At 38.0% G+C, this 72089-nt stretch overlaps 2 pseudogenes across 1 annotated transcript; one reads left to right on the top strand and one right to left on the bottom strand.

The window, feature by feature from the left end:
• Positions 1–14745: 14745 nt before the first annotated feature.
• On the bottom strand, positions 14746–15276 carry LOC143631237 (uncharacterized protein At5g39865 pseudogene; annotated as a pseudogene).
• Positions 15277–38368: 23092 nt separating this feature from the next.
• Positions 38369–48321, top strand: LOC143631245 (ABC transporter B family member 13-like; annotated as a pseudogene). Its single transcript, XR_013153314.1, has 9 exons — positions 38369–38717; positions 39067–39121; positions 39198–39373; positions 42251–42451; positions 42637–42896; positions 43240–43553; positions 44232–45331; positions 45917–46016; positions 46649–48321. The product of XR_013153314.1 is annotated as an ABC transporter B family member 13-like (transcript).
• The last annotated feature ends 23768 nt before the right edge of the window (positions 48322–72089 follow it).

Genomic DNA, 72089 nt, shown 5'->3' with positions numbered 1-72089 from the left:
CTCTTGGATTAAATAGGTCGCATTTAGATCACAAAACTAGTGTATGGGTTGAACATTTCAACTCACCAACCGAACATATGTCAACCCGACATGATTAACATCATAATAAACATAGGTGAAATCACTTAAACAACATGAGCATTTAATAGTAGTCAAAATTTACAATTGTGATATTGCACCAACAAAATAGTGGTGACCTGTGGGTTGTGGCTGCAAGTAGTTAGAATTGATTTATTCAAATTGCAATCTTTTTTTGTCAAAAAAGGAGTTTGGCGGAAAACTTTTAGTAGTTAAATTAGAAGTAATCTCTAGCTAGAGGGTAAATAATACAATCTCTTAGAATATCTAAAATATAGAAATCTCGAGTAAGCACTTTAAGCTTCACTAATTAATGAAGCACTACTAACCAGAGGGGACGGACTAGTTAAACCGCAACTTACACCGAAGGCGCAGAAAAACAACGGAAGCTAGATTCAAACCTAAGACATATATTAGAGGAAATAAGATAATCAGCATTCCCCATGTTGAACAAAAGGAGCACGGAATTTTAATTCATCAAGAAAAGTATATTTGAGACATCTTCCAGAAGTTTGGGTTCAAAGACTCCTCTCTTTTTCTCGTTTCGATTGCTACCAGACCTGTGCTTGCTCCAGATCCATCAAGAACTCCAGTTGATCAACATCTTTACATATCCATGTTCGGCTCCCTAATGTATCTCACTGCCAGCAGGCAGGACATCATGTTCCATGTTTGTCAGTGTGTCAGATATCAATGTGATCCAAAAGAATCCCACCTAACTGTTTGCAAAGCGTATTTTCGGTAACTTAAGGGAAAGTATTGCTTAGGTCTTTGATATCCCAAAGACTCCGCTATTGTGTTGCATGCTTACACTGACAGTGATTATTGGGGTTGCAATCTTGATCGAAAGTCAACATCGGGAGGATGTCAGTTCCTACACGATAGGTTGATCTCCTGGCAATGCAAGAAACAATCACCGTGTACACCTCCACTGCTGAAGCAGAATACATTGCCGCCTCAGCTTGCTGTTCTCAAGTGATATGGATCCAGCATCAGCTGCTGGATTACGGTTTGAATTTCTTTAACACACCCATTAAGTGTGATAATAAGGCAGCAGTTTGTATTGTCAAACACCTGGTCCAACACTCAAAGACAAAACACATTGACATCTGAATGCATATCATTCATCATTGTTATGACCGGAAACTTGTCACTATTGAACGGGTCGACACGAATTACAACTTTGCAGACATGTTTACAAAAGCCTTTTATCGTGCCCGATTTTTGTATCTTGTTGAGTCATTGGGCATGATCTCGTTCGTTCAAAATTAAGCATTTTTATTTTTATTTTTTAAATTTTTTTTATCGTATTTAATTTTACTTAATTTTTGTTCTATTTAAATTTTTAATTTTTTATTTTTATTCTATTTTTAACTTATTTTACTTTACTTTTACCTTTATCTTATTGTATAGAAAATTGTAAATATTTTTCAAAATGTCACAATTTTATAGGGAGAAAATGAGTTAAGTTTAACTCACCAAAAATATTTTCAGTTTCTTTAAGAAAAACAAAAATGAGTCACTTGACTTACCAAAAATATTCTATATTTTATTATATCTTATTAAGAAAACACCAGAAAAAGATTCAAAAGGATATTCTCTCGTTTAGAGGGAGCTCCTGCTTAGAGGGAGTCGGATAATATAAAAATTCTAAAATTTTGAGAAATTGATCCTAACTTTGGAAAATGATAAGAAATTGTTTTTAATGATCCTAGCACATGAAAAGAGTATATCAAAAGCTAACAAGATCATTGCTTGATGTGTATATAAGCTTGACAAATGAGCAAGCATCATAGTGATATAAACTTAAATACTCGCCTATGATAGTGCTTACTCTCTAATGAAGTGGTTGCAGACTCCAAAATAAGTCATTTCGATTAAGGCAAAAATGTTATTAGTCAATCATACACGAGCCAGTTAGTAATTGGTCACCATAAAATTATTCTTGCTTTAGATTCAAATAATGAAAATAAAAAATTATTAAAGCAGAATAACTTCAAAATGCTCAAAAAGTATTTAAAATGAACAACAAAAATTGTTGATAAAATATCAAACAAAAAGGGGTATATTAGAACCACATAACGTGGGGCAACCAAGTAAGTCCTAAACACATTATATGAAGGCTAGTAAGTCCGTATGGCAAGTAAGTCCATGGTTCAAGTTCAACCTTTAGAAATTGTTTGAAAGAAAGTTTGCAACAAAAAATATTAAATATGCTCAAAAACGTTTTGATCACTCATTAGGGGGTCGGAGTCAATTCGGGGTGATACTGATGAACACAAACTATGCCCGAGGTATGATGGAGTTTGTAACATCTCGGATTAAATGGGGACCACACAAGTGTGCCTAATTCATACGTTAACATATTATAGTAAAATTAAAATACTTGTTAAGTCTAAAGTGGACAAATACATCTACAATCAACTTTGGGTTCTTGGCAAAATAATATCCAAATAGAAATGCTATCTAGGAGGTTATAGACAATGTGATTCCATGTCGCGATTGTTTTCACCAAAAACATGTTCTACTCAATTTATGTAAATTAATTAACTCTAATATTAATGTATTTAATATAATATTAATTTCATCTTTACTTAAAATATTTATTATTAGTTTTAATTTTAAAGTTTTTCTTTTGTTTTGTTTACATCTTAAAAGTTTGTCTTAGTATGTATTAACTATTAACTTTTAATTTTATTTTTATCTTTACTTTTATTTTTATTTGTATTATTTTATTTTTATTTGTTATTTTATTCTTAATTTTATTTTTAATCTTGTCTTTAAATCTTACTTTTTGTGTCTCGTTAAAAGGGTTAATGTTTCACAACAAGGTCCTCTATGCAATGTTTGTTAAATGTTGACCTAACAAAAATATACCTTGTGTATATTTAATATTGTTTGAATTCGGTGGGTAAATATTTTGTGGGTTTAAATTAGTAGATATTTTCAAAGTTCGGGGGTTGAGAGTGTAAAATCGTTTATAACTCGATATGTTTTGACCATATCGCGAGATAGGCTGACCCTATAAATAGGGCAACCCAAAATATCTTTCTTTTCATTCACTCAAAACCTTATCCAAAACTCTCTCTCTCTCTTACTTTTTCTCCCAAACATCCACCGCCTCCACCGCCATAGATCTAACCCAGATCTTCATACAAACTTTAAATCTTCTTGGTAATCACGCTTAAATCTTCATCAAACATGGATATGTTTCTAGTGGTATAATATTTTCGTGTTTTGATTCTTGCTCTTGTTTTTTAGCTCAAGAATAGTTCTTGACGGAACTGTTCATGGCGATTGTGTCTTTTTATGTTGTTTTCTCTCATTTCTAGTGTTATAATCTTATTTCGATATCTTTAGAAGTGTGTGTTGATTTAATTGAGTTTTTATCATATTTTGTATAGTTTTTTTGTATTTTTAGGGTTATTGGCGTAATAAACCCAGAAAAGGTGTTTGAAAGTGGGTTGTGATTGCCCAGATCTTCATACTTGATGGGCATGAACCCAGAAATATGTTTAAGGATTGTTATATAGATATTTTGGATATTTGAGTAATTTATTCGAATGGAGAGGTTATTCGATTAGATGTGACTGGTGAAAATTGTTATAAAGGACTAAGTAATCGAATGGTGATTCGATTAGGAAGAAGTTGTTAAAGAGTTGTTCAAGGGAAAAGTAATCGAATAATCATTCGATTAGTTATGTTAAGTTAAGAATATACTAAGGACTTAATAATCGAATTGAGATTCGATTAGATAATCAGGACTGAGTAATCGAATGTCCATTCGATTAGAGAAGTTACGTTGAGAAAATATCCAAGGACCATGTATTCAAATGCCCATTCGATTAGACAATCTTTCTGTTAAAAACTACCCAGTATCAAGTAATCGAATGCTCATTCGATTAGAAAAGAAAACCTTAGAAAAATGCTAAGTCATGAGTAATCGAATCACCATTCGATTAAAGAATCAGAAATCTAAATGACAAAGGACATTCTAATCGAATAAGAGTTATATTTGAATCGAATGAAATATCTAATCTAATCGAATGACCATTCGATTCGATTAAATCATTCGATTAGATTATAAATTGCATTTGATTAGATCATTCAGGACTTGTAAAATTAAAACAGATTTAAACTTATTTAATCGAATATAATCCATAAATCAACCTAATCGTATGCTCATTCGAATAGATTAATTTATGACTAGATTAGATCAGATTCAACATTCGATTAGTTTATACTTGTTAAATTTCTTAAAGGTTAAATTTCTTTATTAACAACCTTATTCGATTCGATTACTTGACACTTGAAACTATTATGTTAATCACTTTGTCATTTGATTCGAATACTCCACACTTGGACAGTTTCTATGTTTGAAGTCCAAATCTGTTTTTAATTTTCTTTTTAAAGTTTTATTGTTTTATTTTTTATTTATATTTATTGTATCTTTTGTATATAGTTTGTACTCTAACACTCAATTATCAACACTAATGTTCCTTTTGTGTCTTATAGGGTCATAACAGCTCTTGTCCTTTGGAAATCATGAAGAAGAGAAAGTAAAGTCTTTATATCCGTGTTCAAGGGATTACGGGATTGTCCTCTATCTAACGCCATGTAACATTTCGGTATTTTCTGTTATATTCATTTAATCGTTACCTGACCCGTTTAAGAGTTCGGGTCACTCGTTCAATAAAGTCATCACTTTTATTTGACTATTTTATTGTTATGACACTTTTATTTAATAATTCAATTATTTAAAACTTACGAAACTTGGCATTTTTCTCCCAAACCAAAGCTTTAACCCAAATATGTTTCCAAACCTAAACTACAGGGACCTGCTGTGTAAATCTAGAATTATATAATTATTATTTAATATATTTTAATCAAATTAAACCTAATTCTTCTAACCTGGTCCGACCGGTCTGCCCATGGATCCTACCCAACCCAGTTCGCGACCCAGTTTGCAAATCACCATCAATTCCCGCCCAATCGATCGAACTAATTTAGAGAAATGGCATATTCGACCGTATATTACTCTAATCGGCTATAAATTTTAGTAAACATCGCGTTGTTAGCCGTAATTGAATCGTATTTACCAAAACCAAACCGTAGGAACCATAAATTTTGGATCCTATATAAATCGTTCGAAATAACTCGATTAAACACACCCAAACCTTCTACTCTCTAGCACCTACCATTCCCCTATCCTTAATTCGATTATCATCATCACCCCGTAACCAAATTAAGGCCAGGTTTGGCCAAACACCTCTTGAACTCAATATCATACGATTCGGCCGAGTTACATGGAGTGTTATATATGGATAGATTCGCGTTTGGAAGGAGAATCAAAGCCCCATACTCAATTGAGCAAACATGGTACAGTTTTATCGATCCAGTATCTAGGGTTCTTGGGTTCGTGTATTTATTATCTCGAATCCAACTTTTAACAACTACTGATGTTGGCTCAGTTGGTTGATCACTAGTATAATAATGGTTGGGTCGCGAGTTAGAACCCGGCCCAGCCGGTTTTGGGTTTTATTTTTTGTTAATATTACTTAGTTATCTTATTTCTTTTAACCATAATTATCCTCTACACAAATAATCATTTAAATATTATAACCGACTTAAATAGTCGTTTTTCCCCGTCATCCTAAACCCGATTTTACTAAACTTATATTAACATTCTTATCATTATTATTATTAATGTTGATTAATTTCTATTATTGTTATTAGTATTATTATCATTATTATTACTAATTATTATCAATATTATTAATATTATTCATTACTAACAATATTATTATTAAGATTACTATTACTATTAGTACTAACATCTATCAACAATCTTAAATGTTATAACTAAACCACAGTTTCATCAATAAACTAAAAAAATCTAACTTATTTATTTCAATACGAATCTCTCAATTTTTTTTATTATTGCTTATAAGTTAAAAGCAAGTATAAATCAAATAAACGCAAGAGAATTATATTAAAATAGTAATTCTCTAAATCTCAAGTTCACAACATTCCCTAAACTTCTCAAGTTCGTTACGTTTTATTAGTGTTCCGTTTATAATACATTTATTGTATCTAGGAACTCTCGTTGACGTATCATGGGAAGTTTAAATGTCTTTTGTATTGTTCTTCATCCTCATCAACACAATTGCAATGTAAGTAAATCCACATTCTCCTTTTTACTATTTTACATTTTTGGGGGCGTTATGCGTTCACAATCAAATTATTGTTTTCACTACGATTCCATTATATGCGTAATTGAAATTGCTCGATTAGTTGATATGTGCAAATGTGACTATGTGTTTATTGTTTTATGTTGGTTGGTATCGTCATCCTCATTAGTATGATCATACGCCGTCGGAATAAACCGTTATCTATGTGATTCGGTTGAAAAGACAACTTTTATTTATTGTTATACTGGATGTAGTGATTTACAATTATCGCATGGAATTATCATTTTATTACTATACATACTCAAAAAATCATGGTTTACTTGCTCAACATTATGTTGACAAATATATGTATTTTCACGCATGGCGCAGGTAGCTTTACTGGATGACTTCAAGATTGTTGAAGTAGTGATACCTTAGGTTGCCCGATGATGTGAAGAATGCTATTTAATTTAAGTTTATAATTGATATATGTGTCTGTTTTGAGAACTATGTGTTATTGTGCTTTAATGTCTGGTTTATGTGAAATAATAATTTAGATATTGACAAGTGTAATTGCATAGTGTCTTCTGAGCTATGATACAATTAATGTCGCGCCCCGGCATGTTTTGCCGTAGGTTGGGGTGTGACACGCCATCACTGCTGATCCGGAGATTCAGAGTTCATGGGTTGAACAGTTTTGGAAAATGGCAAAAACCAAGAAGCATGGCTCTAAGATCACTTCAAAGATAGACGGACTAGATGTGGTGGTAAATGAGGAAGTGATACGACAAGGCTTGCAGATTAAAGATAATGCTACTGATCCATTTACCACATTCTCCAAAGAAGACATCGCTAAGTACTTGGAGGAAATCGGGTATGATGTGAAGTGGAGCATGTGTGAAAAGAAGCATCTTCCCATCTATTGGAAGCTTCTTCTTCGTATAGTTGCTAACTGCTTGTCGTCTCAAAAGGGTGGCTTTGACAAACAAAATGCAGATTGGGTCGGGGCAATGTTATGCTTAACACGTAAAAGGAAGTACAACTACTCGAGGTCGTTTTTCAAGTATATGCAACCAAATGTGCTTGCCAATAATAGACGCATGATGTATCCAAGATTCGTTTGATTGATCTTGGATTACTTGCTTCCTGACACACCCAAGCCTATTCACATGGATGAAGTTGATGACCAGGGAAATACTATTGAAGCAGATGAACCATTTCATGTGAAAGTAGTTTTACAGTCTGCTTTGAAGGCTATTCTTGAGCCTACTAGGAGAAGTTCACACAAGTATAAGGGTGTTGAACCTGGAGTAAAGTTTGGTCAGTTTCCCAAGACGGAGACTGATAGTGATGAGACAGAGGTTGAATAGGAAGGTGATGACAGTGGTGATGAGCATGATGATGATGATGATGGTCATGATGAAGGTGATGATGAAGAGGAGGAACAGGATGAGACTGTTGATGAACTGGCTGCTGAGACTGAGACTGAGCCGAAAGCAGATGTTGTGTTAGAACACAGATTCAAGCAAAAGCATGACAAGGGAAAGAAGAAAGCTAGAGAAACCTCAAAAGGATATGTTGTTGCTGCTGAGGAGGAAGAACCGGAGCATCCGTTAAAACGCTTAAAGAAGGCCAAAGACTCCAAGAAGTCTTCTTCTTCTAAGGTTCCCTCCATTAAGGTACATTTTCCTTCGACTGCAGCTATGATAAGTGAATCCTTAGCTACACAAACCACCACACCACAAACCACCACCTTACATGACCCACACATATGGTCACCCACAACCCTAGCCAAGACCATATAAGCCCTTAAAGCCAAACAGATAAAATTTACCAAAGCCCAAACCTCAACCTCACCGAAAACCAAATCCAAAACCAAACTAAAATCTCCACCCAAATCCCAAACAAAACCCAAACCTAGGATTATCCTGAAAACCAAACCCAAACCCAAACCCAAAACAAGGACACCATCACTTAGAGACGAACCCATCACATCTCCCGAAACTTCACCAACCCGACTAGATGGGCCCATACTATCAATGTTTGAAAATATTCCTTTAACCACCCAAGCCCAAGCCCAAACCTTAACCTCACCTAGGACCACCGCACATGTTACCTCACCAACATACCAATTCACTTCACCGATTAGAGGCACAACATTTTGGTCCTCTACATTCACAACATCCATACAATCCCAAACCACCACATCCACCATAGAAACCACAACTGAGCCTACTCTGCAAAGAAGAATTGACAATCAGCAAGTCTTAACCAATAAAAACTTCTTGAGAATTGAGCTTCATGATGAGACTGAACGGCTTCAGTCGCGTGTCTCTGGTTTGGAGTCTGGTCTCCTTTCTGCTTCAAACTTTTCTAACAACTTCAGAGGGGAATTGAACTCTACTCTTGATAGAGTTTGGATTGATTTTGAACGACTAACTTCGCATTTTAGTCTGTTGGAAAGTGGATCTAGTTCCTCACGGGACGTGTGAAGTTGTGTAACTTGGTAGAGCAGCTTGAAGGAGAGTTAGAGTAACAATGCGAGAGTCAAGGTTGCGTGAATGAATCTTTGGTTAACTTATACCTTGCAGTGATGTAGGTGATGTGGTTAACTGATGAGGACGTGGAGAACTTGAGAATGCATCTCATGGAGACTTTTCGTCGGTTTCTCCATGTAAATGAGCCAAGGACCGAGCAGAGAAACAGACAACAAACCACTCTTGCTAATCTGGTCACTGATGCCGAAAGGGTCAGAGCTCAAGGAAACTTATACGGTTTCCAATACACGTGTGAACCAAGAAAGGATGCTGGTGAAGGTGGTTCGGGTGTGAAGGCTAGTGTTTATGAGCCTGCTGCTGTTGTTGGAACAGCTGTGAACACTGAACTTGTGGTTACTACTGCCGTTAAATCTGGGTAGGTCAGTTCCACAAGTTCACCACTTGTTGCACCCACTACTGGTGAACAAGTCAGTGTTGTCTTTACAACTGCTTTGATTCAGTATGTGCCACAACCACACGTTGCTCAAGGTGGTGGTGGTGGAGGTAATGGAAACGGTTGTGATGATAATGAGTCTGATGGTGAAGACGATGATAATGAGGAAGATGATGATGATAAGAAAGATGATGATGATGACCACGAGTATACCAGTTTTGATGAAGCTCGTGGTGGAAATGGTGGTAATGGTGATGATAGTGGTACTGATGATGCCGCTGGAAATAAGGAGGGATATGAAGATTCGTCACGCGAGGCTGAAAAGACTCGTGAGACCGATGCTGCAATCGAGGCTAAAATCGCCTCTATATTTAATGTTTATTCTGTTGCAGGTAACGACTCACAAGTTCAACAAGCCGTGGAATAAAATAAAGCTGATAGTGATGATGGAATAAGCTATCACCCAATCCAGATACTCCGAAAAGGGTGACTGTGGAAAATGTTGATGAAGAACCCATAGCTGCTCTCTCCACCAAGCCTGCTCAAAGGAAGTCTCGTAAATGGATCAAATACTATAGTGTAAGTAGGATGGCAAGCGTGAGGTGGAGATCAAAACCGTACCATGACTCAGATGCAATTCTCTATGCAAAGTGGCACAAGGATAGCAAAATCTGGGCTATTCGGTGAGCGAATGGCGATCTGACGTATGTCACTTATGGAGATACGCACACTTTGTCAGTCCTCGACATGAATTACTTCATAAAAACCGTAGGTCGAGAAGATAATAAAGACACACTGGAGTCATGGTTCAAGCGTTTCCTGAAGCACGAGTGGAAGACCAACAACCCGAAGTTCTCTGTCAATCCGGATAGGTCTTACAAGTCAAAGGAGATAAACTCTTTCACCAACAAGCTGTCCAAGAGTCGAAGATACAAGATGCCAGATGATCATGGATAACCAATTTTTCACGGCATGCCCTTCGATGATGACTTCCATTTTGACTTCGTTGCTTGGGAGTTTGACAACATTCATGGTGAAGTCATAATTCACTATGAGCGCACACACGAACTACGGTTATTTGATGAACATGAACTAGCAGGTTTTGGACTGACCGAATTGAAGAAGCTTGTCAAGTCGCCTTTGTATACTGTTGAAGATGTCCGTCGTGACAACACGGACGCCATCGTCGGAAAATTCAATAAGTTCATCCAACTACTTGTTGAAAAACAACCTTTTTCAAAACAAAGACGATATCTTCGAGTACGAGCCCGAGTGCGAATGATGATATAACCCGTTTAAAAGCTACCTGAGTTTGGTGAGACACATGACCCGCTTATTTTTTTACTACTCCCTCCGTCCCATTATAAGTGTCCAGGTTTGAAAAACATAAAGTTTAAGATGGATTGAATGATTATTTTTTCTTCTTACCAAATGACAATAATCCCCTTGAAAAGTGGGTCCATCAATACTGTTTATTAATGTTAGTTGCGTATGTTTAAGGGTAAACTTGGAAATTGACTAATAAATTTTTAAAGTGGACACTTGTAATGGGACAAATAAAATGGAAATGCGGACACTTATAATGGGACGGAGGGAGTATAAAATTGTTTCTAAATAATAAATAGTATCGTTTTCTTAAAAAAATTTGGATATTAATTTTTTGTATATCCCTGTTTTATAAGATTTACATATCAAATATTTGGTGAAATTAATTTCAATTAATGAGATGTTATAACTCGTGTAAGAGCTAATGGGGTTTGGTGAGATCCATACCCGTGAATTCGGGTCAAATGCATTAGAAACCTCTATTTACAAATAAAGAAATGATGAATTGAGAGAATGTAGAGAGTAACCAGAGAGCTTTTAAATGTTTCATTTATATACATACTAACTTTTATCCCCCGTATTACGGGGTTGTTTTACATAATTAGTTTCTTATATTTATATATATATTAGTATTTTAATTTTTTTTATTGTTAGTTAGTTGATTATATACTTAGGATTTGATGATGAAAGGTTTCACAAATAAATAAATGAGATGCGCTATAACCTAGTTTAAAAACTAGACAGAATTACAGAAATTGTCCTTTATGTTAACACTCAATTTCAGTGGTTGTCATTTATCTTTAAAAGTAACATATTTTGTACTTTACATTTCCAAATGTTACACCGTTTGTCCTTTAACCCTAACTCAGTTAGTTTTTATCGTTAAGTCTGGTCATGTGCCTTGTACATGAGGGTAAATTGGTCATTTTACCCACTTATTAAAAAACATTTTAAAAATAAAAGAATACATAATATAATATAAATGAACAAATTTATATCTCTCTGTATCTCAAACTTCTCTCTCATCCTGTTCATATAACATCACCACCACCACCACCACCCCAACACCACCACCGTCGAACCTCTAACTGCCATCTCTGCAAGCACCATCTTTGCATTCCCTCCACTTCTCTGTAAGGTCTTCATCATCCTTAATGATATAAAGATGAAGCTGCCCCGCCACCATTGTTGAAGATCTAAAAATACTTAGGGTTGAAGACGAGGCCCTAATCGGTCAATGAAAGACAGTGAGCGGTCTTTGATTACGGTATCTATTTAGCCGGAAATGGTTGAATGGACTTCTATTAGGCTTCCAATTTGGCCGGGATATGATGAACGAGATCCGATTCAGCCGTAATACGATAAACGGACTTCAATTAGGGTTTCAATTTGGCTGGAAGACGATGAATGGGCTTCGATTTAAGGTGGCTCCTTCTGTTTAAATTAATTTGACAGTGAAGAGGGTTGCGAAGGTGGTGGCTTGGAGAGAGAGAAAACGGTGGATGGGCTAGGCTTAGCCCTGGTGGTGGGTTTCAGTGGCTGTGGTGGTTCGCCGGAGAACGGTGGTGGTGCTTCTGTTTAAATTAATTTGACAGTGAAGATGGTTGCAGAGGTGGTGGCTCGGAGAGAGATACAACGGTGGATGGGCTAGCCTGGTGGCGGATTTCGGTGGCTGTGGTGGTTCTCCGGAGAATCAGTGGTAGTGATGTATTAACGGAAGAAAGAGAGAGAGATATTTTTTCATTTTTATTATACTATATATATACATATATAATATATATATATATATATATATATATATATTTTATTTTTCAAAATGTTTTTTTAATAAGTGGGTAAAATGACCCATTTACCCTCACGTGCAAGGCACATGATCAGACTTAACGATATAAACTAACTGGGTTAGGGCTAAAGGACAAACGATGTAACATTTGGAAATGCAAAGTACAAAATATGTTACTTTTAAAGATAAAGGGCAATCATTGAAATTGAGGGCAAACATAAAGGACAATTTCTGTAATTCTGTCTAAAACTATCTGGATCTGGTGATACCCATGACCCGCTTATTTTGTACTATACAATTGTTTCTTGATTATAAATATCTTTTTTTATATAATATTAATTTTTAGTATACCCCTATTTATAGAATTTTCCTATCAAATATTTGGTGAAATTAATTTTTAATATAATGAGATTTTATAACCCGTTTAGAGGGTTATCTGGGTTTGGTGAGATCCATATCCGTGAATTCGGGTCAAATGCATGAGAAACCTTCATTTATAAATGAAACAATCTGGTGGCTTAAGAAATGTAGGGATGTTTCGTTTATATATACTTAAGATAAGATATTTAAGATTAAGATTTAAGATTAAGATACCATGTTTTCTTAGTAGGTTTTTGGGATTTCTTATTTTTGTCTCATTATAAGTTCTAACTTATTGTAAGTTAAAAAAAGTATTTGAGTTTCGTTATTATGTGAGAGGAAATATTGATAAGTTACACATTTGTAACTTATGACTTTTCCTTATAAATTATAAGGAGGTGAAACCATAAAAATAAGGAATCCCAAACAACCCCTTAATGCATAAATGTATTCCTTTACGAAATAAATAGGTGAAAATTCCTAAAATGACCCAAAAGAGGAGAGAGAGAAAATGATCTAAAAAGAAACCAAATTTCCAAAATAACCCATGAAATTTGTACTGAGCTGACACCTTGGTATTATAACCGACAGGATTTTACAACCAATTAAAACAAGACACTTGGAAAGTTTCTGACATTTCTGACGAGATTTTTAAAAATCTTGGGGTTTTCGTCCATATTTCTAATTTAAATCTTTTTGAATAAACAATTTAACTCAAACGTTAAGAACTTGGATCGCGTATGCGAATGGTTCTTCAATGTAAGTACAATTTGCACGTTAGTATTTATGGATATGTCATCTCCCTACAATATCAAAACTAAAAGACACTAAAACAGACGCGTACACATTTCTTTTATGCTTATAGTCTAACCCGTTAGAGGGAAACAAAAGTACCCCGTCCTCCTAATGCTAAAATCGTCCCGCCATGACCTTTTTCGCATAGAAACTAAATTAAAAAGAAAAAAAATCAAATGGGAAACATCTAATTTGCATTTAAACATCTAATATCCTTATAGTTTAACCCGTTAGAGGGAAACAAAAGTATCCCGTACTCTATCTTCTTCGGTAAGCCAATGCCAAAATTGTCTCACCTGTAACATCCGGCCCCTCGCACTACCAATATTGTCCGCTCTGCCCACGAAGAGCTCACGGATTTGTTTTTGGTTGCCAAGATGGAGACTTCCCAGGAGGTCACCCATCCTAGTACTACTTCCACATAAGCACGCTTAACCGTGGAGTTTTCATGTGCTCCACCGCCAACTAAGCGCAAAACGCGTTGGTGATTGAAGAGGCATGACATTTACTGATGTATCAAGGATCTCTCTTGTCCACGGCCGATGTGGGATTTGACTAAGAGTGGGACGATGTTGTGTTTGCCAAGGGTGTTACAAACAACCCCTCTTTGGACTCATCGTCCTCGATGAGGCGTGTCCCATCATCCCGAACGACACAAGAGTGGCTCTGATACCACTTATAATATCCGGCTTCTTTCACCACCAATATTGTCCGCTCTGCCCACGAAGAGCTCACGGATTTGTTTTTGGTTTTGCATAGAAACTAAACCAAAAAGAAAAAACAAATCAAATGGTAAGCATCTAATTTCCATTTAAACATATACCCATTTCACCTTAATATGATGATGAAACCAAATTTGTAGTTATTCAAATAACTCTATAAAAAATTGACAGAATTACAAATTTTGTCCTTTAAAAAAAGCCAAATTACGGTTCGTGTCCTTTGTTAAGTTTCCTTGCAGGCGGTGTACTTTAAACATTTTTTTCCTACACGTTATGTCCTTTACGCTAACTGGGTTAGAAAAACTCAGTTAAGTATGACATGTGCCAGACATGTGGTGGGCATAATTGTAATTTTAGTTTATCTTTAAATTAAAAAAAAAAATATATATATATATATATATATATATATATATATATAATCCCCTCATTTCTCTCTTCTTTCTCTCTTCTTTCTCTCTAAGCCACCACCATCACCATAAACTCCGGCCACCATAAACTCCGGCCACCGCAAACGATCCCTATCACCCGAACCCGACCCATCGCTAGAAGAATCTCCGGCGTTATTTCCCGTCCCAATAACCCCACCAATCCAACGACACTAACACAAGGGACACCTAACCAAACCATTCTCATTGCACAACGTACAACTCCTAAACCCACCTTTCTCACTGTAACACTTACGACTCACCCTGCACTCATCACACATAATAAACCTAAAGTCACCACAAACCTCACAAACTCCGGCAGCCACCGCCGGCAACCGCTCAACAAACTTCTTCAACTCACCTGTCTCATGCAACTGCCTCACCTCCTCAGCTCCGCCTATATACTCACCACCGATAAAAACCCTAGGTAACTCCAATTTTGACTGGTCAACGTCCACGTCACCGGACTCTGACATGAGGTTTTGTAACTCGTGTAGGAACCTCGAGTCCATTGACAGGTCTCGTTCGTCGATTGAGATACGGAAGCCGCGTAGGATTGATTTGACTGTACGGCAGGCTTCGAAGGTTGACCGGACGATCCGGAGGCTGGTTGTGTATATCACTACTCGCTTTTCGGCTCCTGGAATTGATATAACGCCATTGGATTGAGCCACCGCCACCATCATCTCCGTTGTCGGTCATCTTTCATTGCCACCACATTCATCGTTTCCGGCAACCACAACTATCCCCCGCCACCATCTGCAAGTTCATGTCTCTCTCTCTCTCTCTCTACTTGTTTCCTTTTTCCAAATCCGGCTGGGAAAGATCATCCGTCCAGTCTCCTTTCTCTCTCTCACCAGATCTGAAATATAATCGTTCAATTGATGTTTGCTTGAAACACGCCGAAAGATAAATAGTGGGGGCGAAAACAAAAATTAGATCTAAAAATTAATTTGCTCAGATTTAAAATCGAATGAATTAGGAGATATAGTGTGGGTAAGTACAGGTTTCAGGTGGTTTTGTTGTGTCGGAGGTGGTGGCCGACGATTTTTAGCTAATGCTGTAATGGTCGAATTGAGTGAAGAAGGGAGGGCGAGAGACAGGAAGTTGCAGATGGTGGCTGGAGGAGATGATGGCTGAATATTGGTGGTGGTCACCGGGAAAAATGGTGGTCGGATAATGGTGGGTTGAGTGGGGGAAGGATGATGCAACAATAGGAAAGGGAGATTAAAGAAACATAGGAAAGAGGAAGAAGAAGTTGCAGGGTAGACGAAAAGACAAAAATGGCCTCACGTGAGGGCATTTAACTGAGTTTTTCTAACCCAGTTAGCGTAAAGGACATAACGTGTAGAGAAAAAAAGTTTAAAGTACACCGCCTGCAAGGAAACTTAGAAAATGACACGAACCGTAATTTGGCTTTTTTTAAATGACAAAATTTGTAATTCTGTCTAAAAAATTTTCTAATTAAGCTTTAAGAAACGAAAAAATTATAAAGCCAAAAAAGGGTTAAGTTGACCATCAAGTATAAGCATTTAGCAAATAATTAGAAGAAAAGTTGGCTCATATCATTCCAAAATGAAGTTGAGAACCTCGTGCAAATAGCAGATCAAGCCATTTAAGCAATTCTGGAGACTAAACAAAATGAATATTATAATAGTAAAACTACATACCTCTATTTTTTTTATTTTGATTTCTACAAATAATAATTATCTGTTACTACTGTAGATCAGTAAACAAAAGATTCCAATATGCATAAAGCATTCATAGTATCCTAAATCAAATAACTAAAATGTCCAAATTCTGCAAAAACAAATTATATTTTCTAAATATATATCATGAGTTTCAACTATAATTTACATACCATATTCAGATGCTTGAATGAATTGCCTAACAAGATCTCTAATAAAATCTGACCATGAAATGTACAACAAACATATCATTTTTATTAGGAAAATTAGATTTAAATAATCCCACCTTTAATAGATTGGCCAATAATAATCCCGCCTCCGGTATTTCCTGCTGGCAGTCCCACATTTTCAAGGTTTTTTGTTTTATGATCCCCCGTTAAAAATAATTAACGGGGTTAAGTTTTAGCCGATGTGGCTGGTGAGTTGGCAGTGTCATAATCCTACATGGCGAGTGACTTGGCATTGTCCATTAATTACGTTGAATACCCACCCTTTTAACCCCCAAAAATTAATTGGATGAGCCCTAATTATCGATTGAATCCCTCACCCACGACAAACTCAGACCACAATTATCGATTGAATCCTTCATCAATCAAACCCAGATTCAAGAAAGCCACCATGAACGACCTGCTGACCATCGGACCCGACCCCCACCTCCAGATGCAACCCATTCAGCTTCAAACACCAAATCCTCACTACTAATATTAATCCCAGTTATCCCCCACCACTGGAAGAAATCCCTAACCCTAATTACATTCAACTCAGCGATTCAAGTTGGTGGCGAGGTAGTTGTCCGGTGGGAGGATGAGGCGGCATGGGCGGCCGAGGTGGACGGCGATGAAGATATTAGGGTTAGGGTTTGAGGTCGTAGGGGAGGACGTCCGTTGGGAGGAGTCCGATTGGGAAGCAGTGGTAGGTCAGGATAGAGTGAGCCATGGGGAGTGAGTTAGAGTTAGGGTTTGTGGATAATACAGAGATGATGAAGGTGATGAAGGTGAAGAAGATGATAATAGATTTGGACACGGTGTTTACAGAGACGAAGATATTATTATTGTTATTATTATTGTTGGGATAATGATGAAAGGAAAGCCACGTAGGAAAATAAAAATATAGGTAAAAGCCATTTAAGAAAATAAAAATGCCAAGTCATTAGCCACATCAGCAAAAACTTAACCCCGTTATTTTTTTTAACGGGGGATCATAAAATAAAAAACCTTAGAAAGGGGACTGCCAGCGGAAAATACCGGAGGTGAGATTATTATTGGCCAATACGTTAAAGGTGAGATTATTTAAATCCAATTTTCCTTTTTATTATTACTAATATTTTCACCAATAAATACTTTAGGATTTAATCGTTATGAAGTTTAAGATTAGTAAATAGAATGTTAGAAGCTCTTAATGTAACTATATAAGGACGATTAGTATGTTGTGTGTAACTTTGAAAGTCAATTGTATTATTTATTTAAAAACCAAAACAATTGTGTTTAGCTTTTATAAAAATGTTTGATAAACAAGTAAAGACAACAAGAATTAATATACCTAAAAAATTGATGTTATAAGTAAAAGCATCCACTTCAGAACCCATAACCCTTTTAAGATTCGACTAATTAATTTAAAATAAGCATGATTTTTAATAAAAAAAGCCCGTTAACAGAACTTGTTGTCCCAAGTATCGATGTAAGATTCATTTAAGTATCTGCACTATTGCTTCCAAAAAATACTATCTATCCAAGCCAACCTATATCTAGAACCTCCACCGAAACTTGAGACTCGACAATTATACTTGCACAAATGCACTTGAAAGAAAATAAGACTAATAAAGGATAATAAAGAATAGAAACTTTCACCTCTATAAACTTCTACATTGTAAATTTCAAATGTCAAATTAATAAGAAAACATTAAAAAAAAGCTATTAATTTAATTAGTAGTTTCAAGCATCATTTTCTTCACAAATGAACATGAGTAAGAGAATATGCTCATTTAATTGGTTTTATTCATGCTCGATTAAGTTAAATGAACAAACACGAATGCCTAGTTTGTGTGTGTTTGGTTCATTTACAAGCCGATATAGAATTAACCGAATAATAAACTGTCAAACTATATGTACTTAAGAGAGGACTGAAATAATAATATGCCACATCCCAAAGCTTTGAAACCAACCCTGATGCAAATCTATTCTCCAACATACATATATGTAGGAAAACTAAGCCCACTTCTAACCTCCAAAACCACAGCCCATGAAGAACCTACATATATATGTAATTTTTAAGTCCAAAGTAGTAAATAGTACATGAATTACTCAAGGTTAATCAGTAATTAATATACCTGAATCAAAACCAAACATCCGTTGTATCGGTTCCGTTCGCTATAATCTGATGCTTTATCACGATACGTGAATGATCATTTTCGTGCATGTATCTGGTGCCAAATTCATTGCTTCCAAAATCACAATAATTAGCTTTTTCAGAATATCCAAAGATCCGGTTATATTTATTTTTTCTGAACTGATGTGCGTAAATAAGCACGTTATTATGAAACTTATAAGTCATAATGTACCCTTCCAATCAAACCCTTATCATGTGTTGCATAAGTGTTTCTTCAACATAAATCTGCAACCATCAATATCCATAAAAGGTCTTCTTTTATAAACAATATACATGTTAACAAATGTAGATTAAAGAGAAAACATATGAGCATAACAACTTCCTAGAAACGCATTGGTTATTGGTTCTTGCGGTTTCAAGCTCATGATGGCAAGTACAGAAGAAAATGAGCAAACCTCACTAAATTTAGATAGTAAAATTGTAATTTGAGTATAAAACATTGAAGGCGGTAAAACATAAAAAAAAAATATTGTCAATAAATAAATTAGAGTGTGACAACCCTACACCCAATCATAGTAGTATGATTGTATTAATATTTTGAACTCTCTAGCAGCAATACAGATTCACAAAAAAATCACATAATTAATTAATTTGTGCATAAAAATTAGAGTGTGACAACCCTACACCCAATCATAGTAGTATGATTGTATTAATATTTTGAACTCTCTAGCAGCAATACAGTCACAAAAAAATCACATAATTAATTAATTTGTGCATAAAAATTGCAACTGCTTATCAGTTTGAGATCATGATAACCTTGTGATTTGATATAAAATACTCCATGCATCTCTAAGTAGCATAGCAATATCAATAACAAAATCCCAGCGCCTTTCAAAAACTGTTTCAAGTCCCAAGTCCACATAACCCAATTGGGATCTTCAATATGTAATAGATAAATTAGGTGAAAGATGTAAAATAATAACCCAAAATTAGATGAAAATTCCGCTATATACATGAATAATCACACCTATAGAAACAATTTAGAGCATACACACAATGAAGTGAAACAATTCTTGAAGAGGTAGGTCCCAGCAGAGCCCAGTTGGACCCGCAAGACTCACCTTGAACAGGGACGTCTGCGCATCGACCAACTGCTCCAGCAGGACCCACCATGCTCAGAGAACCTTACGCGCAGTACGCCAGCTGTACCCGCAGGGAAAGCCTCCCAATGGTGAAGTACCCCGCCTGTTCCCGCAGCTGCGGATACAAGCCATCAGGGAAGGCTACCCGCACTAATAGCAAGGCTACACGCACAAGGTATTAGCCACTTCAGTAGTCACATGAAGGAATGAGCAAGGCAGGAATACTCCCGCCTAAATGAGCCAGTCCGTATGCTTCTGGAAGATCTTTCGTACTATACCTACTAAGGAATGGGCGGAACAGACAATTTGACCAGAACAGCCCATGAACCAATCACAGGGTGACAGCTCACCGACAACAATACAAGGAGGAGCACCCTCTAGTACTGTTTGTCACTATTAGCCGCTGCCTACTCACCAACCCTTACGATGGGACGTGCGCAGCCTACAGTTGGTGGAACAGTGCGTAGCCGGCAGTAAAGGAACAGTGTACAGCCGACCTTTACTGTTGGCCGTAGCCTATCCACCAACCAGCATGGCCTGTGCGTAGTCCACTGTTGGTGGAACAGGAATACTATTCAGCCGGCTGTACCTTCTAGGAAACCTACCTTCGGCTATAAATACTCCAACACCTTGAAATGGTAAGGACATCATCTGATATCTCAATCTTACCTAGCAATCTCTTAATATACATTTTTATTTAAAGAGCAATCTAGTCTGATTCTCACGCCGGAGGGTGGTCACAAGGAGGAACCCCCCCCCCCTTCTAAGTGACGAGCTTACGGTGTCTGTTTTGCAGGTCCCCTGAAGAACAACCTTCTCTGCTAGACCTCATCCTCGTGGGAAACATTACTTAACCCCCAGATTATCTATAATCTGCCCAGGGTTCACTTAGTGTTTCTTCATTGGCGCCATCCGTGCATAAAAGCTAGAACTAATTCTTAGTTTTTTCGAAATTTCTGAAGAAATGGTTAACGTTACTCCGGTCCCAAGGCCAGTAAGTGACCAAGAAACCCCGGTGACCACAACCCCAGTAACTGGGAACACCGGCGGTTATACAAATCTTACGAACACTACCCCAGCTACCCAAGCCGGGGCAAGTGCAGTAAATATTCCACTGGGGTTCACTGATGCCCAGTTGGAAAAACGAACGAGGATCCCTCGCCAAACACTAGATCAAGTGAAGGCGTGGGCCGAAGCACGTCAGAGAGAGTTCCAAACTGAATTGGATGAACGCTTGCATTCAGTTCAACAGGCTGACGAATTCGGCAGTACTCGCCAACATCTCAATATGAACAGTGAGTGCGAGTACTCAGACGACGAGAAGGAAGAATCCGATACCGACGCAAACCCTCGCCATAAGGCGAAAGGGAAGCGTAAGGAAACGGACTTCCAACCGAAAAGGAATTTCGGAGAAGCTTTTAAACCAACAAGTGCGGATAGAAACCCGCGTGACTTCTCCAAAACCTTTAGACCAACTGCTACAAATGCAGGAAAGTCAAAGTTCGCGAGGGACATTGCGGAAGCAATCGCCCCGAAAAGTGCCAAACAAATGTCCAACATTGGCACCTATGATGGTCTATCCGACCCAGACGACCACTTGAACAGATTCATTGCGGGGGCAACCGTCAGTAACTGGACGGAACCCACGTGGTGTTATATGTTCCAGATGACCCTGGTTGGAGCGGCCAGGGCATGGTTCGATCGTTTACCGGTCCACCACATTTACGATTGGGCGGACTTTCAGAATAAGTTCAGCCAGCACTTCAGCCAGCAGAGGAAATATACTGAAGAACAGTGGACGATCCTCAACTGCGTTAGAGAGGAGGATGAATCTTTACTAGACTTCATCACCCGCTTCAACTCCAAAAAGCTGAGTCTCGGCAACATAAGTGAAGATCTTGTTCGCGCAGCTTTCATCCAAGGCGCCGAATACCCAGAGCTTATCCGCACATTGACGGGTAAGGATGGCATGCCATCAACATGGGATGCCATCATGACGGGGGCAAAGCGCTTTGCCGAGACGGAGAAGCAACTGGGAAGGGATCTTCCCCAGAGTACACACCTCTACACGCAGAGGACAAGAGAGAACAATGTTCGGATCGCCCGGCAGAACAAAAAAAGGAAGCTAGGTATCTGGCAGTCAAGGGTAAACTTTGACACCTCATCCAGCTCTCACCCTCTTGTTGGCGGAAGAAATCACACACACCCTTCAAGCCAAAAGCACCGGTGGACGCCACTCACCAAAAGCGTCACGGAGATATTTGCCACTGAAAAGCTACCATGGCCAAAAGCTCCAATGATCCGGCAGCGACCTAATGCGGATCAGAGTAAATCCTGTGACTTCCACGGGACAAAAGGTCATAGTACGGAAGAGTGTACATCCTTGAAGGATATTGTTGAAGCATTCGTCAAGGATGGAAGACTGGCACACCTGGTGGCATCAATCAAGAAGGGAGGAAGGAACGACAACAGGTACCGAGGCAACGGACGAAAGCCCGTTGACATCAGCATCAACATGGTTCATGGTAAGATTAGAGGAAGAAAAAGGCGAACGACAGAACCATGTGCGTGGAAGGAAGTTGAGGTGCGCTTCCCGCGAGTGCCAGGAGGACCCAGCAAAGATGGCCCTATCGTCATCAAAAGCCAGCTGGGGCACTACATCACTTCTCGCACTCTTGCTGACAACGGCGCCTCATCAACGGTGATATACAGACAGTTCTTCGACAAGCTAGATGACGAAGACAAGGAACGCCTGGAAACGATCTGCGCCTCGATGGAAGGGTTTGATGGCAGCACAAACACACCCCTGGGTATCCTATCTTTCCCCGTCACTCTTACGGATGGGAAACACTCCCGCACAGAAGATGTGGACTTTGTCGTGATGAGGAAGCCACACCACACATACGACATTCTCTTCGGGAGAGACGGGATGGCAAGATTCAACGCCGTGGTATCCTCAGTCCACGGCATGATGGGATGGCCAACAGCTGAGGGTGTAGCGATGATCACCGGCATTCCCCAGGTATGCATCGCATCTGTCTCATCTAAACCCAAACCAAAGATGGCTAAACCAACCATCACCGAACCAGAAAGATGGGCCCTCAACGGCAAGTACCCTGACCAGGCCGTCACCATTGGCCCAACAATTGTTGATCCCACACGCACCTTACTCAAGCGCTTATTACAAAAAAACGCTGACATCTTTGCGTGGACACCAGCTGACATGACTGGTGTACCCCGAAGTAAGGCAGAGCATAAGCTCAAATGCGATCCGGCTGTTACGCCGATCGTACAAAAGCGCAGAGTAATGGGGCCAGAACAAACTAACGCGTGTAGAACCCAAGTCAAGGAACTCCTTGACGCAGGCATCGTACGCGTTAGTAGATATCAAACTTGGGTTGCAAATCCCGTTATGGTACCGAAGAATAACAAACAATGGCGCATGTGCATAGATTTCAAGGATTTGAACAAAGTATGCCCCAAAGATTGTTATCCGTTACCTGAAATTGATCTTAAGGTGGATTCGTTGGCACCGTTCCGCCTTAAATGCTTCCTGGACGCGTATAAGGGGTACCATCAAATCCACATGGCCGTTGATGATCAGGACAAAACCGCTTTTCGGACGCCCGATGGCACATTTTGTTATCAAATGATGCCATTCGAACTTAAGAATGCCGGGTCCACATACCAACGCCTGATGGACAAAGAGTTTCATGCCCAAATTGGGAGGAACTTGGAAGTCTACATGGATGACTTGGTCATCAAAAGCCCTGACCCAGAAGCGATGTTGAAAGACATCGAAGAAACTTTCAACACGCTCAGGAAGATAAACATGAAACTCAACCCGAGCAAGTGTGCCTTTGGAATGGAAGAAGGGAAGTTCTTGGGGGTCATCGTCACTAAAGATGGCTTCAGAGCGAACCCTGAGAAGGTCGAAGCCATTATCAAAATGGAATCACCTACTACCATCAAACTGGCTCAGACACTGAATGGACGACTAGTGGCACTTAATCGCTTTTTGGCAAACCACGCGGATAAGTCGTTTCCCTTCGTGTCAACATTGAGAAACTGTTTAAAGAAAACGCACTTCCGCTGGACACCAGAAGCGGAAGCAGCCTTTCAGGAGATTCGGTCACGCTTGATCGAACTCCCAACGCTGACAGCACCAAAAGCGGGAGAGGAGTTAATCCTATACCTTTCCGCAACTGATAGAGCAACCGGGGCAGTCTTGCTAGTAGAACGAAAAGGCATCCAGATGCCAATCTATTATGTCAGTCGTATCTTAACAGACGTAGAAACCCGGTACTCTACCCTCGAAAAATTAGTCTTAGCACTTATACACGCTTCACGCAGGTTAAGACGATATTTCCAGGGTCACCCAATCACCATTCTCTCCAACTTCAAACTTGCAAACGTTCTAGGCAAACCCGAGTTATCGGGACGCCTAGCCAAATGGGCAATTGAGTTGGGGGAATACGCGATAAAGTATAAGCCAAGACCAGCCATAAAAGGCCAGGTTCTGGCCGACTTTATTGCAGAAGTGCCTGCATCGCGGGAAAAAGAGTGCCAGGAAGAGGCTCAACCCTCTCCAGCACAAGACATCAATGATGTCTGGTGACTCTACACTGATGGAGCAGCCAGTAACGAGGGTTCAGGCGCAGGGCTGAAACTAACCAACCCAGCAGGCCAAGAATACACTTACGCTATTCGACTGGATTTTCCAAGTACGAATAACGAAGCCGAGTATGAGGCATTCTTGGCTGGGCTGAGAATTGCGCGTAAGATGGGAGTGAAAAACTTGGAAGCTCACGTGGATTCCATGTTAGTAGCCAATCAAATCAACGGGACGTACACGGCCGTGAACGACACAATGGCCCTGTACCTCGCACAAGAAAAATCCCTTATGCGCGATTTCAACGACTGCAAAGTCATACACGTCAAGCGAAGTGAAAACAAATCTGCGGATGCGTTAAGCAAGCTTGCATCATTAGCCTTCACCCACTTAGGAAAGGATATCCGCATTGAACTCCTCGAGACACCTTCGGTCCCGCACAAGGAAATTTGTGTCATCCAAACCGGCACAGAAACGTGGATGACACCAATAATAAAATACCTTGCGGCAGGTACACTGCCAGAGTCAAAAGCACAGGCAAGAAAACTACGCTGTAAAGCACTGAATTATCAACTCATCGATGACATTCTTTACAGGCGTAACTTTCTTGGCCCACTCTTGAGATGCGTGGACAACCAAGATGCTGACTACCTCCTAAGGGAAGTACACGAAGGCATCTGTGGAATACACGCAGGTCCCCGCGCTGTTGTAGCTAAGCTAAACAACGCGGGATACTTTTGGCCGGGGATGCATACGGATGCGCTGGCATACATCAGAAAATGTAGGTCTTGCCAGCTCTACGCACCCAACACGCACCGCCCGAAGAATGAACTTGTCCCAGTCACCTCTTCATGGCCATTTCAGAAGTGGGCCATCGATGTGACAGGCCCATTTCCTACAGCAGCAGGAAATGTTCAGTTCCTAGTGGTAGCCATCGACTACTTCACCAAGTGGATAGAAGCAAAACCCTTAGCCCAAACAACCGCGAAACATATCAAAAAATTTATTTGGGAATTTATTATTTGTCGTTTTGGACTTCCACAGAATTTGGTGAGCGATAACGGCACCAACTTTGCTGACAAGAAGCTACAACAGTGGCTGAAAGAACTTCAAATCACCCACACCTTTACCTCAGTGGCACACCCGCAAGGTAATGGTGAGGTGGAAAGAGCAAATAAGAGCATCGTCGAAGGCATAAAGAAAAGACTCTTGGAACACAGATCCGGCTGGGTGGACGAGCTTCCGCACGTCCTTTGGGCAAACAGAACGCTGAAGAAGGCCAGTACGGGAGAAACCCCGTTCAGTCTCACTTATGGCACTGAAGCCATGGTCCCGGTCGAAATTGGTTTACCCTCACCAAGGGTCTTGATTCAGCCAGAAGACAATGATGCGGAAAGACGGTTGGATCTTATGCTAACCGAGGAACGCAGAGACTTAGCCGCAGTGCGTGAAGAGAACTACAAGCGACAAATGCAAAAGTACTACAACACGCGGGTAAAACTCTGCAACTTCAATGTAGGAGACTACATACTGCGTAACAACGAGGCTTCGAACCAAGAACGCCCAGGAAAGCTGGTCCCGGTCTGGGAAGGGCCATACATTATCAAAGAAGTCCTGGGAAAGGGCGCATACCGGCTCGAAAGGCTCGATGGCACTCCCATCCCAAGAACATGGAATGGAGCTCAATTACGCAAATGTTATATGTAGATCAATTCCAAATTTGTAAAGAAAAGGCCTAGAGCCACTTCTAATGGAAATGATTCTCCTTTCACAATGTGTTGATAGCCTTACCTTTATACTTATGAACTTCCCACACTGGTGCCGGTATTCACCGCATAAATGGGGGAAGAAGTAAGTCGTTACGTGTGGAAGGCGGCAAAACCCGCATAAACACAACGCTAAAAATAAGGAAAACCTACACGCAGGTCAGATGTAAGTAAAGTTTAGCCATCCTTGTAAGTGCAAGTGACGGTCTAACCCGCACAATCACGAACAAGGAAGCAAAACTTCAACCTATCATCTACCACGTTCAAAGATTAACTTATTCTGAACACTTAGAAAATTTCAAAGGAAAAGATGAGAAAAACTTCCACGCAGGTCAGATATAAGTAAAGTTAAGCCATCCTACTAAGTGTAAGTGACGGTCATACCCGCACAATCATGAAAGAGGAAGCGAAACAAACTTATAATTTACCACGTTAAAAAGTTAACTTATCTAAGTACTAAAGAAATTGCTAAGTTAGATCAAAACATGCGTAAAATAAACAAGGCAAAGAACTAACACAATCTTTATTTCATCAAAATTCAAATATTACAAAGAGCTATACAAAAGCAAAAATCTACGCTAATGGTGGAAAGGGATCTTCAGAATCAAGCTTCAGGACCACTTCCACTTGGACCCGCTCCATCAGTAGAGCGTGGTGGTTCAAGGAAAGCTTTAAGGATAGCTAGCCCATCATCAGCAGCAGCAACTTCGTTCACCTTCTCCACCACCGGATGCGGGAAGGCGGCATATTGATTCACTGCTTGGTCGTAAACAGCTTCAGTATCAACATTATACAAAGGGAAGTTGGAAGGCGGGATGCCTTTCTCAACGAACCCTAGACCAAGCAGGAAGCCGGACTTTTCCCCATCCTCATGAGAAGCGTTGAGGGCTGCGCTCATAGCATCATCATAAGACGTCTCTGAGAAGACCCGATGCACAACCTACAAGAAAATATACAAGTGTCAAAACCTTTTTCTATTTACACAGAAAAGCGTAAAGAAATGAAAACAATACCTGAGACAACGCTTCTCGAAGAAGCCATTCCTTGGCAACCAGAGCTTCTTGGTGGGCAGCTTGAGCTTCGTTACGGGCGCGTTCGGCTTCACTCTTGTTGAGGTTGGCAAGCAACACTTCTTTAGCCGCAGCCTCTTCGACGCCCTTTAGCTTCCGCTCAGTATGGTCAAGCACCCCCCTCTGGTCCAAGATCTCCTGGAGCTTTTTGGCGTCTTCCATCGCCAAGGCATCATGAGCCTGCTGGAGAGCCTCTAATTTGGCTTTAAGCTCTTCATTCTCCACGCGTAGAGGCTCAGCAACAGCTTCAGCCTTGGTGGCCCTCTCGGTTGCGTTCCTTGCAGTTTCCTTAGCCAGCCGAAGCTGTTCATTAACAGCTTGGGCAGCCTTGGAACGGGCCTCGAGTCGAGCCTGAACTTCAACCTCGAGGGCCTTGAAGGCCTTCTCCTTTTCCGCAGCCACAGCGGAAAGCCTTTGGTTCTCCTCCCGGATAGCCCGCGCCTGAGCCACTTCTTTAAGGCGAGCTGCTTTTAACTTGTCGTTTTCACGACAAAGCAGCTCGACGCGCGGCTGCATCCGGGCAAGGAGAACCCGAAGCTCATTGGTTAGCCTACCCTCCTGGTAGCTAGCCATGGCTTCCCCCAACGCACCACTGGGAGCAGCGTGACGAGCCCACTCCACGCACTCCACAGGGGTGCGAAGGGTTGTTCCTCGGCGAATATTCCATCGTGGAACATACACTTCATTGGAATCCGACACTGCAAAAAACATAAAGCAGTTAGGAAAAGATGATAAAGAAAATATATATAAAATGGGCCAAAAGAACCCTACGCACCTGTAGGGTCAATTACAGGCCGATAGCCGCCAAACCCATCACCTGAACCCAAGGGAAATCCATCCAAGAGGTCAGGCAGATGGGAAGGAGGCAGAGGTTGGCGCAAAGCCCCATGCATACCTGACGGATCGGCCGTCGTTGCCGATGACGGAGGCATGGTAGAAGCCGCCGCGGTCGCCGCCGCGGAATCCGCAGCAAAAGTAACCGCCGGCTCGGTGAAAGATGCGGTAAAAACAGCACTCACAGCCGGCGGTGACGTCATCACACCTGGAACAGTCGGCTCAAAGGAGTGAGCAACTGAACCAGCGGATGCAGGCGCAGGCGCCTGGGTCGTTGCCTCAGGTAGGCTGACCAAGCCTACCGTCATTGGCGGAGAGGTACTCCTCTGCGCTCCACCCTGGAATGCGTCAACATCCACGCCTGCACAAAGAAGATAAGTGTTAAATGATATATATTAAGCTATGAAGATAAAAGCTAAAGGAAGTTGTACTTACGGGTTTTCTTGAGCCTAAAGCTACGGAGAGGCGGGGACGAACCCGATGGAGCCGGCCTCTTTGCGCCGCTCACCGTCGTCTTCTTGGGCTCTCCGGAGGTGACAGTCGCAGCCTCCGGAGCGGTGGTCTTATCACCACCGGGATTCCCCGCCACCTCTTCGCTCTCGGTCTCCGAATCAGACCGAGGCGCCGGATCGGCAGTGGAGGCCACCTTCTCCTTCCCCTTCCCGCCGGCAGCCTTCTTCTTCCGCACCAACGGAGGACCATCTGCGGATTCCTCATCAGAACATACGATTAAAGGAATTCCAGCAGAGGTTTCAACATTGAGGGGTCGAGGGTCGAATAGCGCCTTACCTGGCCGCCTGGCGCTAAGGATCTCGTGGCCTAGCGGATAGACCTCCACGAACCGATCCGCAGTTTGTTCTAGGATGGGCAACTCGTTCTCGTCTAGAGCGCGAGTACCCATCCGAGCGGGACCGTCAGCCTCCCGCGGGTTCAGGAGCGACTGCAAGTCGTTCCCCTCTGAAATAAACAGGAAAAAAGTTAGAAGAAATTCAGAATCAACAAAAAGAAACAAAGCATACCGTAAGGGACAGAGTTCGAACCGTATTCGAGGACGATCGGAATCTTTCGCGCATCCGCCTCCTTCCACACCCGGCTCATCCCCAACATCACCATCCCGGACTCCGCAAACCGGTAAACCGGAGATTGGACTCGGGATATCTTCGAAAACCATTCCGCCTCCTCGTAGTTGGAGGCGTGAAGGCTGGGAAGTGCTTGCCCATTCTTGAATTTCATGGCAAGGGGGATGGCGCGAGCGGAGATGTAGAAGAACTCTCGCTTCCACGAGCGAAGACTGCGCTCGGTTCCTCAAATCTTCAAACCCTTAATCCGGGTTGTCAACGTGTACCACCCCTGGATGCACCTCCAAGTGTAGAAGGTCATCAGGCGGTCAACATAGGGCTCAATGCCCAGAATCCGGCACACCCACTCGAAGTGCCGGATCTTGGCAATCGCCATCGGGTGCACCTCGGTCAGGTGCACACCGTGTCTCTCAAGGACACGGTAAACAAACTTTGTCAATGGGAACCTAAGATTCCCATAAACAAAGAATGCAGCATAAACCCCGATCTTGCCTCTGGGGGCATCATACACCGTCTGGTGGGGTTCAGGAAACTCAGGCTCGAGAGACTCGAGCATGAACTTCCTGACGATAAACTGATACCAATTGTCAGGCAGAGCACACTGGCACTCGCCAGCAGTACCCTTGTCATCGGCTGTAGATTCGAGATCACGAGACGACATCTTGCAAAAAGAAAGAAGAAAACGATTTCAAGAGAATGCTCGACTGAAAGATGAGTATTCGCCGGAAATCGTTCTTAAGATGAAGAGAAGAGTGAAAGTGTGGATTACAAAGAACCCTCTCCCCCTTTATATACTAATCGCAATTAATGCGATGAATTTAATGCGGAGGAGAGAGAAATCGAAGGTGCAATGAAACTATGACACGTGGCAAAAAGCAAGCTGGCAACAGCTGTTGAAAGGACGCGTACCATTAATTTCGCGGCTACGCGCCCGAAAAATTGCACCCACGCGCCTGAAAAAACGTCTGGAATGACCATGTACTGTCACGTCACCATAACTTCCTGCACGTCCTGACACAGTCAGAAGAAACCGTCGCACGACGTTTCAGAGGTTTGGACTGTTTTTATCCATTCACCAACTCTTCGAATTTAAAAAAATTCAAAAAAAGATTCAAAAGTAGGCGGGAAAATACCCCTTACCTTGGTAACCAAGTAACCATAAGACGGGTGCGGTACAGTGTCAAGGCAAAACCCTTCACATACTTAGCACCCGCAGGGAATTGGCACCAGGAATACCTTGGGAATAAAGTAACCGTAAGACGAGTGCGGGTACAGTGTCAAGGCAAAACCCTTCACATACTTAGCACTCTGCAGGGAATTTAAACCAAGAAGGATCTTCTGGGCCATGCTTGCGGAAACGGAAATAACATCCCCGCATGACGGGAACGTCGAGAACTGTATTGTTTGAAACTCCAAGATGGAATTGGTGGTTTTAGCATAATTGATCACTATGTTGAAAACTATCAAAACCCCATGGAGAATCCACACAAGTGGGACTCAACGCTCCTGACTTGCGAGAAGGTTACAAACCTACCCGCTTCATACCCTAAGATCAAGCAGAAAAGTCGGGAATTTCTGCGTGACATCAGGAAAACCGCGGGGAGAATCACCACGGAAAACCTAAGATCTAAACCCTTTTCAAAACCACTTGCTAAGTCCAAAAGTTCACCTCACTTATTAATAATTCATGAGAAGAACATTGGACTGGGGGGACTTGAAGAGGTAGGTCCCAGCAGAGCCCAGTTGGACCCGCAAGACTCACCTTGAACAGGGACGTCTGCGCAACGACCAACTGCTCCAGCAGGACCCACCATGCTCAGAGAACCTTACGCGCAGTACGCCAGCTGTACCCGCAGGGAAAGCCTCCCAATGGTGAAGTACCCCGCCTGTTCCCGCAGCTGCGGATACAAGCCATCAGGGAAGGCTACCCGCACTAATAGCAAGCTTACACGCACAAGGTATTAGCCACTTCAGTAGTCACATGAAGGAATGAGCAAGGCAGGAATACTCCCGCCTAAATGAGCCAGTCCGTATGCTTCTGGAAGATCTTTCGTACTATACCTACTAAGGAATGGGCGGAACAGACAATTTGACCAGAACAGCCCATGAACCAATCACAGGGTGACAGCTCACCGACAACAATACGAGGAGGAGCACCCTCTAGTACTGTTTGTCACTATTAGCCGCTGCCTACTCACCAACCCTTACGATGGGACGTGCGCAGCCTACAGTTGGTGGAACAGTGCGTAGCCGGCAGTAAAGGAACAGTGTACAGCCGACCTTTACTGTTGGCCGTAGCCTATCCACCAACCAGCATGGCCTGTGCGTAGTCCACTGTTGGTGGAACATGAATACTATTCAGCCGGCTGTACCTTCTAGGAAACCTACCTTCGGCTATAAATACTCCAACACCTTGGAATGGTAAGGACATCATCTGATATCTCAATCTTACCTAGCAATCTCTTAATATACATTTATATTTAAAGAGCAATCTAGTCTGATTCTCACGCCGGAGGGTGGTCACAAGGAGGAACCCCCCCCCCCCTTCTAAGTGACGAGCTTACGGTGTCTGTTTTGCAGGTCCCCTGAAGAACAACCTTCTCTGCTAGACCTCATCCTCGTGGGAAACATTACTTAACCCCCAGATTATCTATAATCTGCCCAGGGTTCACTTAGTGTTTCTTCACCGATGAAGATGAATACTGACATGGTTTTGTGACGCGATGGTGGGAGAAGATGAAACCTATTGTTGCAACTCTCAAACTTATAGTAGAACGGTGGTAACGGAGAATATAAAACCATTCAGTTGATGGGTTTCAATTGATTGCATCATTTAATTGATTGATTGAATAACCGTTCAATTCATGCCACCATCATTAGGATCACATTCCACACAGGTTTAATTGGGACGCTGGAGGTTTAAATGTGCCGGAGGATTAATGGTGCCGAAGATTATGGAGATGCCGGAGAGTTAAAGATTGCATTTTATTTAAAGGGTGTCTCATGAGAGAGAAAATAGAATATGAAAAGGTGATTATCTCTATTATAATGTAATAATATAGATAATGTCGGTGTGGGCGGTTTATACTAAAATATTGTCGGTGTGGACGGAAAATGGATAAAAACGGTCGGTGTGACAAGATTTCAACTTAAAAGAAGAAAATAATAAATCTCGTCTCCTTAGAACAAGTTCGTTTGAAATGCGTCTAGAAAGACTGAATTTCAAGGAACATATTTCAAGAAATTAAAACTTGAACGGATCAGATAGAAAACATGAAAAGACCGTCTAGGGAGATTGTCTTTTGTTAAAAATATCTAGGCACAAACATGAACTCTTCCCTCAATGTTTTTGAAAATTTGGACTGCCAAGATAATATTGTATATGGATGAGCAAATTCAGTACCGATACCGAAATCGGTACCAATTTGGTACCGTCGGTACGAATCGGTACCAAAGATTTGAGTTTCGGGATCGGTACGGTACGGGACGGTGTCGGTATTTCCCGACTTTTTACTTTCGGTACTGGTATTATCCCGGTACCGTACCGGTACCGAACCGAATATTTCGGTACCGGTACCAGTACCAAGAATTTGCAAATTTCGGGATCGGTATTTTCGGTACCGGTCCGGTACCGAGCTCATCCCTAATATTGTATACAAGTGTCACCATTTTAGTGGTTAATAAATCTCGTCGGAACAAATCCCAATGTGTCGTCCCAGACCATATTTCTTGGCTATTTTGGGAATTTGACTAATTTTAGGGTTATTTGAGACATTCTCTCTCCTAAAAAGACTATTATGAGAATATTCCCGTTATTTTGATAATCTGGTTTTTTTTATCATTTTTCTCTCTCATCTTTTGGGTCATTTTTTGAAATTTTCCCAATAAATAGCCTTATTTACTTTCATCCTTTTTATTAAGATTTAGAATGTTACACATCATGTTTTGGGACTTATTCTCAGACATGTCTGGTTCGACTCTGACGGACCGGCCCACAATGTATTGAACCGCGAGAACACATTTTATAGAAGATCAATGTTATAATTAGAAAACCGTGTTTTGTTGGAATTAGCAAATTTACAATTCATATTCAAACTGAAGTGACGAATTGTTTAATTAGATTTTTGACACAGTTTATTTGGGAACATGTTGAGAAAACTTATCTACTCATAGTTGAACTAAATATTTATTCCAACTAAATATGCATGTCATTGTGCACGAAATTGTAGGTCATGGATGAATTAAATCTCTCCACAGAGATAGGTTAAATTTGAATTATGAAGGTCTTAGTGCACGAAATTGCATGTTAGTTTGGAAACTGCATATCAATGTTAATTGAGGCTTGTTGAAAATTCAAACGGCACACATCGGTACAATACTAACAAATAGTTCAAGGACCCGAGCGACCCGCCTTGGACATGAACCCCGAATATTAGAATTATGGTTGGGTCCCGTACTACTGGGTACATAGGCCTTACATTAACCGGGTTTGAGTCCGGGTCAATTTTGATGGGTAAGACCGGATTAATCACTCCTATGAATTATTTTTACCACATGTTCAATATGTTTTTAAAAACAAATAATTTTTTGTGTAACATTATTACGTTAAAGCTCAGGAGATCTCCTTTATATTAAGTAACTAGATTACTTACACACGGTTTCGAATTAATAAATTTCTTCAAACGACGACATTAGTGGCGGAGCCACATAGAAGTCATCGGGTTCGGCCGAACCAGGTCCAATTCGATTTTATATATAACTTATAGGTACGATTTAACGAGCGGGTCCATTCTTTTTCGACGAACGAACGCAATGTCATGAAATCTCCAGAAACATTTCACCGTTCGCCGGTGAAAAAAAATTGAATTTCAAAGAAAGACAACGACGTCATTTTATTCAACTAGTATGTCGTCATTTTTGTGACATTTTGAGTACATGCTATTTAATTTTAGTGCACTCATGGAGAAGAAGATCGTTTGAGGAGGAGTCTTCTCAATTTCTCTGTGCTCAAACTCCTATACCTAGCAAGAAACTTGAAACGAAGGAACGAACAACACCAAACTTCATTTTTTATTAAAATGTAAGCTTACACAAACTCGACCAATTAAATTCCTCTCGTCGGCCCTTTTTTAAATCCGTGAGATAGTACCCCTTTTGATCTCTTTTATCATCATTTTAAAATAGTATTCGAACTTATCGGATGGGTAGCGGTTATATAAATGATGCTAACATTTGCTATATTGAAAATGAGTTGTTTCTGATAGTCGCGACCGAAGATGTTATAATTCGTTTTCAATACATGAACACGCGTATGCAACAATTATAATACGTAAGCTTTTTAATTAATATAACTTTGTATTTTATTTTAATGTTGATGATATACTTTTGTTATGGTTGTGATATTGTGTTTTATTTATTTGGCCGAATGATAGACCCGGCCTATCCGGGCCCGAAAACTTGATGCCGGAAAAAAAATCGAACACCAAAAAGTTTCGAAGCCATTGGAAAAAATACTTGACTCCGCCACTGGACGACATTATATGAAATAAAAAAAATGTGTGAAACTGCTTATATAAATATGTATTATATAATATATATATATATATATATATTAAATTCATATTACACAATATGAAAAAATTATATATACATGTTAGAATTTTCTATCTCTAAATATTTTTTACATGTAACATTTATAGATTTATTTTTAACTTTACCGTATCTATCTCTATATATATTTTATGTCTTTGTTTTTATTTTAACATTTATTTTTGTGTTCTTAACAACGGGTATTGAATATTGAACTGTTTGAAATACATATAAATATCCATTTGGCTTACTCATTTTTTCTTGCTAGGCAATGTGATATAGTTTTCTTTTGAATCTTAAAGTACCAAGTGACACAAAGATAGTTAAATTAGGTGTCAAGTGCCACAACAATCTTTATTTATTGTACAAATCATAAAGTCGGTATAGTCACTTGCTAATTCAAAAACATATAGTTAGTAAATAATAGAACTACATAAAAATATAATCAGTATAGTTAGCTGACAACTCAAACTGATTCATTCTATATTGTGGCAATTTCGACCAGTTTACTTTTGAATGGGTTAATTCGAGTAACGTTTAATCAAGTTATTAGAAAAATAAATTATATATGATGCTTATGCTTTTGAAAAGAGACTTTAGACAATTTTTTTTATAGAAAATACATTAAAAATTAAATTTTGAAGAACAACTCGGCCCCAAAGTATGTTAAAAGTTTCACAATATGTAAAATGGTTTAATCAATGAGAAAAGATTATTTAAGCTCGGTTTTATATTATCACCTTTAGTATGCTATATCTAGATTAAAGCACATTATTATTAGTAAATTCCAAAATTGGCGAGTTGAGTTGACTTGCAATCAATTTTTTCTAGTTATTTCATTTATAAATAGCGTATCATTTTGTTTTTTGTTACAAATAATCATCAACTTATTTCACATTTTGACCCATTTGAGATAAAAACAATGTTTTAGAAACTAGACAAATTGGCCATCCAAGCGGCAAATAAATTAAAAAAAGCGGTCGGTGAACAACAAAAAGATATGGAAAAAACTAGTCGAGATAATGTTAGATATTTTTAAAACTGAGTAGTTGTACACATATATATTTCATGCACTGCCGAATGATAAATTTGATCCACTACATTGTCTTTTATGGAGCGACGTAGGATAAAATATAGTTTATTTTAAAACTTGAAGTGCCAAGTAGCACTAAGATTGTCTAGTTTGATGCTAGCATAACTTTGTTTTTGTTTATTATATGAAGGATTTGTTTTGAGAGACTAGACATAATATAAATTATCGTGACATTCAAACAATTATACGGGTTTATACTCTTAAAATGTTTAAAGTAGAATAAGTAGTAAAAACATAATGGTTATTGTTTCTCACCTTTTATTTTAAATTCAAAAAGAGTTTTTAGAGTTTCTGGCCCTAGAGGTTGTGACTTTTTTTAGTAGGGTTTAGCGTGTCGTATATGAGACCTCTTTGGCTCCTAGGTCCCAAAGCTTCGTCTTTAGTAGGATCGGCTTTGTTATTCAAAAGGGCTGCGGCGCAGCTTGTTGCCCGTTTTCCTGCCACTTTACTGTAATCGTTTTGTACTTACAAAAAGAATGAAAAAAAATTATTGTACGTTGTATCTATATAACCTGCACATTATATATATTAGCCTACATATATATTAAACCTACAAATGTATGTGTGGATAAGCTGTATAAAATTAAAACATATATAAATACGTTGGCTTGATGTTTTAATTTGTGTACATATATAGCTTACGTATTTGTGTGTACTCGATTTTTGTATGCAAAGGTTCTAAGCATCTTAACTTTTTGCATGCATGGTACTGCTTAAAGTGATTACTACAATATTTGGAACAAGCTTGATTACACTTTTGCATGCTTAATTTAAGCTTCAAAAAATTGAAAATATTTGCCAATAATTGCATATTTCTACCTTGTCCTGGCCAGAAAAGGTATCTTTATTATGATCATGTGCAATTAAATGCCACATATTGAGACAGCTAAGTTGTTATCACTTATCACATGGTCTAGCAACCTACCCCTCATGAACTTTGCATATATTTCATGTTTATTACTCAATTTTTGATCAGACACACAAATTGCATGTAGTAAGGATGCGCGTTTTTGTTTATTAAGTTGTGGTTTGTGGGTTAGGGTCCAGTTAAAAACTTATGACATTGTCACGTATATAGTCGACTTTAACTAATCCATCATTTAACAGGCGTGCTGTTGGTTAACTAGGTTTGACTAGATATTAAAAGAATGTGATTAGTAGTTAGTTGGGATGGACCCATCTTTTGAGCGCTTTAGGTGCTAACAAGTTAACAAGAAAGGGGGAAAGAGGGTGGCGCCCCCATTGTTTTGGCCGTCAAGGTGTAGCAAGTGTTAAACTATATGGCATATTTGCCGCCCCACTTGTTACTCCACAACGAACGGTCTAACTGTGTTATGGAAGTACTTTCAAAACCAACATTGAAGGGATTATGTTACAAGTTTATTATATATAGGATTTGGTTTTACTGTATCGCACGATACCCTAGTAAGCCCTTCTAAGATGAGATATCAAACGTCCATACTGATTTTGACGCTGCAGAATACCATCAAGGAGAAACTCACCACTTTAAAACCCAATGACTATGACTGATGTTCGAACTTTGTTGTAGTACAGTGCAAAGTGCTTTGGTGTCGATTTACACAGAGAACTGTAATGGTGGTCCACTGAATTGTAGGTGAGGAAAGAGTCATGAAAGTAGGTGTAGTAATTGAAGCATTATGATGATCGTGTATTCATGTTTATATATGTAATTTCAATATGTATTATTCTTTGGTGTTTCATGTTAAAAGGATCAAGTCAAATGAATAAGCAAATATGGGACCAAAGTTGTATTCGGTACGAAGTTTTTTATTTTTTAATCATATTTAGCAATTAAAACATTTGTATTATTTTGAGAAGTGGCCTGTTTACATCGACCATCCCGTCTTATGTTGCTACTAGAAAACTGACTTTTAGATCAAAAAATCACCACGACCATACTCGTTAGGATTACCAAGGAATGCACCAACCCACGTTTTAAGCTCATACACACATATATCTTGGAGTTTTTACACACACGCTTTTTTTTTTTTTTGCAACAAACAAAAAACCAATATAAGTTATTTAAGTTAAAAATAGTTGAAATGTAATTTTATTTGTCATCACTTTTAACATTCTAAAACCTTTATAAACCTAAACATGTACATTAGTTGTTAGTATATTTCCTACACATTTGTTGGTAAGCGTTTAAAAGTTAAAAAAGACGTGAACAAATAGTTTAAACTACATGTTTTAGAAGAATATATATGAAACGTATAGATGAAATTCAACGATTAAAATATGTTTTTCTATTATCACATAATATAGTCTTATGTGATTAATCTTTAGATAATAAGTGATAAACCAGTAAGAGAACGTCAAAATCAAAGAAAAATAAAATTTTCATCGGTCAATGCCATTTGCGATTGAGCTTTTCTGTCGCTTAAGAACCTCTCATTTGTAGTATCGTGTCGTTGTTTAATCTTCATATCCTTTCTTGAAGCCTCTTGACTATTTAAAGTTAAATATTAAATGCCAAAGCCGATTTGTTAGTTGGCCACCTAAAAGTTGCTTCATATATTGGCGGGGAATTGATACCATTGTGTACTTGATGTAAAGTAAGAGATCAAACTAACTTTGATTCTCTCTCTCTCTCTTGTTTGTTCTAAGTGGTCTAATTAGCTTCACAATGAGAGAGGTTGAAATCATGTCAAACCAAGATACTGGTGAAATCCCAAGTGCAAAAGTGGATGAACAACGGGATTCGAGTTCAGCTGAAAAGAATGCTTCGTTTTCGGGCATGTTTTACGCAGCCGATAAATTGGATTTCTTGTTAATGTTGTGTGGGAGCATTGGAGCTTGTATTCATGGTGCGGCACTTCCTGTTTTCTTTGTTCTGTTTGGTAGGATGATTGATTCTTTGGGACATTTATCCAGACATCCTCATAGATTATCTTCAGAAGTATCTAAGGTAAAAGTACATGCATTTTATGTTTTTATCAGGACCGGTTAAACCTATATGAAAAACTAAATCACTTTATAATGAAAATATAAAAATAATTTAATTTTTTTTTTTTGTGTTAATATTTTCAATAGAATATAGATTAGATATGAATTATTAAATGAGATTTTGAAGAAAATAAATAATGTTTTTGAACCATGTGCAACCAATGATCTGGTCTGGTTCAGGCAGATCAACTCAAGTGGACGTCGTTTAAGATAAACTGGGACCAGTTTTATAAGCGGTTTCTGGTCCAACTAGCTGGTCTAATAACATTGGTTTTTTATTGTACTTTCTAACTTAATATTTGCATATGCAGAATTCTTTGTACTTAATTTATCTTGGATTGGTAGTTTTCATCTCTTCGTGGATCGGTAATTTTCATCATAGATATAGTCAAAATTTTACTTTTCAGGTCAAAATTGAATCTCTAATTTGGTGATTTTTAAGGTGTTGCGTGTTGGATGCAAACTGGAGAAAGGCAAACAGCACGTTTACGTTTCAAATATCTACAATCCTTGTTGAGAAAAGATATTAAATTTTTCGACACCATAGCTAAGGATCAAAATATACTTTTTCATATATCTAGTGATACAATTCTTGTGCAAGATGCTATAGGAGACAAGGTACAACCTCTAATTGAAAATAGTAAAAATACTAATATACTTCATCTTATAATAGTTATGTACAAAGAAAGGATTACTCCATAAAATAATAACTAACTTTGAAAGTTGTTCCAATCTAATCACTGATACAAACTTTTGTTCCAATCAGGTCATTGAAGTTTCATTTTTGTTCCAGTCATAGATATTTTACCTGGATAGCATGTAATTTATGTTTTTTTTTTATTTTTCAATGTTTTTACTTTGCATAATAACTTTTAAAGGTTGCGAAAATTATTAAAAATGCGAAATATAATTTTAAAATTTCGAAACTTTGCAAAAAAACTTTCGAAAATTGAGGTTCGGGTTAGAACGGGTCAAGGTCGGAACGGGTCAAAACGGGTTTCGGGTCAGTTTTTTTTTGAACCAACGAATCAGCGTGTTTTCAACACGCTACAACTCGTTTTAACAGCAAAAGCTCATTTAAGTGATTTTTCAGTTCGTTTCAGCACCTAACAGCTCGTTTAAGCGATTTTTAAGTTCATTTCAGCACCTAATAGCTCGTTTAAGCGATTTTTAAGTTCGTTTCAGCACTTAACAGCTCTTTTAAGTGATTTTTCAATTCGTTTCAGCACCTAACAGTTCGTTTAAGAGATTTTTAAGTTCGTTTCAGCACCTAACAGCTCGTTTAAGAGATTTTTCAGTTCATTTCAGCGCGTAACAGCTCGTTTAAGTGATTTTTAAATTTGTTTCATCACTTAACAGCTCGTTTAAGCGATTTTTAAGTTCGTTTCAGCACGTAACAGTTCGTTTAAGCTATTTTTAAGTTCGTTTCAGGACCTAACAGCTCGTTTAAGCGATTTTTAAGTTCATTTAAGCACTTAACAGCTCATTTAAGCGATTTTTCAGTTCGTTTCAGCACCTAATAGCTCATTTAAGCAATTTTTAAGTTCGTTTCAGCACTTAACAGCCATTTAAGCGATTTTTCAGTTCGTTTCAATGTTAGGTGCTGAAACGAACTTAAAAATCGCTTAAAACGAGTTGTAACGTATTGAAAAACACGTTGATTCGTTGGTTAAAAAAATAAACTGAAACGAACTTAAAAACCGCTTAAACGAGCTGTTAGGTGCTAAAACGAACTTAAAAATCGCTTAAACGAGCTGTCAGGTGCTAAAACAAACTTAAAAATCGCTTAAACGAGCTGTTAGGTGCTGAAACGAACTGAAGCAAATCGTTTAAACGAGCTGTTACGTGCTGAAACGAACTGAAAAATCTCTTAAACGAGCTGTTAGGTGCTGAAACGAACTTAAAAATCTCTTAAACGAGCTGTTAGGTGCTGAAACAAACTAAAAAATCGCTTAAACGAGCTGTTAGGTGCTGAAATGAACTTAAAAATCGCTTGAACGAGCTGTTAGGTGCTGAAACGAACTGAAACATCATTTAAACGAGCTGTTACGTGCTGAAACGAACTGAAAAATCGCTTAAACGAGCTGTTACGTGCTGAAACGAACTTAAAACTCTATTAAACGAGCTGTTAGGTGCTGAAACGAACTGAAAAGTCACTTAAACAAGCTGTTACGTGCTGAAACGAACTTAAAAATCGCTTTAACGAGCTGTTAGGTGCTGAAACGAACTTAAAAATTGCTTAAACGAGCTGTTAGGTGCTGAAACAAACTGAAAAATCACTTAAACGAGCTGTTAAGTGCTTAAACGAACTTAAAAATCGCTTAAACGAGCTATTAGGTGCTGAAACGAACTTAAAAATTACTAAAACGAGCTATTAGGTGCTAAAACGAACTTAAAAATCGCTTAAACGAGCTGTTAGGTGCTTAAAGGAACTGAAAAATCACTTAAACGAGCTTTTGATGTTAAAACGAGTTGTAGCGTGTTGAAAACACGCTGATTCGTTGGTTAAAAAAAAAACTGACCCGAAACCCGTTTTGACCTTGACCCGTTCTAACCCGAACCTCAATTTTCCGAAATTTTTTTGCAAATTTTCGAAATTATAAAATTATATTTCGCATTTTTAATAATTTTTGCAACCTTTAAAAGTTATTATGCAAAGTAAAAATATTGAAAAATTAAAAAAAAAACCTAGATTACCTGTTATCCAGGTAAAATATGTAGGATTGGAACAAAAATGAAATTTCAGTGACCTGATTGGAACAAAAGTTTGTATCAGTGACTTGATTGGAACAACTTTCAAAATTGGTTATTATTTTGTGAAGTAATCCCTAAAAAAAAGAAAATAAGAAATAAATTTAATGGCTTCAAGACATCCATGTGACCATTAATGTTTTTAACTCAAAATGGGAAAACCATGGACAATGGCCATCTTTTTAAAGTTTTTGTACACAAATGGCCATTTGTGTAAAGGCTTTTAATTAAAAACATATTTAATTGAACTTACAAACTATTGTATTAACTATACAAAAGTATAACACTAATATAACCAATATAAACGGTTGGTATTTCGTAACAAAAGATTCACTCGAATATTAGATTAATTCTAGATGTTGTGAAATAAAAAACAATTCTAAATAGTGTTGTCACATATCATTAACATTGCCACGTGGTATCTTCTCTATTTGTACTACCACGTTATAATCTATCAGATTTATCAAATCCGTTTTATTTAAATAAAATTCAAATACAGAAAGCAAGTCAAAATGTTTACACCCATGATTTTTCAATATAAAATCTCTTTTCATATGCCATTTCACTATTTTTTTTTATCAAACCACATGAACATAATTGATCATATGCATGATAATTTGTTGTTAGTAGCCCTAATAATCTAAAAGTAGATTAGTAACATATGTAAAATATATATATATTGTAGTTTTTTCTATTACAACAACCAAATTAACTTAGTTACGTTTTTATCGGATGAAAACACAGATAGGGCATGGTTTACGATATCTTTCACAGTTCATTGTCGGGTTTGTGGTGGGATTTACATCCGTTTGGCAGCTCACACTTCTCACGTTGGCCATTGTCCCGCTCATAGCTTTCGCGGGTGGAGCTTATACAATGATTATGTCTACTTTATCTGAAAAAAGCGAGGCCGCCTATGCTGAATCGGGGAAGATTGCTGAGGAGGTAAAAGAAAAACATTTACCACGTTAAACTTAACGTGTGTTTTGAAAGTGATTATTATATCATATAAAAGTACAACACTAGCAATTTAGGTTTCTTTACTCAACTAGACAGGTGATTATGTCGTTCTTGCAATTTCTACTTATATGATTGAATACTAATGTTTGTTTTGTTTATATGGATTTCAGAATATATCACAAGTTCGTACTATATATTCATTTGCGGGCGAGAACAAAGCGATTGATTTGTACTCTAGATCGCTTCAAAACGCACTAAAATTAGCTAGAAAAAGCGGGCTTGCAAAAGGAATTGGTATCGGCTTTACATACGCACTCTTGTTTTGTGCGTGGGCGTTGCTTCTTTGGTATGCTGGCGTACTCGTCCGACACCGTGACACTAATGGTGTCAAAGCATTTACAACGATCATTAACGTCATCTTCAGTGGATTGTAAGTCCGATTTATTAAAATTTTGAAAACTAAACACTTGAAAGTACCTTCGAGTTTTTATTGAGTATACCCTATTCCCTTACTAAATCTATTACATTATCTCGCTACTTTTACTTATAGGGTTGGGTTCAGTATGTATAAGGATATGCTTAGCCTCACCCATAAACAGTCAGTGCTAACTTGGACATGTGGTCACAAAAAGTGTACTTATAATGCATAAAACATCCTTAATAATTATTACAGTAAAATGTAATCACTACAAGAAATATATATAGTAATAGAAGCACTAAAAAGTGTCACATATAGTAAAAAAGTCACTAAAAACCCCCTATGTGTTATGTAGTGCTCTTGGTCAGGCTGCACCAAACCTTGTAGCCATTGCTAAAGGTAAAGCTGCTGCAGGAAACATTGTAACCATGATCAAGGAGGATGTTGACTCTTCAAATAAGTCAAACACTGGGATGGCTTTCTCTAAAGTTAATGGGAATATTGAGTTTCGGGAGCTCTGTTTTGCTTATCCGTCTCGACCGAATATGGTTTTTGAGGATCTGAGTTTCTTTGTTGGTGCCGGGAAGAAGATCGCGTTTGTTGGTCCTAGTGGTTCGGGTAAAAGCACCATCATTTCGTTGATTCAGCGCTTCTATGAACCAACCTCAAGTATGAAACAAGTTAAATGTCATTCGTTTAACTTGTCACGTGTCACATTTTTAATCGCTTTATTTACTACTAAAATTCTACAAAACTCATCACTAGCGACAACATACGGTCACGCCAGGGTAGTCGCTAATAGTTTCATGCCGACAAGTTTGTGACATAACAGTTTATGAATGGGTATCACCAGATTATGATCGACGGCTTTTGGACCAGTCACTTTCGACACCCTGATTATACATGTTGTGACTAAAGGAAGCAATTTTTTTGGTCGCTAGTTGTATGTTTTGTGACTAGTTAGCCTTTTCTGACAAAAATGACCTGTTTCATTGTTACTAATAGTTTGTTGCTATCTGGTTCTGTGAATACTTGATGAGACGAAATAACTGTCATTAATTTGCAATGCTTTTTTTACAAGACTTTTCTTAAGCCTTAACCATATTATAAACTATGACTCGAATTTCTGTGCGACAAATTAGCGGCGGTGTTTTATCCAACAAATTCTTTGAAGTCCCTCATTTGGGACATATTTTTGTCACAAGTATAGCAACCATCTTCTTAGGTTGTTAATTTTGCGACCTTTTATTGGTCGCTATACTCACGTTTATTCTGTCGCTAATAACTTGATTTATATATTGATATCTAATTTGTTTTTTCTTTTTCATTTTTTTTTGCAATTTAAAGGTCAAATATTGTTGGATGGCCATGATATCAAGGACCTGCAGTTAAGTTGGTTAAGAGGCCTCATGGGCTTAGTTAGTCAAGAACCTGCTTTATTCGCGACAACTATAGCCGAAAACATTCTTTATGGTAAACCAGAAGCTAGTCTAAACCAACTGATCCAAGTTTCCAAATCCGCCAATGCAGATTCCTTCAGTCAACAATTACCCGACGGTTACCACACGCAAGTCAGAGAAGGTGGGACGCAGCTCTCAGGCGGTCAAAAACAACGAATAGCAATCGCACGAGCCACACTTAGGAACCCCAAGATTCTACTGCTAGATGAGGCGACAAGTGCACTAGATTCTGAATCAGAACTTATTGTTCAACAATCATTAAACACGGTTATGTCAAACCGGACCACAATCATTGTCGCGCATCGATTATCCACTATTCGAGATGTTGACACCATTATTGTTTTGAAAAACGGTCAAGTGGTCGAAAAGGGCACGCATTCGGATTTGGTCGCTAAAGGTGGAGAGTATGCAAATCTAGTAAGTTTACAAGCATCAAATCCCACAAGCACAAAGGTTCAAACAAGTGTCACTCAACATTCTTATGATCAAAACTTTGACTTGTTGACCACGAAAAATGGTCAACCCGAATGGTGAGAATGAATCTTTATCAAGAACAATGAAGCATGCCCCGTCGATTTGGGACCTTGTTAAGTTAAACAAACCTGAGTGGCCGTATGCATTGATGGGATCGTTGGGTGCGGTTTTAGCTGGGATGCAAGCTCCTCTATTTGCACTTGGGATTACATACATTTTGACTTCTTTTTATTCGGGTCACAATTCTAAAATCAAAGAGGATGTTGACCATGCTTCGTTAATATTTATTGCGGCTGGGATTGTTACCGTACCTATATATATGTTGCAACATTATTTCTATACGTTAATGGGTGAACGCCTCACTGCTCGAGTCCGTTTATCCATGTTTTCAGGTTCGTTTTCTTAAAAAAACAAAACGATACAAAAATAGACATGCGAGACCAATGTCGCAAAAACAATTGTTGAAAAAAAGTGCTTCTTGATGTAAACGGTTGCTAATTTTGCGACCGTTTTGTCACTAATTTTTGGCTGTTATGTTTTGCTTGCAATCTAGTCACTAAAGTTAAATTGTTTAACTTGGTCACTAAAATGTGACTATTTTACAGGTGGCAATTTCCAACATGAACCGAATACGTACAACATAAAAATAATAAGATTTTGGGTTGGCATGGCTAACCAATTAAAAAAATCATCTTCGAGTTGACTTGTTTTATCTAAACGGGTCGTCTTTGGTTTGACCTTTTTAATTAAATTAGTCATGTTCGTGTTGACCTGTTAAATTGGTTTACTTAAACATGTTGACCGCCAACTTATTAGTTAACAAAGCCCACCCACTGGCCCATTTACTAAAATAGGTCGACCGTCAATTTGTTTATTTGTTTAGTTAAACATGTCCACCCACTAGCCCATTTAGCGCATGTTATTACAAGCCTACCAACTCAATTAACAAGTTAAAAAAGTCGTGTTTGGGTTACACGAATTTTAGTGTGCGCGAGTTAGAGGTTGGTGTTTTTACATGAATAAAAAAATGGGTTGTGTTATGGTTGAGCAATTCTACTTGCAACATGTCAAAAACCATATCTAAAACAGGACTAATAGGCTTTTGGTTCTATTTGTAATATCTTTTATTTTGAGCTGGAGGATAGCATTAGTTATTGTTTCTACATTTCCTCTGTTAATTGGAGCTTCCATAACTGAGGTTAGACCTTTTGTGTCCTTACACTCCTTGTATTATTGTTTGACTTTTCAAGTCAAACATTCATTCCCAAATTAATTGTTGTCATATTTCTGTGGATTAATACCAATTTTGGAAGTCAATGTTATTAGTTTGACTATAAAGTCAAACAATGTCTTTCGGTACATAATTACGAGTTAATCTGCTCGTGAGATACTAGAGATAGGCTCGCTAAAAGCTCAATTCAAGCCGAGCTTCAACGAGCTCAAGCACGAGCTTGAGATTAAAAATAATCTTGTTTAATAAACGAGTCCAGACCTGAGATTCACTTATCGAGCTCAAGTTGGATCAAGAGCGTAAAGGATTCTTTATACAACATTTTTTAACATATTAAATATATATGTATATGATAGTTTTTATAAATAAATAACCAAATCATATATATTATGCTATATATAAAATCTAAAACCAAAAAAAATATACAAAAAATAGTTATTAATACATATATAGTAACTAAAAAAAATAACAAATGAACCGAGCTCGAGCTTGAAAAACTATTTACGAGCTGAGCTCAGGCCTAGTTAAGCTCGGGCTTGGATCGACCCGGCTCATTTACATGGTACAAGTAGGCTAAAGCTGATTTTTTATGTTTGCAGCAACTCTTTTTGAAGGGATTTGGTGGGGATTACACAACCTCGTACTCCCGGGCCACATCGATGGCCCGTGAAGCCATTGCTAACATCCGAACCGTTGCTGCATTTGGTGCGGAAGATAGAGTATCGAGTCAGTTCGCCACCGAACTCAACGGGCCAGGAAAACAAGCCCGTCTTCGTGGCCACATATCGGGTTTCGGGTACGGGTTTTCACAACTCCTCGCGTTCGGTTCATACGCGCTCGGCCTATGGTACGCTTCAGTTTTGATCAAAAATAAAACCTCCAATTTCGGCGACATTATTAAAGCCTTCATGGTTTTAATAATCACCGCGTTATCAATAGCCGAAACACTCGCACTCGCACCCGACATCGTGAAGGGAACGCAAGCACTCGGTTCGGTTTTCGAGATCCTAAACCGGAAATCGGCGATAAATCCCGACGAACCGGGTTTGTTGTCGGTAAATGTTGTCAAAGGTGATGTAGAATATAGGAATGTGAGTTTTGCATACCCCGCGAGACCGGATATATTCGTGTTAAACGGTTTGAATTTGAAAATCATGGCGGGAAAAAGCATGGCGATAGTCGGGCCAAGCGGGTCCGGTAAAAGTACGGTTATCGGGCTAGTATTGAGATTTTACGACCCTGTGTTGGGTTCGGTGTGCGTCGATGATTTAGACGTTAAAAGGCTGAATTTAAAGTCGTTAAGGCGAAGAATCGGGTTGGTACAACAAGAGCCGTCGTTATTCTCGACTACGATATACGATAATATTAAATACGGGAACGAAGAGGCGTCAGAGATTGAGATAGTAAACGCTGCGAAGCTCGCTAATGCTCACAAGTTTATATCCCGAATGCCCGAAGGTTATAAAACGGAAGTGGGTAACAAGGGGGTGCAATTATCGGGCAGGCAAAAACAAAGGGTCGCTATAGCTAGAGCCGTGTTAAAGAATCCTTCGATTCTGCTTCTAGATGAAGCGACAAGTGCTCTTGATACAGCCTCAGAGAGGCTGGTTCAAGAGGCACTTGACAAGTTAATGGAAGGAAGGACCACGGTTTTGGTTGCACACCGGCTGTCGACAATACGTAATGCTGACAGTATCGTAGTGTTGCAAAATGGGAAGGTTGTTGAGTGTGGGACCCACGACACGCTTGTCAATGTGCCGGGTAGCGTGTATGCACACTTGGTTAGTCTTCAGCAAGTTGGTGGTGAATAAAGATTGCATTATATCGGTATATAAATATGATTCTAACGGGTTGGTTTTGGATAATGATGGGTTCGCAGGTTGACCGTTTTATTCATAAAGATATTTTAAAGACAGGTTGTAAGTCTCAGGTCGAACCCTCAAACATGTTTAATAATTAATAGACAGGTTGGTCTCAGGAATACTGGTTCACAGGTTATGTATAAAGACATTTTTAAGATGTGAAAATTAAACTATTTATATATTTTGTGTCAATTTTTAAAAGCCAAAATATGTAATACAACTTTAGTTTATATAAATATACTTTTTCTAAACTGGTATTAGGAAGCGGAAATAATTAATCAACGTTAAAAAAATATGTGTTCAAAATTTTATTTATGTACGACACGGCACGTTATAAAGTTTCACCGTGCCAAATGCGTACTATGATGTTTGTCAAACTAAAAATATAGTCATTACGAGGAATAATACAAGGGACAAGTGTCTCGTGAATTTTATCACGTGACAAGGATCACACGAATGTTGTTGGAGAATTAAGAGTAGGTTTTGATATTTGTTGCTTTTACTTGGGAGAACTGCTTAGCTTACAACTGTCGAAATGGGGCTGATGGTTTTTTGTCTTGACGCCTGGAAGGTTTTGTTCACTTAATTGATGTATTCGAGATACATTTACTATGTAGGTTTACATTAAGTGTTATGGATGAATGTTGGTTAACAAAATGCATCGCTACGACATTGCCATGTAGGAGAAGGAACACTAACCCACCCATCTAAAAAAATAAGTATTGTGAAAGGGTTAGTTAACTACTGTATTAAAAAAAACAAAAAAAATGATGATTGGTTGAAATAGGGGTGGGCCCCACATATTTGTGCCCTTGTGGGCATTAGTAGTTTGCCTAGCAAGATAGGAAAGACAATGACGTTAGGTTTCTTTTGTTTTTTGTACAGAGATGGATGTCACATTGGCATTTTGGCACCATAACACCTGGTCTTACGATTAAGTGACAATATTATCATTATTTCATTGATGATTCAAATAACAAGTTTTTATGCCAGTAAGAAAGTTACAATGAAATGAAACATATCAAACACTTTATTAATAATCATAAGTCTAGTGTCTTCTCTTGTTTCATCCTCTAATAAGCATGCATGTAACGTATGTATAAATAATGTCAATTGACTTAATAGTTGGTGAGTTCACACAGTTTGATATAATACATAAAAACCATACGATTCTATGAAAACTTGTGAAAAGCAAAAAGGGTCGTTTCCTGATGGTAAGAACCAACCTACTCGGATGATGAGGCCCTTTTTCATTCATAACATCAAGGTCCTGAGTGCAAAGGGGTCGTAAGATCATACTTTCTTGAAGAAGTCTATGTGCAAGTAATTTTAAACAACTAACAAGTAAACACACAAGTCCATGTAGCGAATTGTAGTTTGTAAACGAAATCGTAAATAACTGAGCTTCATAGGATACATATGTTACCCCCAAAAATAATAAAAAACGTTAAAAAGGGGTGTGAGTAACTCATCTTTGAATTTGGATGACAACTTGGAAATAAAATGGAAAGCGCATTATATGAAACCAAAGGATCGAATCTCACGAGCTAAAATAATAAATACAGGAATTACTAACTAATTAACAGATATATAATGTTGGTTTTATAGTTCATATGTTATTATATATATATATATATATATATATATATATATATACTTTTACACATTTTTTAAAGTATATTAATATTTAAGTTTGATGAATTTTAACGGTTTATTATTATAATATTATTTATGAGATTAATATTAAATTTGAATATAATAATGTAACGGGATTTTAGCGTTATCGGTATATTTTATTTTAGTATGAACGTTGTCGTTTAGAATTTATAAAGTTTACTACGAGATTATATATATATATATATATTACGAGTTTTAACGAACGTTTGGGTTTGTAAAAGTTTGGTTTTTGGATGAAAATGCTAAAAATAATTTAAAACAATTTTTATTTAACTTAAAAAGATTTTATTTGATTTATAATAATTTTTATTAATTTTATTTGATTTTTAATAACAAAGAAAAAGGTTTTAAAAAAATAAAATAAAAACATGCACTGACCCGGGTTTGAACCCGGGTCCCTTTGATGAGACACATGTGACTTATGCATGTAAGGCCCCGGTCCCGGTGCCCTACTTTAGCGTTGGATTTACTCATAAACACAATTCTAGACATCAGAGTAATTAAAACTTTTCGCGGAGTATAAAAACATCAAACATTCTATGATGTTTGTCAAACGAAAAAAATAGTCATTACTATGAATAATACAAGGGACAAGTGTCTCGTGAATTTCATCACATGACAAGGATCACACGAGTGTTGTTGGAAAATGAAGAGTAGGTTTTGATATTTGTTGCTTTTACTTGGGAGAACTGCTTAGCTTACAACTACCGAAATGGGGCTGATGGTTTTTTGTCTTGACGTGTGGAAGGTTTTGTTCACTTAATTGATGTGTTCGAGTTACATTTACTATGTAGGTTTACATCAAGTGTTATGGATAAATGTTGGTTAACAAAATGCATCGCTATGTCATTGTCATGTAGGCAAAGGAACACTAACCCACCCACCTAAAAAACAAGTGTCGTGAAAGGAGTAGTTAACTAATGTATTAAAAAAAACAAAAAACGGATGATTGGTTGAAATAGAGGTGGACCCCACATATTTGTGCCCTCGTGGGCATTAGTAGTTTGCCTAGCAAGAGAGGAAAGATAATGGCGTTAGGTTTCTTTATGTTTTTTGTACTGAGGTGGATGTTACATTGGCATTTTGGCTCCCCGGTTTTAGGCCATAACACCTAGTCTTACGAGAGGTATATAACAGAGGCGGCCCTACAGCATTGTCGGCTAAAGCTACGACTTGAGGCCTTCGAAAAAATAAGGCCTCCGTTTAAAACGTTTTAAGTATTTATATATATATGCAAAAAAAAGTATATTAAAAACATTTAAATGCATTTACCACATTGTTGAAGATGGCCTGGTGGTTAAGATGCATGTATTCCATCTCCTTCACCTAGTTCACTCAGGTTCTGTCTCAAAATGTCTTACTTGCTCAAAGGTTAAAGCCGAACATCAAAAACCTTTTGGTTTACTCGAACATCCTCATATTTCCGTTTAGAAATGGGAAGACATTGCTATGGACTTTATCACCAAATTACCCCCCACTCAAAAGCAAAATGATAGTATTTGGGTAGTCGTTTATCGATTAACCAAATCGGCTCACTTCATCCCGATCCGCGAGAAGTACTCTGTTGAACAACTCACACAAATCTATGTTCTTGAAATTGTATGCCGCCATGTTATTCCGTTAACCATGATTTCCGATCGTGATGCTCGTTTCACCTCCCATTTTTGTAAATCACTCCAAGAAACCTTGGGCACTCTCCTTGATCTTAGAACCGCTTATCACCCCTAAACCGATGGCCAATCCGAGCGTACAATCCAAACCCTTGAAGATATTCTTCGATCTTGTGTTCTTGATTTTGGTGGGAATTGGGATTCTCATCTCCCGCTTATCGAATTCTCTTACAACAATAGCTATCATTCTAACATTGATATGGCTGCTTTCCAAGCACTTTATGGTCGTGTCGTTCTCCGATTTGTTGGAACGAGATTGGTGAAGCCCAAATCACCGGTCCCGAGATGGTCCAAGACACCACCGATCGTATAGATCAAATCCCTAAAAGTATCCTCGCTGCCAGAAGTCGTCAAAAGAGTTATGCCGACAAACGGCAAAAACCCCTCGAGTTCAATGTTGGCGACTTTGTCCTTCTCAAAGTATCCCCTTGGAAGGGGGGTAGTCCGTTTTGGAAAGAAAGGAAAACTAGCACCGCGTTTCGTAGGCCCATTCAAAACCCTCGAAAAGATTGGAAAAGTGGCTTATAAGCTCGATTTACTGCAAGAACTTACCAGTGTTCATCCAACCTTTCATGTCTCAAACCTCAAAAAGTGCTTAGCCGAAGGTAATCTCCATATACCTCTCGACGAAGTGCGTATCGATGAAACCTTGCAAATGATCGAAAAACCCGTTGAAATTGTAGACCGCAATGAGAAACGAACCAAACGTAGCCGCATCCGTTTAGTTAACGTCCGTTGGGAATCACGGTGTGGCGCTGAATTTACTTGGGAACGAGAAGACGAGGTGAAGGAAAAGTACCCGAATTTTTTTTAATACGGATTCATCATAATTTCGGGACGGAATTTCCTAGAGTAGAGAAGACTGTAACATTTGTCATTTTTTGGTTTAACTTGCATTTGTATTTATATCAAAAACCCGACCCGTTTTGATCTTTCGGATTCGTCGTTACTAATAAAATTTGGATTTTATGTTCGTTTATGTTTCAAAAATGTCGTGTCAAGAAAACATCCTTTTCGTTACGTTAAAACACCTCTTTATGATGAAAAATGACTTAAAACAAACTTTAGGGACTATTATCGTCAATTATTAAAAGCTTGTTTAACCATTTTAACCAATCACATGCAATTTTACCCCATATGAATAAACCATACTTCTACCACTATAAAAGCAATGTCCTATGCACCATTTTGGTTGCTCTTTCTTCTCCAAATTCTCTGTCAATCTAAGGTCCAAGTATTCATTATTCAAGTTCTTATAGTTTGACTCTTCAAGGTCAAACTAATACTAATCCTTGTTTTCTAACTATTTCTTGTTACTTAAAGCTTGATGTTGCAACATATATATATATATATATATATATATATATATATATATATAATATTCATCCCTTGTTTTCCTTCGGCTTTCACCTTCTTCGGCCATGGTCGGTTGAGGTGATACGCTACAAGGCAAGGCTACATAGAGGACTCACTATAGTCTTTGAGTATACTATATTTCCTTTAATGCTTACTACTCTTGTTTAAAGTATAACTAGTTTAGTTTCTAATTCATGTTAAATGAGTTCCATGGTATTGGATATGTGATCACTAACCTCGGTTTTAACCCGAGATGAGAACCGAACCGAAACCGAACTCTTGTTTACAAGTTTTGTTTAAATAGTTGAATAAACATGTTATATGTAAGATTTTAATGTTATAACTTCTAAAATCGTTTTTAGAGTCCTATGGTATTTGGGTACGTGGCAACCATCCTCGGTCTTATTCCGAGTCAAGGACCGAACTAAACCGAGTTCACTCGCTTAAGACACACAAGTGTGTTTTGGGCCGCTGAAACTTGTCTTTTTCTTCAAGAATATATTTTTAAACTAATTTTAAATTATTTTCTCAACATACTTGGCATGTCGGAATACAACTTGATCTTATAACATGTTTGGACCGGTAAAACCAAATACTCGCTTACCGGACGTTAAGGTTCTTCACAACAGAACTATATACTTGGTTAAGTCTTTTGATTTTTATTGAGTTGTCTCATAACATTCATCATTTTGGAAAGTTGACTTTGAGTTTGGTTAATTATCTATACTTGAACCGAAAAATCCGAACACTCATTAAAAACCTCGTTTTGGTATTTATATAACAAAGGGTCTTGCAATAGTGCATTATAACCCACATAATTACTTAACATAGGTTGAGTAATATTAGTGAATAGAATATCAAGACCCGGTTTCGGGTAAACTTATTTTTCAAGAAATATTTCTTTAATTTCTCAAATTTTTGAATTTTAAACCCTAAACTTTATTTACTTTACTTGTCATATATTTTACTTTAAACCCTTTCAAGACTACCTACTAACTCAAGACCCGTTTAATCTAGGTCTGCTCGTTAAACCGATCTCCGATTATTCATGAATCAATCTTTCAAGTTACTTAGTTAACGTGAGTACTTTTTCATCCCCCGTTTTCCATCTTACGTTTTGGAGGTGACATTGCATACTTATTCAAGTTTAAATTATTTGTACTTGTGTCTCAAACCACAAACTCTTTAGTATATATCACTTAAATAAATGCTCGGTTTGGTGTTATATGCTTTACATGATTACATGCTATATGTTTATTTCTTTAGGCGGGTTGGCCTATATGAAACTATTAAGTATGATCATACGCTCCCCTACCTATTTTAGTTTAATTGCTAGTAGCATAGGGCAACTATTATTCGAGTATATTTGGTTGTTACCATATAGAAAGGTGTCTCAAACTATTTACTATTTGCATTATCTAAATTGTTGCTAGTATTTATTTTTCCATATACGAGTTGTTGATTTCATCTATTATATACTTATTGTTCAAAACTATGAAAATTGTTCACCAACATTCGCGTTGACAAAGTTTATTTTATGCAATGTTATAGGTTTATTACTTGGTTGATTTGAAGACTTGAAGAACTATTATCTTGTGACCATTTAGGTTATTAGACATAAATGAACAATTTATTTGTTTGACTATTTATTCGGTTATTTGTATGAACAGGCTTGTGTTATTTGGTTGATTAAACGAATGAATGAGTTGTTTAAATATTGTCACTTTAATAGTGTCTTGTGTTCATGGGCAATCCGTTGCATCCCGACATGTTCCGTCGCCTTTAGTCGGGGTGTGACAGGTTCGATGCTTTCAAGTTGCTTGTTGTTTTGTTTGTTTTTTCTTTCTATTTTAGTTGTTTATATTTTCTACTCAATTTGTTTCACGGTTTTTCTTTAGCTTCACAACAAAGTTGGGTGGTTTTAAATATTCATATCTTCCTTCTATAATTATATTATACATAAATTAAACTTAAAAAAATATAACAAACATTAAAATTTTGTAAATTTATATATGAAACACGAAAAAGATTGGTAATTAAAAAATAAAAATTATAAATTCTATCATTTCGTCTCTCAAACTCTTAGTAAGGGCCTCAAACTTAGGCCTCCAAAAAGGTTGGGCCGCCTCTGTATATAAACATAAAACAAATTAAGGTTTCTTACGTAAAAAAATGTTAAAGGTGTCGAGTCTAAAACATAGACGGCATGTGCGTAATCATGCCTAGTTTTTGTTCCAAGCTTGGCGACAACTAAATTATGTTTCACTCTCTAAGGTGCAAACACCAGTTGCGGCAATGAGGCGTCTAATCTCACAACCATTGTGATGGTCATGACCGTTGTTGCTACAAATTAATCTTCATTGCTCGATATTAAGCCTAAATCCCAACTCCACAAGCGTGACAACATGCCAAATTAAAGCCGATGGTGCATTTTTGGCTTAGGTTATGTTACATTTTCGTCCAGTTGTTTGGAAACTTTTTAAAGTGTTCCAGATATAAGCTATATGTTAGAAAACTATCCAGGTCATATGACGCACTAAAGTCTAAACATGCATATAACAAGTTTTATGAGGCCATCTATTTTTACTAATGATATTAATATATAGAAAAAATGTAGGTAATCAGGTACTATATTGTAGGGACGAGCATTTGGTACCGGGTACCGGTATCGGTACCGAAAGTACCATACCGATTGAATTTGGTACCGGTACCGGTACCAAATATTTGTAAATTTCAGGGCCGGGAAAATCGGTACTGGTACCGGTTTTTTTATGGAGTACCGGTTGAGTACCGATTTTTTATACAATTTGTTAAAATAATATGTTTCGTAATGGGGCACCAGTTCATCTTAACATATCTGTATCACCTTCATCACCCTCATAACCTAAACCCTCATTCAAAAAAGTCGTTCTGCCGGAATCCCCTCGCCGGTCACCACCATCAGAATCCTCTCCCAACCATCGACCTCCTTCTCGCCACATCTGAACCGCTGCTCCTCCTCATCTTCCTGACTGTGATGAATTGAACCCAATTCGTGCCCTAATTTTCACGTGTAAGTTGCATTTAACTCTTTACATTTGATTTTTATGTACAAAAAAACTTCTATGGTCATATTATAGAAACTCTAACTTCAGTTTACACATCAGTTTGTATGTTAATATTTGAAAGTTGACATTTGACACTATAAATTGTTGACTTTTGTAGGTTTGTTTACACGAACTTAGTACCGAATGACATCTTCTTCTTTGAATGAACCCCCTCATTGTCAAGTAAGTTTGTTGATTTTTCAAGTTACCTTTGTAATTTGGTATGTTTAGTATAAAGCTTATTGTTTTATATGGTTTGTAGGATGATTATGATGATGAAACGCATGTTGAAGTTAGTGATGATTCAGAATCGAGTGATGGGGCACCAAAATCACGTGATGGGGTGAAATCAATATCAAGTAATAGGGTGAAATCAAAATCACGTCGTAAGAGAAAGCAACCATGTTGGGCCTAGATTAGATGGTTTGTACTTAGTTTGTATTGTTATGGGATTGTGTATGTAAACCGAGATCCTTATGGATCTCGGTGGGCTTTTGGACTATTGTTGGGCTAGCATATTGAATACCTTATATATAGAACATGTTGTATAGGGTTTTGGGTTGTTCATTCACTTGGGGTTTTGGCCGTTCACCTTGACATAGTGAACTAGATTTGTATTGTGCTTAAGCACCCGGCGTTCAATATAACGTGTGTTTTGAAGCAATTCATCGTGTTTTACGTGTTCATATTTCTTGTTCTTGAATCGTCTATTGTTGGATTTCCGCATCAACAGTTAGATACGTTGATATCATAATTGAAAGATCCGTCTTGGACCTTACAATTGGTATCAGAGTCTTAGACCTTTTCAGGCTCGTTATTGTGATATTAAGAATTCAAGATCTTGATTTCTTGGTGGTTGTGTTACTCATTTCGGCGATCTGCTCATCGGAGAAGAGAAGATTTTTTTTTTTGGTAAAAGATTGGTTTTGGTTTGGAAACAAATCAAATCCCAATTTTCTTGAAAGTTAGTTACGATTTAGGTTGGATTTCGGCCTAAAATTAGTGTTCTCGGCCAACTTTTGATCGTTCTCAGCTCAGAATAAGTGTTTTCGGCTAAAATTGTTGAGTTCTCGGCTAAATTGTCAAGTTCTAGGCTAAATTGTTGGGTTTTCGGTCAACAATTCCTGTTCTCGGACAACAGCTGGGTTCTCGGTCAACATACAACAGTACTCTATCAGTTTGACTGGTTCTCGGTCAACTCTTGGTCAACAATATCAGGTTCTCGGCCCAGTGAATTGTAAACTTTGTCTGGGCCTGACTAATTTGATTTGGGTCGTGTGCTTAGACTATAAAACTTTTTGGACTAAAATTATTCGTGGACTAACTTAAAAATGGATCAGTTAACAAATGGCAGTGGTTCAACCAACGCTTCACTCCATCAATATTTAGACTTAATAATGGGGACCACCACTCGTATACCCCGTCTCTTGTCTCATGAGGGGTTTAATGAATGGAAGTTTCGTTTTAAGAAATATGTTAAGATGAGGGATGCTAAGGTTTGGAGAAGTATTGTTAGGGGACCTCAAAGAATCACGTATCAACGTCCTTTCAACTGAAGTTATTGTGAAGCCAGTTGCTTTGTATGATGATGATGATTTTGCTGAAGTTTAGAAGGATGAAAAGGCACTTTCAACTTTAACCATGGCACTCTCACCTGAGATTACCCTTGGTTTTAGAGAACTGCAATCTGCAAAATTATGGGAGGCGCTGTGATGTGCTAAAAGTAGTCTAATAATTATTAACTAAATTACGCTAATCTAGACACTAAGTAATACTCTAGACTCTCCAAAACTCAACTAAACTACTAACCGGCAAGTGAACCGATCGACTCTAGTAAAGCTAAGTAAGTCCGGATATCGAACCCATGAGACTCTTTAAATTACGTAAACTAGCTAAATTAGACTCGACTAACTGACACGACTATTTAATTATTATTATTAATGGGGGTTTTACTTTAAAAAATTGAATTTAAACTAATTAAGAAAAATAAGTAAAATAAACAAAAGACAATTTTAATTGATTTAAATAAGATGACGATGAAAAACCACCTAGGCTAAAATCCCCAAAGTTTCAGTTATCAATTATTAGGAAAATTCTTGTTATGGAATTGAGATCATAAAATAATCACTTAAAAGAAACCCGAACAGGACCCCTGACCCTTCAAGAAGACACCTATGGATTTTTATTAAGTTCTAAAAAACACCAATTTTAATATTAGACTTCCTTACAGTTATCTAATTAATTATGATAGAGTACCTTTATAGTGAAATCCTACCTTACAGCGCGGAAATCAAAGGTAATTTGACTAACTTAATTGACTCGCTAGACAATACTAATTAATCAAACCTAGACGGACTCCTTACGAAAAACTAAATCTAGAAATCTCAATCAACAAAGATCTAACAATAACCTATCATCTTACAGCTTTCTAGGTTAGCAGCACACTTTTATTCGTTTGACTAATAATATTATTCCTATGATCTTATTCGAATTCAATCATAAATTAGTCAAAAACACACAGTAGATGACCTAACAAAATCCTATTATATGAAACAATCACCAAGAATTTTGTGGAATAATAAAACTAGAACAACCAAAACCAAGTACACATACGCATCAATCAAATAAACCAAACAATTTACTGAATCATAAAACCATAACGAGAAGCAAATTCCAAATAAAATAAAACTTCAAACAATGGTTCATCACAAGCCCAGGCAGTCTAATAAGTTTAGCCTAGCATCTTAAAATCAAAGAAACAAAAATAATTAAGTTTAACAACCAAGCTCATTATTAAAATAATGAATTCAAACCGAAAAGTGATGATACTTGGTGAAGTAGAAGTTGAACCCAAACACAGTATGCTCAAACCAAAAGCCTCTCTCTTCTCAAAACTGCTTGCGACTACCTGGCTCTAAAATAATAACCCCAAGGCGGCAGTAGGGTTCTTTTTCACTTTATGCCTTTTTGATATAAGCCGTGTCCCAAGAAAACTCAGTTCCTCACGTCTGTCGTGCCCCCTCCTTTGTTTTTTCATCTCTTTCTTTTTATAATATTGTTAGCCGACTCACAATCCTTCTTTCACTTGGGCTTCGTTTGGTTAAAAGGCTATTAGATAAATAGACCAATAATTAATACGTGGCCTGCAAAGTATTGTTTAACTTGTGGACTTTTGTGGGCTTTTATATGGAGCACAAATTTAACGTGTGTTTGATATTAAATTAAACATTAAGTGCATTCAAGATAAATTAATTCATTCAACAATTCACTATTGAATATTTTATAATAACTCATATTAAGAAAAATCGGTTCCTTTATGAATAATTAATATTAATGACAACCGAGATACATGAAAATTAGTGCATAGCTTTACTCATCAATAAGCTAGTAAAAATACACTGTTAAGCTCGTAGTTTTCAACAACATTTAAACTTTAAATATGAACCATGAATGAGTATAAGTAAATAAAAACAACCCCAAAGTTACTTAAAAGTGTAGGGAATATTTATATAAAAATATATATAATTTAGACCATATCACGCTGATTGAGGTGTATGAAGGAAATGAAGACATGAAAAGAAGTCACCAAGACTTGCTGCGACAAAAATTCAATATGTTTAACCACGTTCTAGAAGAGTCGTTGGAGGCTCAACTCCAAAGGTTCATAGCCTTGGTGAATGAAATGAGACCCGCAAACATTTATCTAGCAACCTCTGATATAAACAACAAGCTGGTGAATTCGTTGCCAAAGAATTGGGATATGAATTGTTGTTATCAAGAAGACTAAAGATCTCAACAGAATGTCTCTCTCTGAGATGATGGCTACTATCATAGCATGTGATATGGATGACAAGCAACGTGCAATAAATCATGCAAACTCCTACAGTGCAGCTGGGTACAACGTTGCTTCCAACAATGCCCTCATCTCTCAAGACAGTTTCTCAATGTTCAAGGCCATTCAACAACCACCTCTGGGAAACTTTCAAATGTTCACATCCACTCAAGGCCAACCATCTTCCATTCCACCTCAACCAGCTCCAGTATTCTTCATTAAGTCTGGTCAATCTTCAGCTGACAATGGAAAATCTTCATCCTCTGGTGCTACGTATGGTCAGAACTACAGTCAGATTCCTCCATTCCAAGATAGATTCAGGAGAATATAGCTCTAATGGTAGGATTCATGAACTATTATAATGCATTTCTAGCTGGAGACTTGGTTCAACCTGTAGTTGCTGCTGAACTCGATCAGATCCATCCTGACGATGTTGAAGAAATGGATATCTCTTGGCAAATTGCCATGGCAGTATTTCGGGCCAAGAAGTTCACTAAGAGGACGGGTAGAAACAACTGGAATATGCCTAATAATCATAAATTGGGTTTTAACAAGGACACTCTGAGATGCTACAACTGTCACGAGACGGGTCATTTTGCTCATGAATGTACTAACCCAGCGAAGGAAGGGAACACAAAAAGGGCGATGGTTCCAGTGGTAATTGCTAGAGGAGAGGCTGGAAGTAGCTTGGGAAATGATGAAAGGGGAATGGTTGCTCAACAGTTCTCTTGGGAGGATCAGATGGCTGCTCTCAACATTGGAAATCAGACCGCAAACTTTGCAAGTGTTGAAGACACCAGAGAAGAAAATGCTACTTAGGAGAAAATCACGGAGCTTCAGTTCGCATATATGGCTTTCACTTCTCCAAATTCATCTGAGGTAAGTTTTCAACCAGGTTCTCTAGATTGTGTTGATAAGATAGAGTTATATAAGCTCCATAATGATAACTTATTTAGAGATATAGAAAGAATAAAATCTAAAAATTTCAAACTTAAGAAAAATTGAAAAAGGCTTTCTAAATAAGATAGAAGCAACGCACAATGATTTCTCAAAGCTTAAGTCAGAATTTAGTATAAAATGCTGTCATTATCTAGATGCCCATCAAGAAATTGTTGATTTAACTACTAAACTGGAAGCCTCTAAGTTGGAAATTTTAAATCTAACTAGTAAATTTGAAAGGGATAAACTAGATTTTAAAAAATTCGATGTTTCCAGTGAAGTAGTTAACTCAATGATGGAAAATCAGTTGTGGTGGAAAGAAAATGAGGGTTAGGGCATAGAATATAGTCATGTTCCCCCACCCTATAGCCACAATTATGTTAGTACTCATGTTACCGAAGAACAGAAAGAAAATACAAAGGGAATGAAGTACGACAAACAAGATAAATGTGGTGAAGCTAGTTCTGTGAATGCAAGTCTGTCCACTTCAGAAGTGAACGATTCTAACATGTTTACTTCATGTGTAGAAAAAGTAATTGTGAAGGAATGGACTGATGAGGATGACGACCCTTGTTTTGAGTTTAATAATGACATTGTTTCTGATGTTTTCTTTAAAACTAACTGTTTTAAGTTCTGTTATTCCGAGTGTTTGTGTGGGATCTATTTTAAAGAGCAAGGATTCTTGTGTGGTTGATTCTACTAAAGCTTTGAATTCAAATAATGTGGTTTCCAAAAAAATTAAAAATTCAAAAAATTCTAACAAATACTCACCACCCAAATTTGTTAAAGAGGGATGCTCTAATGACAAACAAGGTGGTATGTTCAATAATGTGAAAAACGGTCCTCGTTATGTGAAGCAAACTGGTCCACACAAATAGTCAAGACGAGGAGTTGCCCAAAATGATTTCTACATAAAACGTCAAACGTGTTTTAATTGTGGCACTCCTGGTCATATTGCCAGAAACTGTCCACATCGTCCATATGTTCCATATTATGGATTTTATTAGAGGAATATGCCCTATATGCCTCGTAATTCGTACAGACAAAGATTCAGGGATAATTAGGCTAATCCCTCTGAAGATGATTGGAACCAAAACAAATCTGGCAGGTTTAGTCCTCATCAGACCAAGCTTGACATATTTCACAATAGGGTTAGAAAAGGTGCTTTGGTTTCAAAAACGAACGCGCATTCTAAACCAAAACGGGTAGAGAAGACAAAATCGTATCCTTCTAATCCAAAAACACCAGAGATGAAGTCAACCATTCGTACTTATAATGCCAAATCTTACAATGGTAGACATAAATGGTTGCCTAAATCTCCGGTAAAAGAGTCTGGAAATAAAACGTTTGATGATCAAAAGGACATGTCATGGCAACCTGTGACAACTTTGGATGAGTCAGGGTCACCCAGTGTAACTATGGACTGGGTACCAAAGACTAATTAATCCCGCGGTTCATGTAGAGACAACTATGGAGGAATATCATCAGACCTTGGTATGTTGATAGTGGTTGTTCCATGCACAGGACAAGAGACATTTCCCAACTTCACAACATTCAAACATTCAATGGTGGGTATGTGTCCTTGCTGGAAGAGAAAAGGGGAAAATTACTCAGAAGGGTACTGTAGGTAACAGTTTTCTTAAATTCGAAAATGTTAATTTTGTTCCAGAATTGAAGCACAATTTATTGAGCATGTCTCAAATCTGTGATAAAGATTTTTCAACTCACTTTACTAAGAAAGAGTGTTTAACTTTAAAACCTGGTATCATCATACCAGAAGACTGGATTCTTGTTCGATCACAAAGAAAAGATAATGCTTATGTGATTGACATGAACAAAAACGTTCCTAATGAAATAACTTGATTGTTTTAAAAAGTGTCCGAACCTAATGCCATGCTTTGGCATCGTCGTCTTGGTCATGCAAACATGAAAAACTTGAACCGCCTTGATAAAAATTATTTGGTTCATGGTTTAACCGTTAAAGATTTTGTTACTATTGAAAAGTGTATGGCTTGTGCTTTGGGTAAACATCATCGAAAATCTCAAAAGCCAAAATTGATTAATACTATTTCATCTGTTTTTCAATTGCTTCATATGGATCTTTTCGGCCCGGTTCTTGTTTTGAGTTTTTCACGCAGTTCTTATTGTCTGGTTATTACAGATGACTACTCACGTTTTACTTGGGTGTTTTTCTAGTCAAATAAGAGTGAAACTGTAGATTTTATCAAGAAGTTTATTGTGCTCATGGAGAACCAATTGAATTTGAAGCTGAAGGGAATACGTTGTGATAATGGTACGGAATTCAAGAATACATCATTGAATTGTTTCTGTTTAGAAAGGGGGGTTCTACGTCAGTACAGTTCAGCAAGGGCACCACAACAGAATGGTGTGGCTGAAAGGATAAACATAACTCTTATCGAAGCAGCAAGGACTATGTTGTGTGATTCTAAGCTGCCACTATTCTTCTGGGCAGAAGCCATTAACACGGCCTGTTATGTTCAGAATCGGGTGATAATCAACAAATCTCAAATGAAAACCTCATATGAGATTGTCTATGGTCACAAGCCTACTGTTGCACATTTCAGAGCATTTGGTTGTCCGTGCACTCTACTGAATCTCGAATCTACTCCGAAATTCGGGGCCAAAGCTGATGATTGTTACTTTGTTGGTTATGCAGGTCATACCGCCTACAGGGTCTACAACAAATCAACCAAGCAGATTCTGGAATCATACGATGTTCGTTGGTTGGAAGAAAACAAAACTGATGCTCGCGTCGGTCCTGACTGGTTTTTCGATTACAATGAACTATTCAAACCGTTCAACGTGTTTCCAGTCACCAACTCAAATGTCTCAGGTGAAGCTTCCGTAGACACTGTGAAAGAAGACTAAAATGTCGTGTCTCATATATCTCCTGTTCTGGATGATGATCTAACAGAACCAATCGATGTCACTCTGTCCATGTCTGTAAACCAACCAGAAACGGTCACAACTTCAACATCTTCACCAACTCCATCAGAAAGTATTTCAACGGTTGAGGGGGAGAGTTCAATTCGTCAAATTTTCGGAAGCACACTATTTCCCGATGTCATTCCAAATGAATATGTCACCAGCACCTCGTACTCACATAGTACAGTGACTTCTGGATGGAAGAACCCTCTTGCCGATGTTAATGAAAATATGACAAACTTGCACTCTACCAAGAATGTTTCCGATCATTTGGTTCCTTCAATAATTCAGAAAAATCATCCAATTGAGAATGTCATAGGTCCTCTTGAAACGGGTGTGTCCACCAGAAGTCAGACAGGACACATAAACAACTGTTTGTTTTCCTGTTTCATTTCTCAAATTGAGCCAAAGACCGTAGAAATGGCCCTTCAGGAACCTAGTTGGGTAGATGCTATGCATGAAAAATTGAATCAGTTTGATAAGTTGAAGGTTTTGAGATTGGTTGAGTTACCGGAAGGAAAGAAAGCACTTGGTATGAGATGGGTCTTCTGAAGCAAGCAAGATGACACCAGGGTTATTGTTCAAAACAAGGCACGTTTGGTAGTTCGCAGTTTTTATCAAGTTGAGGGGTTAGATTACACTGAAGTCTATGCACCAGTGCTAGACTTGAAGCCATCCGAATTTTTCTGGCCTACGCGTCATTCATGGGGTTCACTGTATATCATATGGATGTTAAGACCGCAATTCTGTACGGCGAAGTCAAAGAAGATATCTACGTGGATCAGCCACCGGGTTTTGTTGACTCCAAGAAACCAAATCACGTCTACAAGTTAGACAAGGCATTGTATGGGCTTCATTAGGCTCCTCGGGCATGGTATGCCACATTGACCGCACATATTCTAGATCATGGTTACAAGCGAGGGACCATTGATCAGACCTTGTTCCGTAAAACTGTCGAAAAAGATTTGATACTGGTACAGATCTATGTGGATGATACTATTTTTGGATCCACAAATGCTGAGTTGTGTGTAGAATTTGAAGGAGTAATGAAGAAAAAGGTTTGAAATGAGTTCGTTGGGTAAAACGACTACGTTTTTGGGGTTACAGGTTCGCCAAAGCTCGACGGGAATTTTATTGCATCAAGGGAAGTATGTTGAGGATATGCTCGCAAATATATGAGTTTCAAAATTCCAAGAGTGCTAACACTCCCATGGCGGAAAGGCCTCTACTGTCGGCTGATCTGGAAGGGAGTCTCGTAGATCAAACATACTATCAATCGATGATCGGGTCTCTTATGTTTCTCACTATCAGTCGCCCGGACATCATGTTTGCAGTCTGTCAATGTGCCCGTTTTCATGCTAACCCTAAACACTCTCATTTAATTGCTGTTAAACGTATTTTTAGATATCTAAAGGGACAACCGAAGTTAGGTCTGTGGTATCCCTAACACTAAGACTTTGATCTTTATGCTTTTGTTGATAACAATTATGGTGGAGATGACGTTGACAGAAAATACACATCTGCCGGAAGCCAGTTTTTAGGAGATCGTCTCATTTCATGGCAGTGTAAGAAACAACAAACGGTGTCCACTTCGACTGCCGAGGCGGAGTATGTTGCTGCTTCAGCTTGTTGCTCATAGGTTATCTGGATGCAAAACCAACTGCTGGATTACGGTTTGGAATTTATTGACACTCCTATGTTTTGTGATAATGATGCTGCTATTGCTATTGTTAAGAATCCGGTTCAACACTCTAAAACCAAGCACATCGACATTAAAATTCATTTTATTCGTGACTGCTACGACCGAAAATTGATTCATCTTGAACAAGTTCACACTAATAATCATGTGGCGGACTTATTTACAAAACCGGTCGGAACAACCAAATTTAATGTGCTTGTGAGTTTTATTAAAATGCTCCGTTTCGAGGATTGAGTCTTTTTTAGGGTAAATTTGGACATTTTATTTTTTTGCAAAACTTTAGGGGGAGAAAACATTAAAATAATCCAGAAGGAGTGTGTGTGTTTTTATTTTAAAAAATAAAAATAAAAAACATTAAAATATTAAAAAAAATTTTGTTTACGTCTTTCAAAATTCATTCTCAATTAAAATTATGTCGGTTGCTCAACTTTAAAGAACATATACTTGTATATGTTTATTTTTGGTCCGGTGATCTACTTGTAGATTCACAGGATAGCCATTTATCTAAAGATGAAAAGCACTGGGGTGATTGTGATGTGTTTTTTTTGTGTTTTGAATTCTCTCACTTAAAATTATGTTGGTAATTCCAAGTTGGAGGGGAACGTATTCTCACATGTGTTTTGGTCTTGTAAACCACCAGTGGTTATACGGGATAGCCATGTATCTGAAAACTGAATAGTGACAGGGGTGACTGAGTTCTTAACATGTTTGTCTTTTGTAACTCTTTGGGAAGTGATATATTAATTCAGTTAACAACTTTTTAGAAGCTTCAAAATATTTTCAAATGAAAATTGATCCAACCGTTGGAAAATGATAGATAAATTGTTTCCGTATGCCTAACGGGTGAAGTTATTAAGCTTAAAAGGCTCTAGAACAATCATTGATTTGTATGGTAGCTTTCCATGATGCATAAAAGTAGAAGTGATATAAATTAAATTTGCTAAACTTACTGTGGAGAGTCATTTTGAAGACATGTGCATGTCTCCATATACATCTCTCTGAATGATAGGCAGAAAAGTAATTACCCAGTCATACACGAGCCCGTTAGTGTCTTGATCACCAAAAATATTTTATTGTCTTACTGTAGTGATCCAGATTCGGGACTTATAGGCATTTGTTATTGTTATTATTAAAAAAATATTGTTGTTGAGAAGCTAAGTACGTATATAGTCTGTGCTATTGTCTTTCGATAAGCTTAAAGGTTAAAGTTTGTATTGTTTCCTAAGTTTTAATCAAGCATTAAGGGGTTGAAGTCAAATTGGGGTGATCTGGGGAATGCCAATACGATTTGAGAAGAGATAGGAGGTATCACAGGTCCATAAGTGATGTCCATCTAAGATTTATGCCGATCTGAACCTAACTCATATCACTGATGCAATGAAAATCATGCTAAGTTTGTTATACCTGCTATCAACCTGCTTCTTTATGTCATAATAACGCTGAACATGAATCCTTGTGAAAGCATCTTGAACAATATGATTCCGTGTTCGGATATTTTCATAAAGGCGGCAGTTTTATCAAAGTACTGAAATTTGATCCCAAATTTGCAAAATTTAAAAAGATTATTTTTTCTTTTTCGTGTTACTTTTATTATTATTATTTTTATTTATTTATATTTTTTTTGTTTTATCTCGAAACCACTCTCCTCGAAACGTATGTTCTTACTGGGCTGTCTTCAACGTGATTAAATGTGTTTTGGGCTTAAATTTTATTTACTGGATTGATTGGACGTTGTTATTGGGCTTTGTTTATCTAAAGGATACATTAAAACTTGGTCTGGGACAAGATGGCTATCTGGGCCCATCTGGCTAGTCATTAGGGGTTCTCTGCCCAAATTGTTGGAAAAGTAAGAAGTTTTTTTTGTTTGGGCCATGTTTGGTGGGTTCATTCCGGGACATGAGGGTTCTCGGCCCACGAGTTGTGAGATATAAAAAGTTCTTAAACTCAATTATTGTTATTATTTTCAAAATCAAGTTTTTCATCACATCTGTCTCTCTCTCTCTCCCAAAACATCTGGCCGAGAACCTTCTCCTGCTACACTAATCAAAATCTCTAATCGGTGTTAGCTTCTTTGTTTGAATCACAGGTAAATGAATCCAAGTTCCAGTTAAGTGCTCTTTGTGAGGTCCAATGAGCTGTGTTCGCAAGAATCGATGAATAGATAGATAGACGAATCTCATCGACAAACAAAGATTTTGATTAGTTAAACTAGTGTTTGAGATCTCGATTGGATGTGTTAGGGTTAATTGTTAGGGATCCAAAGGGGTTTTTTTGTAGGTTTAATGGGGTTTTCGGCGTTCTTGGAGAAGACGGCACACTTTCCAAGTGGGAATACAAAGGGTTTTCTGTCCCCAGCTGTCAACCAATCAAAGAGTTCTCAGTTGACTTTCATTGACCGAGATCTCCTGGATTTGGCCAAGAACTCACGTTCTCGGTTGACTTTCGTTGACCAAAATTGTCACACCCTCAAATTTCCACTAGCGGGGTTTTACCGCGAGGCGCGTGACACACTAGGATCTTAACCATTCGTCATACCAAGCCAACAAACATAAAATATTTAAAACACGGTCTAACTCTCGTCAAAGAACGAGTTTCAAAAAAAGACCAATAGTTCAAAGTCTTGCGGAAGCGTAAAGGATAAACAGTTTTAAAACAAGTAACGCGTGCCCAAACATGCACAACCCATAAGTCTTAAAGAAATATGAAATGAAGTTCATGCAATTAATAAAAACTCCAAGCAGCATGCTACGTGCTCCCTAGCACTACCTAGCGACCTGGGCAAGTATCAATATTCAAGTGTCAACACAAGGTTGGTGAGTTCATAAATTTAATAAAATAAAACAAGTATAATATGAATAAGTAGATTTTTCGCATTTCAAATTTCTATCAGGGTAGCTAGCCCATTTACAAGCTACTAGACGGTTGAACCAAAGTTGACTGTATGTATGCCTTCTTATCAGGTCTATCACCGACACTGGCGTATAATTGTTAGGTAAATAAAACACTCGTTTTACGACATCACAGCTGTGCTAGCGTGACTTGCCCGAGTGGGGTTTGTCAAACCCAGTAGTACTACTCAATATAACCCCGCGATCCCATCCTATCGGTTCAAGGTAATGTAAGGACTTTCAGTGATATAAAAGCATCTAGTATAAACTTGTGATATAAATAAGAAATTACAAAAATCCAAAGTATGCCACTGCGTCTTCCTCCAGAAAACCAGTATAGAACCAAGTATGTGTTTTCTCCCTGAAAACATGTAAAAGAAAGATAGTCGGTGTTTTCTACGCGAAAACATGTGTTAAAGTGGTTTGTTTTTCTTCCCGAAAACATGTATGAAAAGTATGAACTCACCATAAGTATGCAGAAGAGATTCCGCGAACAAGCTTAACGAAAGAAACTATGCCCGCCTAACCAATACCTAGTACAAGCGTTAAGCTATGAGGATGTGTTTAACAATACGACACCCTAAGACTCGCGTAACGACCCACACACACAAACATGGACCTGACCCGACGACTCGTTGGTGATTGACATTAATTTTGACTGTTACCAATTATTCTAACATGCATCCTATCTCACAACATCATCCGTACATAAAGCAATTATCAATTATTTCGAATCTGTCCAAGAATACTCTAAGACAGATTTTCGCATGCGGAAACTAATTTATTTAACTAGGTATACCTTTGAAATAAATTACATAAAAATTAACACAGAAAAAAGTATAAATTTGGTTTCTCAAGATATTTTTATTATATTTTTTTCTTTGGGTAAAATAGTCACAAAGATTCGATCATCACAGCAGGTACAGAATTTACACCAGCCTGCGCAACAAAAAGTATAGGCTTGGCTAAACCTCCAAACAAACTAAATCAAGCAAGGCCAATTTGGCTAGCTTCCTGACTCAAAGTAGGAACTTTCAGAAGTGGATTTAACCCATTTGGCTTTGTCACCATCAAGTTATGATGTCGGGACTGCAAGTCAGAATTCTACTTTACCAGTCAGATTCGACCTATGGTTTTGTAAAATCATAAAAACTATCAAGAACTCGTCCAAAAATTACAAACTATAAATTTTTAAAAACTAGACTCCAAGTAGAACGTCATGAAATCAAGTTTCGATCAAAACTAAGCATTCTTTATTGATTTACATGTAAAACCATAAGCGAGTGAAATTCTGTCCAGAATCTGATCTAACATAAACCTTAAATAAATCATGTTTCCATCAACCCTAACATTTTAAATCATCAATCCACGATCATATATGTCATATAGCAGGCACATCACATATATTTTTCATACCATGCTTCATTTAACATCACAAGAACACACAATGAATCAAGAAAACAACGATTAAGAGGCAGTTACTTACAACTAGCTATAAATTCAATGAAAACACGAACCCTAGCACCTCCTATGCACCCACAGCTTCCCAAACGACCCAAGAGTTGCATGGTATCACTCAAAAACGGCTGGACTTGTTATTAAGTGATCTAGGGTTTTTTTAATACTATATACACGTTTATAACTACTGACCCAATATTATTATCAATTATTATTATTATTATTATTATTATTATTATTATTATTATTATAACCAAGTATGCACACGTAAACATTTATCAACTAATCAACTAATATGCATATGTAATCGTTAATAATGTAATTGCTTTTGGGTTCGGCATTTATCACCAACGCGTACGGACCGACTCGTGTACGTGCAATTCGTTACCGACTCGTGAGATATTAGGCATGAATGTCTAGGATTTTGGAGCATGTGTTAATGAAATTAACCTGAAAATGCGAGGTGTCACAAAAATCGTTGGCCTTGACCGAGAACTCACGTTCTCGGTTAATCTTGACAGAGAACTTTGGCTTTTGACCGAAAACCAATGTGTTTGACAGAAATCAATTATATTATTATTATTATTATTTTTCTCTTATGGTCCACCAAATGTGATCTTGTCATCTTTTGCCCTTATGTTTTAAAATTTGACTAACTTGCTTTAAATATAACTATAGTTAAGTTTGCATTCACTAATTTGACTCGTTTGATGTAGTAATGGCTGCTCAGGCCCCCTTAAAGTTTGTTGACACTCATAATATAGCTGGACACCAGTTTAATCCACCTCCAACACACAAGGAGTTCAAGTCTATGATAGTTGGCCTAAACACCTGCAGAATTTCTCACGCCTTACGAGAAAATCCTGTCATCTGCAAAAAAATGATCACAGATTTTTGGAACAACGCCTCGATTAACCAGCGAGGACCAGTGGAGTTGTGTCGATAGACTCCAAAATACAAAATAAGCCGGTCGTTATCACAGAGGCCATCATACGGGATGTGCTTTTGTTTGGGGATCAACCTGATTACCCAACGGAATATTCAACAGCTGAAATCTTCGAGGTTCTTACACGAATGGGATATGAGGGAACCTATCCTCCAACAATCAAGAAATTGTTTCACCCGTACTGGAGATTCTTGATACACACGTTCTTCACATGTGTGTTGGGAAGAAAGGGAGGTTCTGATGAAATAAGCCACACACAGATGTCGGCTATAGTTGCTCTGATCATGGATTGAAATTTCAACTATTCCAAGTTCTTCGTTGATGAGATGATAAGCAAATTAAATGGGAAGAAGAAGGAGATGTTTCTTATGTATCCTAGATTTTTACAGATGAATTTTGACTTACATTACATTGACCTTGTCAAATCTATTGAAACATTGGATATGAAGTCATTGGGACCCAACACTTTTGGGTTGATGAAACAGTCCAGGAAATGATCAAAGATCATTTATCAGGGCCTTCATGCTTTGGTCAAATTTGGCCGGTTTGCCGAAACAGAAGCTGCTCCTGTCATTGCTCAAGTGCTGAAGAACATGCAGCGCCAACTCAAAGGCGTGTTGCTACATTTGAGATCTCTGATGATGAAGATGAAGAGACAGAACACCGTGACACCGTTAGTGCTCCGACTGCAGAGCAACTAACGGATTTTGAGACTTTCAAAGAATTACTCCAGTCAATTGCATTGAAGCCTCCTCAAGAGCTGCTGTAAATGAAGAGAATGAAGATGTCCCCGAGGAATCAACCGCCGATCTCAATCCACGTAAACGAAGGAAGAAAGATTCGAGACCTGGTGTGCTGGTCATTGAAGATGACACAACCACACCGTCAACAACAACAAGCCCACAGCTAGAATCACATCAGCCTGAGTTGATTGCTCCTGAGACTCATGTTGATTCAAATCCATTCTCTGCCGAGCCTCATACTCAAGATCAAGCTTTTGATGACATTTCTAGTGAGTTTGATTTTGAGGCAGACACTTCACACTCTGATGAGACTTATATTCCATGCACTGATGCTCCCTCTGGATCATCTGAACCAATCAATCAGGGTCAGTCAAGCTCTGGTGCTTCTGATAAGATTGCTCAGATTATTTCCATGCAAGAAATTTATTTACAGAGCAATGGTAAGGGAGTTGTACTTGAGGATGCTCATGTTGATGTACATACTCTTCAACGTTGAGTATTTGAGCTCGAACAAGATTCGGTTGTCAAAGATGTACGGATCCAAGAACTGGAAGCTAGTAACCCCGACAAAGATTCCAAAATTAAAGAGCTTCAGTCAAACATGGGAGAGCTAACTGTTGTTTATCTAGACCTCCAACAAAAAAACTTGTTCAGAAGTTTGGAGATGAATTCAAGAGCAGTGCTGATGTAATTTCAAAGATGCCCAACGTTGATCAAGTTGGTAGCTCTACTGTTCATCCAGTTGAAAACATAGATGAATCTGAGACGCTGAAACAATATATGTCTGCACCTCCAATTACCAAAGAGAAGTCAGATAGAGTTCAGAAGAAGCTGCTGGTGATGAAAAACTCCAATCAGAATATTGAGCCATCTGATCACCCAGACAGGTTCGTTGTCACCTTTCCAAAGAGTTTCTCAGATAAATATGGGGATCAATC

This window comes from Bidens hawaiensis, unplaced genomic scaffold (genome assembly GCF_021521415.1).
Source record: "Bidens hawaiensis isolate Kalapana, Puna unplaced genomic scaffold, B.hawaiensis_p1.1 tig00005976_1, whole genome shotgun sequence".
NCBI classification, from domain to species: Eukaryota; Viridiplantae; Streptophyta; class Magnoliopsida; order Asterales; family Asteraceae; genus Bidens; species Bidens hawaiensis.
This window is presented reverse-complemented; position numbering and strand designations above follow the sequence as displayed.